Source organism: Tiliqua scincoides, chromosome 5, assembly GCF_035046505.1.
Source record: "Tiliqua scincoides isolate rTilSci1 chromosome 5, rTilSci1.hap2, whole genome shotgun sequence".
Taxonomy (NCBI): domain Eukaryota; kingdom Metazoa; phylum Chordata; class Lepidosauria; order Squamata; family Scincidae; genus Tiliqua; species Tiliqua scincoides.
The window spans coordinates 114,635,722-114,707,810 of record NC_089825.1 but is presented as its reverse complement, the minus strand read 5'-3'; the positions used below and the strand labels follow the sequence as shown (position 1 = coordinate 114,707,810).

The 72,089-nt window shown below is 43.0% G+C and overlaps 2 protein-coding genes and 1 pseudogene across 2 annotated transcripts; all 3 read right to left on the bottom strand.

Moving 5' to 3' along the window:
* Positions 1 to 12,096: 12,096 nt before the first annotated feature.
* LOC136653273 (vomeronasal type-2 receptor 26-like) lies at positions 12,097 to 22,008 on the bottom strand (annotated as a pseudogene).
* A 3,162-nt stretch (positions 22,009 to 25,170) lies between these two features.
* On the bottom strand, positions 25,171 to 37,980 carry LOC136653272 (vomeronasal type-2 receptor 26-like). Its single transcript, XM_066630182.1, has 5 exons — positions 37,757 to 37,980; positions 35,113 to 35,404; positions 31,851 to 32,513; positions 27,669 to 27,795; positions 25,171 to 26,069 (listed from the first exon to the last, which is right to left on the bottom strand). The coding sequence occupies exons 1-5, from the start codon at positions 37,978 to 37,980 to the stop codon at positions 25,171 to 25,173; spliced, it is 2,205 nt and encodes a 734-aa protein (XP_066486279.1).
* A 3,105-nt stretch (positions 37,981 to 41,085) lies between these two features.
* LOC136653271 (vomeronasal type-2 receptor 26-like) lies at positions 41,086 to 52,098 on the bottom strand. Its single transcript, XM_066630181.1, has 6 exons — positions 51,956 to 52,098; positions 49,461 to 49,752; positions 47,859 to 48,725; positions 45,574 to 45,801; positions 43,074 to 43,200; positions 41,086 to 41,984 (listed from the first exon to the last, which is right to left on the bottom strand). Exons 1-6 carry the CDS (start codon positions 52,096 to 52,098, stop codon positions 41,086 to 41,088), a joined length of 2,556 nt encoding a protein of 851 aa, XP_066486278.1.
* Between the last annotated feature and the right edge of the window lie 19,991 nt (positions 52,099 to 72,089).

Below are 72,089 nucleotides of genomic sequence, written 5' to 3'. Positions count from 1 at the left end.
AGGTTAAAACAAGTTAAAAATATAATTTAAAAGCAGATAAAAACATAACATATCATAAAAACAGTAGTCAGATAAAAAACTAATCAGGTAAGAGCATAGGGCAGCAAATTAGAAAAGGATCAGGCCTGTGAGCAGATGTTAAAAAATGTTAAGAGATGTTAAAAAGATGTTTAAAAGGCCAGGAACTCAGAAGGCTTTTCTAAACAGAAGGGTCTTCAGGCCTCGCCGGAAAGTTACAAGAGAAGGAGCTGTTCTTAAGTCAAGGGGAAGGGAGTTCCATAACGTTGGTGCCACTACTGAGAAGGCCCTATTTCTTGCAGCCGCCCCACATACCCCCCTAGGCGGCGGCACTTGTAAAAAGGCCTTCTCTGATGACCTAAGAGGACGAGCCGGATTGTATGGGTGTAGGCGGTCTCTAAGATACCCTGGCCCAGAGAAGTATAGGGCTTTAAAGGTTAAAACCAGCACCTTGAATTGAGCCTGGAAATGAATGGGCAGCCAGTACAGCCGCTGGAGAAGCAGACTGACAGAGTCAAACCGCCTACCTCCAGTAACCATGCAGGCCGCCGCATTCTGCACTAGTTGCAGTTTCCGAACCGTCTTCAAGGGCAGCCCCACATAGAGTGCGTTACAATAATCTAACCTCAATGTCACCGTGGCATGGATCACCATGGCCAGGTCTGCACGATCCAAGTACGGCTGCAGCTGGCTCACCAGCCCAAGCTGAGCAATGGCCCACCTGGCCACAGCCACCACCTGGGAATCCAGGAGCAGCTGCGAGTCCAGGTGGACCCCCAAGCTGCGGGCCTGCTCCTTCAGGGGGAGTGCAACCCCATTCAGCGTAAGCCGATACTCCAGCACATGCATTGAGGGTTCCTGAACCAGGAGAGCCTCTGTCTTATCCAGATTTAATATAAGTTTTGCATTAGAGCAAATGTATACTGCATTCTTTGGAAATATAAATATATATATACTTCCAGTGAATGCACTATACATTTGCTCAAATGCAAAAAGTTTTTGCTCTAGTTTTTTTGTTCTAATGCAAACGCTGTTCATTTAGGCTTCCCCACATTGCTGTGTACATATTGTTTTGAATGTGAAGGAGGAGAGTTCTCCTCATGGCCTGCCTGTGTCGTTCATTTTACCCACTCTCAGTAGAATAAAATATGTCTCCTACCCTTCCTGTCTGAAATCTTTCCCTCAGGACATGAAGTACAATCATAACAACAAAATGACTGTCCTTCTTTGGTTTTTCTGCTGGAACCTGGGTGGCAGTGGTCATTACACACAGCACGGGGCAATACCTGTTCATAAGAGAGGAGAAAATAGATGAATCGTATACCTTAACACAGCATATCTCAAGCTTTCTAGCTCTAATTCTGAGTCCTCAATGCTGGGTGCTCATGCCAGGCCTGTGACCCACTCCATTGGCCTCAGCAGACACCAGAATGTCTGCAAAAGCATACCAGAACTAAACAGGAGTTGCAGATACAAATTCAGGTCACATCTGGTCACTTTCTTAAGGCATTCTGAGGCCTACAGAGGTATTATGATGAGTCAGTATTGTTTGAAGTACTTATGTATTTATGCCAAGTTTAAAACCCACATTTTGTACAGAATACGTATTTGGATGTCTGCATTTGGTGCCAGTGTTGAGAGGATACATGGTTTCTATATAAAATATTTGCTGTACCACGCTGCGCTCCATGCACAGTATTATGTTTGGAAGCAGGCCAACACAAATTAGAAACCACGGCCTGGGTTAGTTTCAGCAAATTCTGGTTAAGGGTTTGCTACGCGTCTGAGCAGGACATTCTGCTCAGAGGCTTATTAACTGACCCAACATTCTCCCTGGGCCTGTCATTGTTGCTCAAAAAGGTTCAGGCCAGAGGTCTCTCAGCAGATCTGTTAGGAACCCTCTTGAAAACTCGTTTCAAGGATGTCGAGCGGCAAGAGCTGTTTGCAGCCGCATCCACCACCTGTTCACCCCTCCGGTTTTCGCTTTTTCCAATCTTGGATAAGCGGCCCGCTTACTTATACTTCCTACTTAACTCACAGGAACAGAGAGCCTTCTTCCTGATGCACTGCAATGTTATGCCATCTAAATTTACATTGGGGAGATACAATGGCCTGAGTGTGCAAGCAAGAGTGTGTAGTTGCAACTCTTTGGACATTGAATCTCTTCCACATATGATCCTAACTTTCGCAGTTGCTCAAGTCGCTTTTGTCCTCCATACATGGGTCAGAGGACCTTGTGCAACATCATTTGCTATTAGGAAAGGATGAAGAACGTACATGCCAGGTGGTGAAATCCCTTTAATTTTGAGGAGGCGCGGTATAAGTGAGTAAGGGCGATGTACTGCTTTGATTTATGGGGCTGTTTTAGGTATGGTTTAAGTGTATTGTTTTATGTTGATCTTATGCCAATACAAGGTTCCTGAATCTGAAATCTTATGCATTTAGTTTTGTCCTTCAGACTTAGCATGGAATCCTACCTGGTTAAACATTCTATGCCATGTGATGGCCTCCTCAATAATGGAAAACTCTTTGCCTGGTACAGCCTGTGGATCCATATGTCCTATTTTCACTTTTATGAAGGTTTGGTTTGGAAAAGTCACCCAGTTGATTATATCAAATCCTGTAGCCAATTCACGGTTCTCATTAAAGAAGACAGTGTCCCCAGCACCATTATTGAATGAGATGCTCCTCAGGAAAGGATGAAGCTTGAAATAAACAAATACAACATTCACAATGTGTCAAAGAGAGCCGACAGTGAGCGCCTGTTTAGCCCTTCATTCTAATATCTACTGAGATGGTTGCTTGAATTGTTTTATTTCCTTGTTGCAGAGATTAAAGGAACCTCAAACTATAAATACAGCTACCACAAAGCTCTTGCAAAGGACACATCCAAAGACTGATACGTGGAGAATGATTCATAATCTCATAAAATGGTACACATATATCAAAATGTTCATTTCTCGGCCATTTTGGTCATCTCAATGATAATCAGTATAGCTGAAATTCTATTATTTGTCTATGAACTGACAAATTTGGTATGTGAAGGAAAAAAACCCAGAAAAATTTGGAAAAAAAACACAGTTTTTTTCCCATTTTTTCCCTGGAGCATTTTTTGTTCTTTTCCAAAAAATTGGAAAAAATTGAAAAAAGGAAAAAAGGGGGGGGGGGAAATGATTCTTGAATGTTTTATTTTAACATGATGAATAAAATATTTTAAGTCAAGGTGTTCAAATATTTTCCAAATCATTTCTAAAAAATATGTATAGTATCTACCTAATTCTGTGTACTATTCTAATTTCTAATATTCTAATTTCTGTGCACTGAGGACAAGCAAGTCCTCGGTTACAAACTGAACTCTCCAATGCAAGAACAAGATGCATTTCTTCCTTTAGAAGGTGCTGCCATTGCCACAAGAAAAGAGAAAGTTGTCAGTTTGGTCTTTGCACATGGGTGGGTATGTTTGGTTCTGTTCTGTCCTCTTCACTAGGCCTCAAAGCATTGGAAGATAATACAGAGCAACAAAAAGGACCTGAAAGTATATACTTAATTTAAAAAAGAAAGTTTACATTTATCTGATTCCAGAAAACAGAATCATTTAGCTACATTAGTTTATAACCTTTGTGTAAATACTAATCTGGTTCTTTACTTCCCCACCCACAACTATAGATTAGTCTTCTTGCAAACTAGCCATTAAATTGTTTTTCTTTCCTACTCCCCTCAGGAAAAAAGGTGAGAGCAACATCTAGCATATGCTACATCTAACATTTTCACATTACAAGTTCTTCTGAGAAGAAAAATATGATTTGCAAATATTGTCAGATGAAATACACATTTCCAAATGCTACCAGGATGACAAAACACATTCCTGTATGGAACAAGTGTCCTGCAGACACTAAAAAATGCTTCATGGATCAAAGTCAGTGGTTTTCAAACTCTCATGGAGAGTTTGAGCATTGTAAGTGCTTGGAGGGGTGGGGGAGAGACAGCGGGGTTGCTGATAGAGAAGGTCAGGGCATAGTGACCTCCTGATTAGGGAATAATATGAAAAGTCCAGGACCGAGAGCCAAAAGCTGTCATAATAGGCCCAATAAGGAGGTGGAAGTGACAACTTGTTGACATGGGCCTATAAAAAGTCTTGAATTTCAGGTGTGGTTCTTTGGAGGAAAAACCTGTGTGGCAGACAGAGTGAAGTTTTGTATCCTGAGAAACTTGTAATTGACTTGAAATTAGAATTGCAGTTGCAAAGAATAGAGCTTCCTAACCTTCCTAAAGACCTGTGACTGTTTTTGCAGTGTGTCAGAAAAAGAATCCAAAAATCTTTCATGTTCTAGGACTTACTTTTGAGTAAACCTTTGCAGGATTTTGCTGAAAGAGACTGAACTGAAAACCCAGATTTTCCCCGTTCAATTTTCTGCCTCAAATTCATCCAGCTGTGTTAAACAGTACACTCCTTAACCTTAGCTCCCTAGTTGCTATACTACCACTACCACTACCACTACCACTACCACTACCACTAATAATAATAATAATAATAATAATAATAATAATAATAATAATAATAATAATAATAATAATAATAATAATAATAATAATAATAATCTTGTTGGCATCCTTCAGTCTCGGAAGACTATGGTGTCACGCTCTGAATGGTGGCTCTGGAACAGAGTATCCTTTCCAGTGCGTGAAGCCTGGGTAAAGAAGGTATGGAGGATAGGCTGTTACCCATGCAGCAAATCCCCCCTCTCCACGTCGCTGAAATGGTCCAATGGAAAGGCAGAGGCCAATACGGTTGGTTCCAGCGGCGTCGCAGGAGTTGCCAGAACGTGACTGTGTTCAGCCATGAACTGCCTCAGGGACTCCGGCTCCGGATTTTGCCTCGAGGTTGACTCCTGAAGCCTTTTCCATAACTGGATGTAGCCACAAGGCAGTGGAGGTTTGGGATCAGAGTTTTCCTTCTCTCAGATGAGCTGCCTTCCCAGGCTGACGAGTCCCATCTACCCGGTGGCTGTTTAGTCGCCTCTTACGACAAGTAAAGCCAAACTGAGGGCCTATTCTAATCCCCAACCCCCAGGGGATTAATAATAATAATAATAATAATAATAATAATAATAATAATAATAATAATAATAATAATAATAACAGGACTGTTGTTATAAGGACTATATTAAGGGAAATACATGGATTGAATTTGTCTTGTACACTCAGAAAATGCTATACAAATGTTAAATATAGTTATTGGGGAAGAGTCAATGGGCCCAATCCTATCCAATTTTCCATCACCGGTCCAGTTACAGTGCAGCCCCAAGGAACAAATGTTCCCAAATGTGACTATCGCCCCACCACAAGATGCAGTGCATGTCCCATTGGCGTAGCTGCACCAGCACTGGAAAATTGGATAGGATTGGGCCCAATATTTGTGCATGATGGATATGAAAGATTGAGAAATTCAGGGTCTCTTGGTGTACTCCTTGAATCAACTGCTAACAAACAATGTACTAGCCAGGAGAAGATAAATGTCGTTGATGCGAAATATTACCTGCCAAGATTGTATATTCAGATGATTCCAAATACCTCTGCCATTCATTCCACTACGTTTTGACTTGGATGTGAGCATCTTGAATATGTACATCTTATGTAAAGCAAATGCTATGGCATAGATTGCATTGTAGATGCTGTAGATTTGACTAACCATGCTCATTTCAAAAAGGGTTCCAGGAAGGCTCTCCAACTTCTCTTGCCCAGTGCATGAAGCAATATTTTCTTCACTTTCAGAAGAGTCAGAAAATGAGCAGTTGAATGTTTGTTCCCAGAAGACTCTGAGAAAACCATCTCCTGCTGGAGTATTAGGATCTAAGCTCTGGAGGAACGGTGCAAACCCCGGAATGTCATTGGACTGAATTGCAAAAGACAAGGCACCATCAAAGTGCTGTATATCAAAAGCCTTGTTCGTTGGCTCTTTTGTAAAAATCCACTGAGTTGTCAATATCCACACTCTACTAACAGAAAAGTGTTGCATATCTTGAAATAAGGCATACAGATATATCAACCATGTCAGCCACACTGTGGTGTTATGACTTGCATTTACAACATATACCTTGATTTCGGAGCCCATTATTGTGCTAGTCTTGTCCCGAAGGAGGTTGAACGAAGTCATTGCATCTACACCTTGAGATAAAGTTGCTATTTTCTCATTGAGGGCTGAACAGATGCCATTCTGGGACAGCATTGACATCAGGGTCTGCATAAACATTTCCCCATTCTCATCATCTGCTGTTATGAGCCCAACCCATGTCCACTGGTAAAGCAGAAGTAAGTGTACAATCCCTCTGTACTGAAGTTCTTCATTGGGAACCATTCGGTAGAAGGAAGGGAGGTGGGTTTTAACATCCTTCACTGGAGCAAATACACAATAAGCAATCTAAGCAAAATAAATTTAAAAAAAATTAAAAAAAAATGTGGCAGAATTAGTGCTAAACTATAATAGTTTCTTCCAAAATAGCTATGAAACCCCTGAGCAAATCTGCAAGTGAAGGTCCAAACTTAAAATAATGCCTTTATGATAGAGCAGGGATGATCAACCCTTCAACTATAGGGCTCCTGGGCCTTTAATAATGGTATAGAAGAGGGAGTTTCAGCAGGTGCTGCCTGACATCTCACAGATCACAAGTTGTACCTGCTGAAATTCCCTTCTGTACACAATTTTTAAAGGTTCAGGAGTCCTAAAGTTGAAAGGCTGGCCACCCTTATGTTAGAGATAGCGGCTTGTGGCACCCTCTTTATCGCCCTCCTCGCATGCAGTGGGTGGGGCAATGACCTGGGTAGTTGACATGGTGATGTACGATTGCCCTGCTCCCACTGGTTTTTGGCTGCACTGCATTCTACATGAAATTACACATCAAATTATGTATAAATGATGTATCACATGGTGGCATTATTTGAAAATACCAAGATTTAAAAATTTTGGACACTAGTGGTGACACACCCGATGCGGCCCGCACCCCCGCATACCCCTAGCGACGCAGGAGCTCACACAATGAACCACTGTCCTTTTGGTTGTTGCTGCCAAATGCACTGATGATTTTTTGGTCATGATGCTACTCCCAGAACAGTTGCTCTCTTCCAGTTCTTATTAGAGTAGGGTACCATTTCTGCCAGATTTTGGCTAGGTGGCAGATATCCATAACATTTTAATTTTCCTCCACCCTGTATTTATGTATCGATGCATAAGCTTGAATTGGTTATTACATTATATTCTAAAATGTCTAAGACTGTCTTCAACTGTGATAATTTCTTCAGAAAATTGCATCAAGAGTCACCAAAACATGCTTCCCACATTTGCCTTAATCACTATGGGAGGACATAGGAGAAACTATACAACTGAACTTTTATTCACAAAGAGAATGTAGTATCCAATACATAATTTACTTCGTATGGAAGAAACCACAATTCCCCAAACTAAACTCTCTCTCTCTCTCTCTCTCTCTCTCTCTGTGTGTGTGTGTGTGTGTGTGTCTCTGTGTGTGTGTTTCTTTTTTCTGCACCATCAGTAGACAGAATCATCTTAAATGTTATTTCCACTACCAGATATGTTATGCTATAAAATCCAAAAAAGCCCGTGTCTGTCATACAGGGAATGAAAGGAAAAACAAAAGTGTATTTGCTTGTCTAACATGTTGCCTTTTATAGGTGGAGCACCCCTTATCTGGAATTGTGAAATACAGAATATTCTGTAATATGGAACTTTTTGGAACACCAACGTGACTTTTTTTTTACTTTTTTGTCCAAAGAAACCTTCTTTCATGCACAAAATTATTAAAAAAATATTGTATAAAATTACCTTCAGGCTATGTGTAAAAGGGGTATATGAAACATAAATTAATTTTCTGTTTATCTTGGACCCCACTGTCAAGATCTCCCATTATGTATATGCAAGTATTCCAAAATACAGAAAATCCAATAGCCAAAACGCTTCTGGTCCCAAGCATTTTGGATAAGGAATGCCCAAACTGTATATTCATGTGCACATACCCCTTTCTGTCAACATGATTTTCGAGGGGGAGGGGGGGCAGTAAAAAAAAACAACATAAAGACAGGCATCAAGATAAAGTATAACATTATTTTAGATGGAAAAGCTTCATAGCCCATACAGACCTCCTACCTGTGGAATCTTGTAGATGCCCAGGACAGTAGCCATGTTATGGGAGACTTCAGAGTCCAGTCCTCCAATGACATAAATCACATTTGTTTGCTTGTCACTTTTGAAGTTAGGAACTACTCTTTTTTGATTGGAAAGAAGATTTAGGGTGCTTTGATAAGTCATCCTTTCACTTAGATAACTGTTGTAAATATGGAAACCCAGGCTGACATTAGATAAGAGCTCAGGGTTGTCAATGATCTCCTTTATAGCAAATACCAAGGACAGGACTTGCAGGTAGAGTTTTGGTTTTCTACTAAAAGAAAAAAGAATTATCTTTTTTAGTGAGATAGTGAGATAGTGAACCTATGTGGGCAGTGAATGAGATTGTGGCATTGTGCTCAGTAGACTGATGCATATATCTTTATGACAATAGAATTATTTAACATAATTCTTACGGAATTCTTTATAATTATTATTATAATTATTTACTTAGCTCAGCCTTCCAAGCTGTGGATCATGTTGGCATGCTTCACAGCTAGGCTACGCAGAGAGAGAATTTCTGGGAGTGTGTCTTTGCTCTGAGCAAAACTGATTGGTCTACTATAAAATACAATTGAAGAAAGCACAAAGGGAAGAAATTTTTGAAACTGCACATTGATCCATCTCAATAAAAAATGTTAATGTCTCTGAATAATAGAGCAACTGATGGTGGGCAAGAAGTATTTTAGGGGAAACCGTTCTTGTGCCATATAGTAGGAAATGCAGCAGGGTGAAAGTGTGTTGCCGGTTAGGGTGTGTGTAGGAGTCTCCAGCAGAGCAAAAACAAACGGCAGCACAACAGAAACTCGAGGCTGATGTCCAAGGCAATCTCTCAGAAGGCAAAGAAGCACTTGACACGAGAGTTAGGTTCCATCACCGAGATATATTATATACAAGGATATTTACAGCAACACTGGTCATACAGCAACACACATATACGGCATCCTGATTCCTATTCCCCCAGCTCACACTCACCACCCTACACACTCACCCTCACTCACTGTTGAGTGTTTGTCTGCGGCCTTGTTATATGCACAAGGCACACCCACAATCAGCTGCACAGAGTCAGCAATCAGGAACAGCTGCTCCCTGTTACTTGCAACAAACAGACTATTCACCATAGCGTTTGTTACATTTCCTCCTGTGCACAGGACCTGAGTGAATTCATGGGTTCAGACCACAGTGGAATCGGATGAAATAGGAAGAAAACGTTAGAAGGTTAGAATTATGTAAAATGACAATGGAAAGAGGATAAGATAAGAGGAAGAATGCCAAATATGTACGATGCCAAGAACATTTGCAGAGGGTAGTGTTCAGTCAACTCATAGACCTATGTATGTGCAAATGAATGGGAGTATGGTTTTTGAAGATGACCTTGCTTGTATCAGATGCCTATATTATAGTCTGTGTCCACTATACTTGCTGTTTTCTACCACTGTTTTCTACGTCTATGCACTTGGGAAGAAAAGCATTTTCATACTTCAGTTGATCTACCATCATGGTGTCTGGATTTCCAGTGAAAGATATCTCATCAACTACTAAGCCAAGCAGAGTCACAATTGCTTCAATGTTGAAGTCTCCTGCCTTGTAGTACTCATAGGGCATCTGGAAGGGCTCAATCCTGGAACATATATTAGCGTGTGGTTTGCCTTCATTTTGAGGGAGACACAGAAAGGGCAGCAGAAACAGAAGCATCCCTGACCTCTTAGAAATAATCTTGATTCAGAATTTCTTCATCTCATCCAACATCACCTGCTCCTTCAAACTCTGGATTATTTGGATGGAAATAATGGTCATAGGTCCCAACCCTTTTATTTGAGAAAAGGTACATGTTTTGATTCAGGCCGGTGCAGTTCTGCCTGTCCAGATTTTCTCACCCCCATATTTGATTGTCACAGGGGTTTTCTAAATCGGTCTGCAAGCCGCACTGTTGATTCCGTATGATCTCAGAAATCCCATGTTATATTGGCAAGGTGAAGGATGCATCCTAGCAATTGGAAGTAATGATAGGTTTCTAAGCCAGATCTCTGGAGTATAGTGCCATTCAAGTAGCACTTGAAGCAGAATGGAAATGAAAACATGTTTATCCGAACTCACTGAATCATACTGGGAACACCAATGTGACATTCATGCTCCAATGATCCAAGCTGTTGCCCTTGAACCCCCAAAGACAGAGTGAAGTTGGTTACCTGGCATGTCACGACCCTCTAATTAAACACCCGGGGGGGGGGGAAGCTTCTTTATTGCCATCAAATTGGTCACTGTTTTTTGTCAGTTACTGATTTGTCGGGTGATGCGTACTGATAGAAGATAGATAGATAGATAGATAGATAGATAGATAGATAGATAGATAGATAGATAGATAGATAGATAGATAGATAGATAGATAGATTGATTTAGCAGGGGTTACACCAACCCTAATGATGCCACTATATTTAGGCTGTGTGTATGATATTGTAATTTATTCTAAATGTTCTGGTATGGAAGGAGGTTCATCATGGAGGTGGTACAATGAGCTTTTGCACCAGGTGACACAAACCCTAGTAATACCTCAAATAAGGGAAAGAATGAACCATGAAAGAAGCAAGTGGCTAATGAATAGGATGTGAAACGTTTGTCTGCTGGTAAACATAATAATTGAGAAAGAGTAGAAAAGCCAGCATCTGAAAGGCTTAGACCCCAAGCCTTTCCCTGACCAAGGGCCTCTGAGAAGAATTTTATCTGGGGGTACAAAGTTTCTTTTGGGCCCCTTTGCAAAGGGGGAGGGGTGAAACAGAGCAGGGGAGGTGGTGACAAGCAAGCAGAATGGGGGACAGGGAGGGGCAAAACAGGGTGGATGGGAGGGTGGAGACTGCTGGAAAAGTCTTTGAAACCCAGGTGTACCTACCCGTGTGGCATCAGCAGCTAGATACAGAACACAGAAAACCAAACATACTCCTAAGTCTCTCTAAAATCTTTTAAATACAGAAAATCATGTAGAAAATTAGCATCATATTTAAGTTCACACTAGAATGGAAAGTGTCCTGTGCATACTAAAACTTGTTTCTGCAGCAACTGCAGCCCCACAGTTGTGTCCCTGAGCTCCTATAAACTCCTTTGTGGTAAGAGGATCCACAAGCCAAAGAGCTATTGTAGCGGTCCAGTTTGCTCCCAGATTTGACATTGTGTAAAGGAGTGTCATCAATGCATTCCTCAGCCCAGCATATATGGCTTGCCAGTAGCTGCAGCCGCAGACACCTGGTAGTACCACCAGCATCCCTTGCGAGCAACAGGTCTGCATAGATAGGAAAATGTCAGATCCCAGGAAATTTCTGGGCCCCCTCCTTTGGCTCCTGGGCCCCCTTTTTGACCCTGGGCCAGGGTAAAAATTACCCCCTTTACCCCCCCCTCTTCTAGGCCCTGCCCTGACCATGCTACCTGGTGCTGTGGTGCAAACAGAGCATGTGCTGCATCCAATAATGAGGTAACCTGAGAGTCATCCATACAAATCCCCCCCCTTTTCTCTTCATAGTCCTACAGAGGTCTCTGAAGGTCCTTAGGTCTTCTTGGAGTAAAAGTGACAGGGATGGGTGGACAAATTGGGGATAAGATTCTAGCACATGATGAAGCTGTTGGAATCCAGCCCTCCTTCCCCTGATATACCCCTTCCTTCCCCTCCCTGTCCAAGTCTGCATGGTTGTTCATGGATCTTCTTGGACCCATTCCAGCTATGCAGGATCTGAGGAATGTGCTTCCAGGCCTGGAAAGGGAATAGGATCCAAGGGTTCACTGCTGCCGTTGCCATAACACCTGCCACCCCAAATTACCCCCAACCCTCCCTGCATCTTGATCCTCCCTTCCACAACCCACTGCTCTAACCTGATCCACCCTTTAATAACCCAAAACCCACTCCCACTACCACACTATCTGATCTGGCTAGATAACTGGAAGTCAGTGGGATGCATTTGGGGCCCTTCATCCTTTTGTGCTGGTGGCCCCAAAGTGCATGACAGTGCTACGGCAATGGAAACTCCACAACTATTATGGCGGTGGATGAGAAGATCCACCACCATAAGTGCCCAGTCAGAGTATTGCAGCCTGAAATGCTTAAATTCTTCCTACTTTCTCCTCATTAACTGCTCCTTGCTGTTCAGTTCAGGCCTCAAGATAATGATGAAGCATTTGGGTAAAAAGATAAAAACCAGAATTCCAGCACCAGAGGCCAAGATGGAGAAGATCTCCACGGCCACAACATATTTTCCTTTGGTGCTCAAGTAAGATGGAACAAAAGACAACCAAACACTGCAAAAGACCAACATGCTGAAAGTGATGAACTTGGCTTCGTTGAAACTGTCTGGCAACTTCCTGGCTAGGAAAGCCACAGTGAAGCTGACAATGGCCAGAAATCCCAGGTAGCCCAGAACACAATAAAACATGACGACTGAGCCTTCATTGCATTCCAGTATGATTTCTTCATCCAGTGAATGCATGTCAGTATATGGGAATGGTGGAGCAGTACTGAGCCAAACTGCACAAATAATGCCTTGAATCAGGGAGCAGAAAATAACAATGGAGTTAGCCAGACTTTTCCCCATCCAGTTCCTCATCCTGGATCCTGGTTTGGTGGCCATGAAAGCCAAAACCACCATAATGGTCTTTGCCAAGACACAAGAAACAGCCACTGAGAAGACGACAGCAAAAGTCATTTGGCGTAAATAACACAGCAGTGTCTGAGGCTGGCCAATGAACAGTAAGGAGCAGAGGAAGCAAAGCAAAAGAGAGAGGAGCAGTAAGTAAGTGAGGTCCCGATTGTTTGCTTTGACAATGGGAGTATTCTGGTTCTTAATGAAAATTCCCAGCACCAAAGCAGCGAGCAGGGACAAAGAGAGAGCTAAGGAAGTCAAACTCATCCCCAACGTTTCCGATAAGGAGAGAAAATTGATTTGCTTGGGAAGGCATCGATCTTTGTTCTTGTTTGGAAATTGATCTTTTGAACATTTGACACAATCATCCATGTCTGAAAAGTAAAGCAGATGACACTTAACGATCTTGCAAATATCGCAGGATAGGGGCCGTAAGCGACTCAGCCAGAGGCAAGGGGAAACATTTCCCCTTACTTCCGGGTAAGGGCTGCTGGCCCCTATGGCTCTCCTTGGACTTGTGCCACCTCTTGAGCGAAGTGGCTTGAAGGAACTTGTGCCGGCCCAAGTCAAGGGCTGGATTGGGCCCAACCACACACACACTCTTCTTGAATAAGACTCAGAATAGACCCTGATACTAAGAATCTCCATTTATCTACCCAGTTAGATTTCCTCAGCCCATCAACATAGGACTTGGAAAAAATTAAAACACTTTCAATCCATCTTACTATTCTGCATTCTATTTAACGGCCCAGTTCTATCCTCTCCCCCCCCCCCGTCCCCTGCTAGTGCAGCCATGCCAAAAATGGGCAAGAATGCTAAATCCAGTGCGGGTGGATCGAGAAGCTTCAGAAGGGAGAGGGGATTTAAATCCCTGTCACCCTGCATAAGCCTCCTGCTCTGCAATGGGTCTTCTTGGACCTTTGCTAATGATTTCACTAGTGCAAGACCGAGGAGAAAAAGGGGGTGGGTAGGCTGCTGATGGAGGGGATAAGGTCTGGCACACGTCACCTCCTGCAGCCTCCTTGCTCCGTTCCTCCCTGCTTCCTAGCTAGTTTTGCCCCCTCCCTGCCCCTTTTCAGCCCTCCCTCCTGCCCAACCAACTTACTTTCTTCGGTGCATGTTGCAACATGCAGGTAGGTGCATGTTGCAACATGCAGAGAAAGGGTCTGGCCTTCTTACAGTCACCCCGGGAGCACACTACTCAGCACGCTGCCAGAAGGTGCTTTATGGCTGCTTTTCAGCAGCCACTACCAGCAGAACTCAGGTTCCACTGGAGGCTTCAGCCCAAAGGATTGGGCTGCAGGTCACTCACCTTTGTGCCATGAGAAATAAGATGCTGAAGACAGTGTGCATATGGCCTAATGCAGAGCATTAATGTCGGTGGGTCAAGCTCTTGCATATTGCCATAGGAACAGTGTTTTCAATTATGGCTGCGCAAATGGAGATGCCTCCTTATGGCCTACCAATATTGAGCACTTTACCCACTTTAAGTTGGAAAAAACACCTCTTTTTTTGTCTCCTACCTTTCTGTTCTGAAATCTTCCCCTCTGGACATGAAGCACAATCATAGCAACAAAACTGGTATCCTTCTTTGCTTTTTCTGCTGGAACCTGGATTGCAGTTGTCATTGCACACAGCACGGGGCAACACCTGTTCATGAGAAAGGAGAAAATCAACAACTCTCATACCTTAACAGACTAAGGGCCCAATCCTATCCAATTTTCCAGCACTGGTGGAGCTGCAATGCAGCCCCAAGAAAGAGAACAAGTGTTCCCATGCCCTAAGGAGGCCTCTGTGACTGCTGCCCCACCACAAGATGCAGTGTATGCCCCATTGGCACAGTTTCACCAGCATTGGAAAATTGGATAGAATTGAGCCCTAAGGTGCAATCCAGCCCTTGACTTGGGCCCAAGTCCCTTGCGCCAGCCTAGGAGGGTTGCAAACGTGCCATAAGGCATGTTTGTGCCTCCTCAGGAGTCAGCTGGGCTGGTGCGCAGAGGCGCGCTGGCCTGCAGAGACTGGAACAAGCCTCCACGCCAACAGAGGCATCGAGGCTTGTGTCAGCCCAGAGGCATTCCTGGGCCGGGGGAGGGCCGCCAGTGGGTGGCCCTGAGGGTGGGCAGGTGGGGAGTGGAAGGCGGGCAGGTGGGGAGTGGGAGACAACACCCCTTCCCGGGGAGATTGGAGCGGCTTGAAGCACAAGTCTGAGGAGGCCCAAAGAGGAAAGGGTGCCTTTCCCAGAGGTAAGGGGAAAGTTTCCCCTTGCCTCTGGCTGAGCCACTTTTGGCAGTTATGCCGGATCCCAACCCCCATTGCCGGGGAGATCTCAAGTAGTGGCACGAGTCTGAGGAGACCCAAAGGGGAAAAGGTGCCTTTCCCAGAGGTAAGGAGAAAAGTTTCCCCTTGCCTCTGGCTGAGCCTCCTGGCTTGCCTGTTCCAGCACAGGATAAGATTGTGCCCAAATACTGTATGGAGCAAACATCAGATTTTCTACACATGGGGAAGGTGGTACAGAGATGATAAGACCTTATTGGAAAAATCAGAAAACAATTTGGACATTCAAAAGCTGTCAGCGCAATCCTATCCTGCCCTGGAACAGGCATGATGATGCTATTAGGTTGCTATTCCAACACCTGGCTCATGGGATTTCTCATCAGAATTCAGTGCCATAGCCATGTGCCCAGAGTGTGGAGCAGAATGAAAGAAATTTCTTCATTCTCCTGCTTTCTCCACCAGAAGAATAAACAAGGTAAGAGGGTTAGAGGGAGGAAAGGATGACTTCTTCCCTGGCTCAGGTTAAAATCTGTTCTGGAGAAGAATTTTATTCACTTTGTCTTGCACCCCACTTCACATTCTGTATTTGCTCTCTTTCACCTGAAACTGGTATTTTTAACTACCAAGGTTCTTAGTACAGAGTCAGAAAATCTCAAATTTAGCAACAACCCTAAAATGAATTCTCCAAGCATGGTGGGAGGTGTTACGAAGAGTCAGTGTTCAAATGCTTACTATATCCATTTAGCTTTGGATCTCATATTCATAGCTGAATCCCACCTGGTTAAACATATAGTGCCATGTGATGGCCTCTTCATTAATGGAAAACTCTTTGCCTGGTATAGCCTGTGGATCTATCCATCCTATTTTCACTTTTAAGAAGGTTTGGTTTGGGAAAGTCACCCAGTTGATGATATCGAATCCAGCGGCTAATTCACCATTCTCATCAAAGAAGACTGCGTCCCCTGCACTGTTGTTAAACGAGATGCTCTTCAGAAACAAGTGAAGCTTGGTTGAAATAAGCAAACACAAAATTGACAAAATGTCACAGAGAATCAACAGTGGGTGTGATTCTAATACTGACAAAGAGTTGTTCCTTGAATTATTTGATTTCCTTGCTGAAGAGATAAAAGAAAATTCACACTTGGAGGGGGGGGTTCTCTTAGGTCAGGGGTGTCCAAAGTTTTTGGCAGGAGGGCCACATTGTCTCTCTGACACTGTGTTGGGGGCTGGGGGGGAAAGAATTAATTTACATTTAAAATTTCAATAAATTTACATAAGTTTACATAAATGAATATATTAAAGATGAACTTGTATGAATGAATGAGGGTTTTGCAATAGCTCAAGGCCTATAAAAGGCCTTGCACAAAGCAAGGCTGGCCTTTCCTTTGCTGCCACTACTGCATCACAGACGTGAAACAGCAAGCAGTGGAGGGAGCCCTCATCCCACAGGCTCACCGAGAGGTCAAACAAACAGTTGCCCTCACACTGAGAGCAGTTGCATCAGGCCAGTGTGGGCTCCAACAAATCAGCGGAGGGCCAGAGGCTCATTGGAGACTGGGAGCTCCCTGAGGGCCACACTGAGAGACAGCGAGGGCCGCAAGTGGCCCCAGGGCCGGGGTTTGGGCACCCTGTCTTAGGTGATAACAAAATAAAAACACATAACACCACTTTCTGCACTTCTCATTTTTGTACTTAAACAAACAAAATCCCAAATCTGTGAAATCTGCAAATCACCAAGAAGGCTGGCACTGGTGGTAGGTGAGTGGACAATGCCCCCTTTCTCCCTGGCAGCAGCACAATCCTGGGTTAGGGTTGCTGCCTTCCTCCCTTCCCCACCGGTTAAGGGGCCAGAGACAAGACTTTTGTCCAAAACCTATTTAGGACTTCTGTCTGGACCAAAGTCCAAACACCTGGTAGACAGTGACAAGATAGAATAAAAATGATAATAAACACTGACCTTAGGATGTTGTTATAAGGATTATATCAAGGTAATACATGAATTTGTTTTGCATACTCAGAAAGTGCTATACAAATGTTAAATATATTTAGTGGGAAGAGGGGTTATCTGTGCACAAGAAATATGGAAGGAGAGGAGGCAATGTTATGTGTGGTTATAGGATGGCTGGTGTAGGCCTTTCATAAAGTGCTAACCTGAAATAGAATAGTTAGGAGGAGATTATTGTTCCTGATGGTAAATATTACCTGCCAAGATTGTATGTTCAGATGTTTCCATCTACCTCTGTCAGTTGCTGCATGGAGTTTTGACTTGGATGTGTTCATCTTATGCAAAGCATGTGCTATGGCATGAACTGCATTGTAGATGCTGTAGCTTTGACCCATCATACTCATCTCAAAAAGTGTCCCAGGAAGGCTCTCCAACTTCTCTTGCCCAGTGCATGTAGCATTACTTTCTTCGCTTTCAGAAGAATCAGAAAATAAACAATGGAATGCCTGTTCCCAGAAGCCTCTGAGAAACCCATCTCCTTCCGGAGCATTGGGATCTATACTTTGGAGGAATTGTGCAAACCCCGGAACTTCATTGGAATGAATGGCAAAAGACAAGGCACCATCAAAGTGCTGTATATCAAAAGCCTTGTTCATTGGCTCTTTTGCAAAAACCCACTGAGCTGTCAATATCCACACTCTACCAAAATTCTTTCTCATATCTTCCAATAAGGAATACAGGTATATCAACCACATCAGCGATATTGTGGTGGTTTGACTTGCATTTACAACGTATACCTTGATTTCGGATCCCATTATTGAATTAGCTTTGTCCATGAGGAGATCAAATGAAGTCCATGCATCTACACCTTGAGATAAAGTCGCTATTTTCTCATTGAGGGCTAAACAGATTCCATTCTGGGACAGCATTGAGATCAGGGTCTGCACAAACGTTTCCCCGTTCTTGTCATCTTCTGTTATGAGCCCAACCCACGTCCACTGGTAATGCAGAAGTAAGTGTACAATTCCTTTGTACTGATGTTCTTCATTGGGAACAGTCCGGTAGAAGGAAGATTTAGCGCCAGCCACTGAAGCAAATACACAGTACGCAATCTAAGCAAAAAGTAAAAGAAGAAGAAAAAAACTGCAAATGGAGCAGAAATAAGGCTAAATTGTAATAATTCCTTCAAAATATATGTGAAGTCAATGAAAAAATCTTCAAGTTTAAGGAAACATTGAGAAGAGTGTCTTTATTTTACAGCATTTGCTCTCACACAAAACCACTATCCTTTTTGTTACAGCTATCAAATTGGGTTGGGTTTTGGTCACCTTCTTATTTTCAGATTATTATTATTATTAACTTTATTTTTACCCCACCTTTCTCCCCGGAGGGACTCAAGGCGGCTTACAACAAAGGTTAAAACAAATTTAAAAACATAATTTAAAAACAGATATATAAGATAAACAGATAACAGCATATTAACAACAGATAAAACAGATAAAAAACAGATAAAAGCATATTAACAGCATATCATAAAAATGGTAGTCAGATAAAAAGTAGTCAGGTAAAAGAGCATAGAGCAGCAAATCATAAAAGGATCAGGCTTGTAACCAGGTTTTAAAAATATATTAACAGATGTTTAAAAGGCCAGGAACTCAGAAGCCTTGTCTAAACAGAAAGGTCTTCAGGCCCAAGAAAAATAACTCTTTCTTATGATGATCTAGGGCAGTGGTTCTCATACTTTTTAGCCCAGGACCCACTTTTTAGAATGATAGTCTGTCAGAACCCACCGGAAGTGATGTTCTTAACCTGAAAGTTATGTCAAGGCAGGAAGTGACATCATCCAGCAGGAAAATTTTTTAGCAATCCTAGACTGCAATCTTATCTGACCCTAGACTGAATCTAGACTGCAATCTTACTGAGAAGTCAGCCCCATTAACTATCAGTGTTAAAAGCATATACAATGTAGCCTGTTAACAGTACACATCTCTACAAATGCAGACACATACTATGTTGGCATCAAGTCCAGCCATTTTCAACCAGTGTGCCATGGCACACTGGTGTGCCACAAATGGTCCCCAGGTGTGCCACGGGTGTTTGGGGGAGTGTCATTTATTAGTAGGGTCATTAGGGGATATGAGCCTCCCACAAGCAGCACGGTGTGCCTTGTCAATTGTCAAAAGACTGATGGTGTGCCTTGATAATTTTAGTACATTGTCAGTGTGCCATGAGACAAAAAAGGTTGAAAATCACTGATCAAGTCTAATATACTAGAAATAAAATATTGAAATGAATTGGGACCCACCAGAAATTGGTTCACGACCCACCTAGTGGGCCCAGACCCACAGTTTGAGAAATAGTGATCTAGGGGATCATTTCTTCTAGATTTTGGATAAATGGCAGATATACAGGACATATGAATATTCTTCCACTCTTCATATATACATGTGTAAATTGGTTATTACCTTATATTCTGAGGCTCACATTCTAATTTAGGATTCTGCCAGTGCACATCAGTGGGACCTGCATGGGCGGGTGGGTGGAGAAGGCTTCTTTTCACAGTGCCAGTATGTTGGCAGTGCAGGTAGTGGGTGGGAGGAACGGGGAAGGGAGGTTTTAGTGTCACATGCAGATACCTATTTTTGTCCACATGATTTTTTCAGGGGGAAGAAAACAATTTATAAAAAGCAAGATATGCTGAAAGGATAAGCATTCTTTCAGATGGAAACACGTCATAACCCACACTGTCATTCTACCTGTGGAATCTTGTAGATGCCTAGAACAGCAGCCATGTTACAGGAGACTTCAAAGTCCATTCCTCCAATGATGGCAATCAAAGTCTTTTGCTGGTCACATCTGAAGTTGGGAACTACTCTTTTATGAGTGGAAAGAAGATTCAAAGTGTTCTGATAAGTCATTCTTTCATTGAGATAACTATCATAAATTTGGAAACCGAGGCTGACATTCGGTAACAGCTCGGGGTTGTCATTTATCTCCTTTACAGCAAATACCAAGGACAGGAGTTGTAGGTAGATCTTTGATTTTCCACTAAAATGAAAACAAATTAAATTATATGCAAGAGAGATATATGTGAAGGCAATGAATGAGAGCAGTGCTTTGTGTTCAGTGGACTGCATACGTCTTTACACCGTTTTCTGTTTTCGCACCGACAGAAAATAGAAAAGGCAAAATAATATAATGGTGCAATCTAACTTGATGTTGGGTCAGCATGGTTGTCCCTGTGCCAACTCCAAGTGTTACAAACATGCCATAAGACATGTTTGTGGCTACTCAAGAGCTGGTTGGGTTACCGTCAAGTTCTACACCGGTCTGGCACCACCAGATTCTGATCCTGCAGTGGCCAGCATATGTATACTTGTGCTAGGCAATGCAGGGGCTGGGAGAGGGTGACAGAGGGATGGTTTGCAGGCAGAGAGGGGGTGTCTCTGGGTGGAGGGGGGAGACAGGGAAGGATCGGACCCAAGAGGGGGCAGGATCATCAACGGTCTCCTCCACCATACCCTAACTCTTGTTTCCTGACCAGGCAGCCATACATGGGTTGCCCGGATTTGCACCAGCTATATTGCTGACACAAATCCAAGAAGCACCATAGGGATGGCTGGGGGTTAACTTGGGGTAAGGAGAAAATATCTCCTTACCCTGAGGAGACCTCCAGCCAGCTCTTAAGCTGCACTTGAATGCAGTGCAGCCCATGCAGCTTGGCTGTGCCAGCACAGTTTAGGATTGGTCTGTAAATATTTACGTAGCTCAGCCTTCCAAGCTTTAGATTATGTTGGCCTGCTTTGTTTCCTCCAAGCTCTTCTTTGTAGATTAAACTACAAAGTAAGGAATGTATACTTAGGGTCTCATGACATTTTTCTAATAAAGTTCCGGAGGACAAGCTGTTTCAAACCAAGCGTAAATCACTTCAGATAATTTTAATGGGATGTGTAACAGTGAGACAACGATATTTTCTCTGATCTGAAATCAAGGATTAAAAATTTTAAAAATCTTATTTTTTTCAGAATTAAACCCTTCTTGAAATACATAGTGGGAGTCCTTTATATGTCGGTAGCAAAGTGTGTGTGTGCTGTTGTCCAAAGATATAACAGGTTTTTACCTTCTCGGCTGCTGAAAACAGCTGCAAATATATTTGTCCCAATCCTGAATTGTGCTGTAGCTGTTTGTGATATCTGCTCACCACCCTCTTTCATTTCTTAGACCTTTCCATTGGCCACCGCCCCAACCAACCTTTATCTAAAGTATAATTTCAAGTACAATATAACTAAAAGGCAGAATTTCTTACCAACTGGGACGTTCCTTTGCTTTGACCAAAAATCAATGATCTACTGTCAAAACCAATAGAAGGAAGCAAAAGTAAAGAAATTTATGATGTGACACATAGACTCATTTCATGGGAAGGTTATAAATATAGGTCTGAACAATGTCTGTGACTGATAGAGTAAATGATTGTGGGTAACAACCATTTTGGGAATAAAAGTCTCAGATCTTATGGTAGGAAACATAACAGGTGTAGAAGTGCATGGAAGGATACAAGATATATGAAATAGGAAGCACAAAAAGAAAAATGTAGAAGAGGAAAAGAGGAAAAGAAACTAGACAAGAGGAGGAAGAAAAACTGAATGTGTAAGATACCAAGAGTTATTTTTTTAGAGGGTAGTGCTCACACAACTATATTAGTCCTAAATGTGAGAAAAGACAGCTGCATTTTTTTCTTTTGTCATTGCTTGTATCAGATAGCTGAACTATAATCAGTTTTACCACTACCCTGGATGACTGCATATATTGAGGAAAGGAAAAAAAAATTCTTACTGCAGTAAATGTGCAGTCATGGTGTTTGGATTCCCAGTGAAAGATATGTCATCAAATACAAAGCCAAGCAGAGTCACAATTGCTCCAATGCTTAAGTCGCCTGCCTTGTAGTACTCATAGGGCATCTGAAAGGGATCCATTGTGTGGTTTGCCTTCGTTTTAAGGGAGACCCGGAAATGGCAACTGGAACAGAAGTATCCCTGTCATTTCAGGGATGATCTGGATTCAGAAGTTCTCCCTCTCAGCCAACACGACTTGTCCCTTCAACCTCTATGGATTCTTTGTATTGCAGTGACAACCAGAGTTTCATTCCCTTGTATCTGAAAAAAGGATTTGGTTTAGGCTGGTGCTGTTCTGCCTGCCCAGAATCTCTCACCTGACTGCCGTATCTGACTGCCATAGGGATATCTTAAATCCGCTTTCAAGCTGTGCTACTGGTTCTGTTGGTTGCCTCAAAAAATTCTATGTGGAGTTTGGCAAGAGGAAGGATGAATCCTAGCAATTGTAAATAATTGTAGGTTTCTGTCCCTGGAGTATGGTGCTGTTCAAGAAATCAGTTGACAGAGAATGGAAAGGAAAACAGACTTGTCTGATCTGACTGAAGCTAACTGCGGACACAGATGTGACAAGTATGCTCCTGAAGACCCACTGAAAGAAGTACAAGTGTAGTATGGCAATGAAATGAAGACATAAAGGAAACTCCCATATTTGGGACAAAGTCATTCTTTTATGATTCACCTCTATCTTTACCTTTCTTTAGAGAAGAACAGCTAGAGTAGTCCAGTGGGTTCCCAATGTTGCAAAACAAATGAAATTGAACTATGATACATTCATTCATTTCCATAATTTGTTTTTGAGAACTTGAGCACCCAATCCTGCACTGGGAAAGTACTAGAGTCCATGCGCTTTCCCAATGATGGCCGTCATGAGAATGTCATAAGGCACCTCACCACCACTGGAGAGCACACCACCCGGGTTGAGAGGCCGGCACCACTTGGCGCTGGGCCTCTGTGCCAGCAGGACACAGGAGAGGAGTACCCAGATGAAAGTGTTCCCGCCGGATGATACAAAGGCTTTTCGGAGTGGGGGGAAAGTGAAGAAAATTGAGGAGGCAGTGAAACTGGGCAGGAGAGGGTAGGTCGGATGGAGGGTCAGGACCAAGAGGGGGCAGGGACAGTAGCAGCCACAGAATCCTATCCCTCCTCCCGTGTCACAGAGCCCAAAACGGGCACATCCAAATAGACCCATTGGTGCTGCCAGAGTAAGGGAATTCTACACAGAATAAGGAAAGGAGTAAGTTCACTTACACTGAGGAGTCCTCCAATTGCTGCATTGGCCTGACAGGACACAGCACCTGCCATACTGGTACTGCTGTACTATGTGGTGCCAGAGCAGCATAGGAGTCGGCTGCCTGTCCACTTGATCAGATTTATAAAATGTTACAGGTCCAACCTTATCATACACAATTTTTTTTTATACACGGATTTGACTCAACAGGAATGGCCACTGCAAGTGAGAAGGAATGTGCTGATCCTTAGAGAAGGGGAAAAATGCATCCCTTTAAAATCACAGTTTAAAAAACTGCTTTTTACTGTTGTAGAGAGACAGTCATGCAAGTGACTACAGGTATAACCTAATTATCCACAGATTCTTCTATCTCAAAGTGATGAGAAGGGCCCTTTAAATTAAAGGAAAACAGTCCTTTAACAATCGCCTTATTAATTCGAGAGAGGGCAGCCAAATAACAATCCATCAATTATTCTCTCTCCAGGCACAAGGCAAACTCCTCCTTTCCCCTGAGCAAGTGAAGGCTAAATGGCAGTGATTATCACCTCCATTCTTTCCCCGTCACTGTGGCTCCTGGTGAAGGGAGGGATTGCTGCCTCCTAGAGAAGCCTAAGTGCCTGGAGAGAGACTGATTGCCTGTGTGCATTTCAAAAGGTCAAGGTGAAGTCCATCTTGGGGGCACAGTAAAGGGGTGCTGTGTCTGCTGTGCAGTCCTGGCCCACCCAGTCTCTCCCTGGCCGGCGCAAAGAATGGGGAGCCGTGAAAAGGGGTTTGTGGACCTTTTTTAATTTGGTTGTGTTTTTTACATTCATCTGAGGGGCCCTGTTTCCTCACAGGAACCCCGGGGCTTCCCCCATACAGTTTCAGTTACAGTCCATACCACTCCCCGAAAAAGGGGGGGTCAGTTATCCCACAGATCCCCTCTCCAGTAATCCTCACCAGGAATTGTGCCGGATACGTTGGACTCCCTGCGGGAAGGTTCGTGTGCCAGGGCAGTCTCCTTGGAACGAGCGGGGTTGGAATCATGTCCTCCTTTCCTTCTCGTTGAGGTGCTCCTGGGGTCCTCCGCTGTTGGGGTCCTCCCAAAGCATTAGTGCATTTTTTGCCATCCAAGTGAGTTCTGGGAATGGAACCCTTGCAAATAACGAGACTCAACCTGTATTTTATAACCTTTCCTCTGCATTTTAGACCTTCTTCCTCCACCCAGATTAGTAAGTGATATCTTCCTTCATGCATTTGTTCTTTCTGGATAAGCAGACTACTCTGAATCAGAGATGAGCAGTGAAGTAGCCGGGTTGGTCAGTACCTGAGGCAGGGTGATATGATGACACAATCATGTAACCCCCCTCTGGATTGGCCATGAATTGGAGCCAAACAAATTTCTAAAGCCACCCTATGAATTATTTACAACTGAACAATGTAGGTTCAGTTCCGCCTTCCTCCTGCCCCACTCTGTCCCCCAGCATGCCTCCTCCCTGCCCAGTCCCCACCCTACACCTGTCTCCCCCTGCACCAGAATGCCTCCTTCCCACCTTGCCCCCCCATGCACCTCTCCGCTGCCCAGTGGTCCATGTGACCGCCAAGCGGCAAAGCTCCGGTGTTTGCCTGGTGCTGGTGCAGCTTGCACTGCTGCGCCACTGGTGCTCGAGCCTGTGAACATATTTTGAGCCTTCTGCAGCCCCGAAACAGAGGCTCAGGATCTGGTGGAGCAAAGCTCCACCTGTCCCACCTCTCTCCTGCCTCACTTCCTCCCCCCTGGCATGCCTCCTCCCCGCCTCCCCCACACCCCCACCTACCTCTCCACTGCCTGGTGGTCCGTGCAACCGCCAAGCAGCAGAGCTCCGGTGCTCACCCAGTGCTAGCGCAGCACCGACCAGCACTGGGCTAACACTGGCACTCCACCAGTGCTAGGACCCACAAATGTACCTTATGGCTTGATTGCGACAGTGCGTGCTAGCGGTGAGCTGGTGCGCATTGTATAGGATTGGGCCCTTATTCCCAGGTAAGCATGTAGACTACTTTCTTCTCGTTAAGTGCTCCTTGCTGTTCAGCTCTGGCCTCAAGATAATTATGTAGCATTTAGGGAAAAAGATACAGCTAAGTAGCCCAGCACTAGAGGCCAAAATGGAGAAGATCTCCACAGCCACAACAGATTTCCCTTTTGTGCTCAGGTAAGATGGAACAAAAGACAACCAAACACTGCAAAAGACCAGCATGCTGAAAGTGATGAACTTGGCTTCATTGAAACTGTCTGGTAACTTCCTGGCTAGGAAAGCCACAGTGAAGCTGACAATAGCCAGAAATCCCAGGTAGCCCAGAACACAATAAAACATGGTCAGAGACCCTTCATTGCATTCCACTGTGATTTCTTCAACCAGAGAGTGCATGTCTAAATCTGGGAATGGGGGAGCAATACCCAACCACAGAACAGAAATAACAACTTGAATCAGAGAACAACCAAGGAGAATAGAGTTGGCCAGTCTTGTCCCCACCCATTTCCTTATCCCAGATCCTGGTTTGGTAGCCATGAAAGCCAGCACCACAGTGACGGTTTTTGCCAAGACACAAGAAACAGCCACTGAAAAGATGACACCAAAAGTAGTTTGTCGTAAATAACAGGCCACTGTTTGAGGTCGCCCAATGAACAATAAGGAGCAAAGAAAGCAGAAAAGAAGAGAAATTAGGAGAGTGTAGGTTAAGTTCCAGTTGTTGGCTTTGACAATGGGAGTATCCTTGTTCTTCATGAAAATTCCTAGTACCAAAGCTGTGAGCAGAGAAAAAGAAATAGCCAAGGAAACCAAAAAGATCCCCAAAGTTTCTGAGAAGGAGAGGAAGGTGATAAACTTGAAATTACACTGATTTCGATTCTTGCTTGGGAATTTATCTTCTGAACAAGTGAAGCAGTCGTCCATATCTGGAAAAAAAATGTGACTCACTCAGTATCATTTACATTCTTACGTATATCATACTATGTCCAGTATTTGGTGTTCTTTCCAGAAACTGCCTTTCTTAACACATGGTTTCTCTCTTAATGCACAAATCTACAACTTTAGTTAGTAATGTCTCATAAGAAATGTTTAAATAGTCTTTTGGCTCAATCCTATCTTTTATGGTCTGCCAGAGGAAGTATCAGAATCCAGGCAGAAGTTCCTGGATAACACATGCACTGATGTGTGATCAATGCATGTCATCACACATGCATTGATCACACATGCCACTGACATGTTCTATGAGACCATCAGCACAGTTGCTGGTGGCTGTGCATTTTTAGTTACAGTGAAGAAGTTGTTCATCAGTGCCCGATAAGGCAGCAGTGGGGATGAGTGGTGGGAAGATTCGGTGAGGGAATAGGAGGAATGGGGGTACTTTTGAGAAAGGAGGAGGAACTGGGACAGTGAGAAGGTGGGAGTGTGTGGATCCTGCAGCAATAGCCCATGCCAAACTTATCCCTCATTTTGCAAACCTCCCCAGCCCTTTTCCATCCTTAGGCACACACCATCAAAATAAGTAGTTTATGCCCAAGGAGACCAATGGACACCCCCAGGGCTTACACAGAGGTAAGTAAAAATTCACTTTGGGGATACCTCACATCATAGGATGCAGCATGCATCTTCTTTGGTGTGGCTATATTGGCACTGGTGGAAAGGGGATAGGATTAGATCAGTGGTTCCAAACTGTATATCCCTGGGACCCACTTTTTAAAACTACACTCTATTGGGACCCACCTACGTTTACCAGACTTTAAAAAGAGGAGATATAGAAAGAATTTTTAAAAATTTATTTTATAAGTAATAATAACCAGAAAAAAGATACTCAGGGTGCAATCCTAACCCACTTTCCAGCACCAACATAAGGGCAATGCAGTTCTAAGGTAAGAGAACAAACATTGCCTTACTTTGAGAAGGTCACCGTGAGTGCCACCCAATTGCAGAATGCAGCCTACGTCCCATTGGCACAGCTATGCCAGTGCTGGAAAGTGGGTAAGGATTTGGGCCTCCGACGTTTATCTTCCTATATTTACACATGTTTGCAAACTGCAGGAGCTGAGCTCTTTGCAGGGTAATTAGCAGCTACAGTATCCAATTTTTGAATAGCCATGGGACTATTTAGCCTTGGGGCGATTAGTTATCTGATATTTGAATCACACTTTGGCGAAACCACCAAAGATCAGGTTGCAACTCACCAGTGGATCCTGACCCACAGATTGGGAACCACTGGATTAGGCAGTTAAAGTCACTCTCCCAAGTCTACTAGTCAATAGTCTCCCAAGTCAAGACATCTTCGGTGTCTATCTATGCACTGTTAGTAATAGAACTCTAGAAGCATTTTTCATTTCTTCGAGTGTTAGGACAACATGCCTACCTGTCCCTGACCAACATGAAATGGAGAACTCTGAATACAATGGGAGAATTCAACTGAGTCATGCTGCAAGAAGTACTTTTTGTGAGGCATCATCACTGTGCATTGTTCCTGCCTTCACCATGCCCAAAGAGGGTTAATTAATGCCTCCTACCCTTCTGATCTGAAATCTTCCCATCTGCACAAGGAACACAATCATAGCAACAAAATGGCAGACCCTCTTTGGTTTTTCTGCTGTAGCCTGGATGGCAGTGGTCATTGCACACAGCAAGAGGTAAAACCTGTTCATGAGGAAGGAGAAAATGGATTAATGTTTCATAATTTCACAACAAAATACTTTTAACACCAATGTTGCTTCTTATGGAAAGATGGGAAGACTATAGCTAGAACTCAATACAAGGATTTTGTTTCAGACAGTCAACTCTGAGCAGATCAATCAAATTCCTGAAAAGGTATATAAAACTTCAGATTAAGATTCAACGAACACAAAACACTGTGTAAAATAATGTCTTCCAAAAATCTTCCGTTCATTGTCAGTGAAGCAAGTTGAGGAATTATGGGTTTATTCCGAGATCACTGTCTGGATAACTTTGTTTTCTTTTCTTCTTTCTTTAATAAAATGAAACTGAGTCCTCAGTGAAGATGTTGATTAGTAAATAAAGCTACTGTAAAATGAGGGGACTTTAAAAGTGATTAAAATGCAACTCTTCTTCCAACTTTTAGTGTGAATTTGTATGCCCATATAGAAGACATGAAACTCTGCTGGCCTCCTAGTTGTATAATCTACAATTATTAATGGTACAGTCATTGAAAAAATTTTTGTAGATACAGGCATGCCCTGTATCTGTTCGAGAACTGCCCCTAGCATTTATACAAAACCGCAGATATGGGTGAATGTCTGCCCCCTGCTCTCTGGATCTGAGGGGCACATACAGGGGTAGACCTGATACACAGAACTGCATCTATGCATACAGGAGCCCCCCTGTATTATATTTTTGAAAAGAGAACAATATGGAGGTAGAAGTTAGTGATGTTCCCTGACTCCCTACTTTTGAGGACAATATCACTTGAGCGAGTGCTATTGAGTTTCTGAAAAACCTAATCAGTTGCCAGCGTCAATGAATTTGATTTCTGGCATCCAGTTCAGAGTTATAGCAGCATTCCCCTTGACAGAGAGGAGAGCAAGATGGTAGATCGGCTTTCCTTCTGCCATCACTTCTGCCATTTAGAAAACAAAGCGTGTAAGTGAGTGGTAGGGAGGGGATGACTTTTTCCACGGCTGGGATTACAATCTCAGCTGGAAAGGAATACAAGGCTCACCTTGTATTGAGGAAGCTCAACTAGAACAAGGCTCACTCATTACAAGGCAACTTAGCTGCCAAGAGTGATATTTCAGAGTCAAGAAATGTAGCAATTAGCATTATTTAGTCTCAGTACTGAAGCAGTTTCCAATTAAGTGTTGTATCGTATACTTAGAAGTGTGATTTTTCAGTGATAAAAGAAAAACACATTACATCGCTTTCTGAACTTCCCATTTTGGGGGGGGGGGCGGAAACCAAAATCTGCAGAAAATAAAAATTTAAAAAAATGGACTTGACAGAGGAGTTGCATGGGTAAAGGTCGCATCTGCTGACATTATACCACTTATGTCACCTACCTACTTTGCTGGGTTTTTTTTTAAGTGATTATAATTTATATTAATTTATAAAAATGCACCCTTGAAATTAAAACAAAACATATAATACCACTTTCTACACACTTCCTCCTTGGGAAGAAATGAAATCTGTGAAAAATAAAAAAGGTTTAAGAACACCTCCACTTATACCTATGGTCAAATCCGACCTGGTTGAACATGGTGTGCCATGTGATAGCCTTCTCATGCATCATGAACTCTTTGCTCAGCAAAGCCTGTGGATCCATGCTTCCTACTTTCACTCGTAAGAAAGTTTGGTTTGGGAAAGTAACCCAATTTATAACATCAAATCCAGCTGTTAATTCTCCCTTTCCATTAAAGAAGATGGTATCCCCAATGCTGTTGTTAAATGAGATGCTCCTCAGGTAAGGGTGTAGTTAGAGTGAGAGAGGCAAACAGACGTTTGCAAAGAGATGAAGATAGGGGATGGTGGTACATGTTTAATGTAATACTTCACTGTAATACTTATAAATGCAAGTGTTACCACATGTGCCTTTCAGAATCAGCATAACATGCACATTGGAGAGATCTGTTCCCTGTGCAGTAAGGTAGTGGGGTGGGGTGGGGAGTACCCAGGGCTGAGTGACACAATGACGCCCCCTGCATCATTGTGTCATTCCCACACCTGCACCGTGTAATGGAAGATCAGAAGATCATCAGGTGGATGATGTGGTGTCGACAGTGATCCCATGTTTTGACAGCTGTTTGATAGCTCTGGAAAGGGCAGGGCTGGCTCCACAGCTGTAATCAATCAAGGCCAATGGAGACCTGGTTGGACACCTGAGCTTCATTTGACCTTGATGGGGCTTTGAATGAGCTAAGGAGGTAGCTCACAGCTGAGCTGCATTTGCACTTAATGGGACACAAAGGATAAAAGGCTGCTTCCGAAGGACCAAAGGGAGTGGAATGCTGACCCAGAGGGAGATGCTACCTGACCCGGAGGGAACCAAACCTACAGGAGAAGGGGACTGCCAGGACTCTGCTGGAGGACACAGAAGACTAGGAAGACTGGACTGTGCTGTGCTTAGGAGACCAGATTGAATTGGAGGCTTCAGACCTTTACCCACTGAGTTAAGTGGAGTTTTGGGAAGGGAAAGCCTCTGGGCAAGAGGACTTGCAGGGAGTGTCTGTGTTCATAGCAATAAATTTGCTATAGATAAGGAGTTCTGTGTTCATTCCTTTACACACCACAGCTGTTGTTCTAGAGATAAAGAGGGTGTTAATTAGCCAAAAAGCAGGCACTAGAAGGGAGTTGGGATATTTAGACAGGACACACTGTCACCCCATCCTCCATGCATGCACAATCCTGGCCCCAGAAACAGCTCCATTTGGAGCCGTACTGGGACGAGGGTGGGCAAGAGGGATGTGCACACCTCTGGTAAGTGCTATCACCTCTGGAAAATTGCCACTCTACCACAAGGGGCAATGTACCCCCTGACCCAGCTTAACTACACCACTGGGCCTGTGCAGGGAGAGGGGAGATGGTTGAGAGAAGAAACTAGAAGAATTCCACGTTTCAGTCTGCAATAAAACACCATGTCTGGGTGGCAGTTCTCTTTCCAAGAAGTACAGGAAAGAAAAGAGCCCCTCAGGAGCCCGTTACATCACATCACTCATTCGAAGCTGGAGGGCTAGTTTCTTCCACCAAATAATTGATGTTGAAAGCCTCTGCGTGGAGTCAACTGGCAACAGTGATTTCCCCTGTTCTCCAAGTTCTTTATGGATCGGTTGAGGGGAAGGAAGCCAGTGCACTAATGTGGGCTCTGCTTGCTTGGCCCCACCCTGCAAGGCAGGACAAACAGCACTGGATTGGTGCACTTTGTGTGGGGCTGACCATAGCAGCATTTTCGTAACTCTGGTTATCCAGCTCCCCATTGGGAGCTCAGGAAGTGCTGCATCCTGTCCCTCACACACTAGGGCAGGGAGCTTAGTTAGGCTCCTTTAGGATCCAGGTAGGAAATTTTTGCTTCTCACCTGAAGCTATAGGTGTGGGAGGATTGCTTTAATCCTGCATTCAATAATTCAGGTATGGGTGCTTGCCTACTCAATGCTTTTACTCCTGCTTTAGAGTTCTTACCCCATTTTTACAGCTTTCTGTTAAAAGGAAAGCCAAAGCATGAATGCATGGGTGCGATGCAAGTTTATAAGAGAATATTAAGTGATATTTAGAGTCTGATGATGTACTCCAGCTTGAGAAGCTCTGCTTCTGTCACCTTAAGGGGCTGAGGAAGGGAAAGGCAGTGGCACCATCCCCAGGACTGGGGCTGATTGAGGGTGTCTTTCACTTGACTGAGCACTTGACTGTCTTTCCTGTCTCTGCAGGGCTCCCCAAGCCTCTTTAAAACAGAACCAAAACAAAAAAAGTATCAGAACTGATTAGAAACAGGAAGTGGATTCTGACTTTTTTCAAAATTTTAAAAAACTCCCAGGAAGCAGGAGCTGGCACAGGTCAGTGAAAGTCACCCCCAATCAGCCCTGGCAATCAAGCTGCTGCCTTTGCCCCACCCCCATATACACTTATCTCAGTTCTCAAACCCCCAAAGAATTTGAGAACCAATGGCATACTCTTTTACAGTAATCACATTCTAACATACAAAAGGCTACCCTTTGCAAGATTGTTTTTTTCTTAATATGAAATGTTACCTGCCAAGTTTGTAAACCCAGATGATCTTGTCGATGCTGGTCAGTGATTTTGTTGAGTTTTGACCTGGAAGAGAGCATTGTATGTAAAGCATGTGCTATGGCATGCACTGCATTGTAGATGCTGTAACTTTGACTCATTATATTCATTTCAAAAAGAGTCCCAGGGAGCCTCTCCAGCTTCTCTTGATCCGTGCAAGGAACAGTATCTTCTTTGCCTTCATAAGTGTCAGAAAATGTGCAGTCAAATGCATGTTCCCAGAAGCCCTGGAGAAAAGCATCAGCTCTACGTGAGTTAGGATGTAAGCTCCAGAGGAACTGAGTAAACTCAGGAATTTCATTGGAGTGAATTGCAAAAGACAAGGCGCCATCAAAGATTTGTATATCAATCGCCTTCTGCAACGTCATTACTGAGAAATCCCACTGGGCGGTCAAAATCCACACTTTACCAACAGAAAAATTTGGTATGCCTTCAATTAAAGAATGCATATAGATCAACCATGTCAAGCATACAGTGGTCTGATGACTTGCATTTACAATAAATACTTTGACGTCGGAGTTCATTAGTGAAATGGCCTGAGCGCGGAGGGGTTCAAATGAAGTCAAAGTGTCCATAGCTCTAAATATGGCTGGTGTTTTTTCATTGAGGGCTGAGCAGATGCCATTCTGGGAAAGAAGGGACATTAATGTTTGCAAAAATTTTTCTCCATTCTCATCATCTGCTGTTATGAGCCCAACCCACGTCCACTGGAAATGCAGAAGTAAATGAACAATCCCTTTGTACTGATGCTCTTCATTGGGGACCATCTGGTAGAAAGATGGGAGTTGGGTTTTAACATCCATCACTGGTGCTTATTGCATCACTGGTGCTTATTGCACTGGTGCTTATTGCATCACAATAAGCAATCTAAGGAAAGCAACAAAATAAATTACAATTGGGAGCAAAAAATAATGCTATTATGTCATGATTTCTTCCAAATATCTGCTGCTTTGAAACCCTGGAGAAATTATTGCAGTGAAAAAGAATTTTATATGAAATGTACTCTAAATAATATACTGGCAAATGTATTTGTGGTAGAGTGTTCTCTCACATAACATGAAGCTCCATGTCCCACCTCTTTGCTTGTTGTTGGTGATGATGATCTCTTGCTGGGCCACTGAAATACAGGAATCTGGACTAGATAGGCCTTTGGTCTGATCCAGCAGGGCTCTTCTTATGTTCTTATGATGCTACTCATACTACTCATTTGTCCCCTTGCCCCAGGGTAAGCCCCAGCAGTTTCAGTGGGTCAACTCAGACCAGTGGCAGCAGTATTGCATGTGCAAGTCCATTCTGATCCATGCATACGGATCAGGCCCAGGAAATTGATCAGGATTTGGCATGTGTTGCCACATGTCCCCACCTCCTAGGCCTGATCTCCACCCAGCCCGTTGCCCCATTTCTTCCCCGTTCTGCCCTCTTCCAGCTCATTTGATCTCCTCCAACCCCCTACCCTGATCTGCCCCCTGTTCAGGGCTTACCTACTACCAGCACCTATCTCTCCACCGGCACACACAGAAGGGCTCCGGCCATGCAGCTGGCTTACTGGTTCTTTGCAATTACAGAGAGAATTACTGTTTCTCTCCATTATAGTGCTTTTGCTGCCACCTGTGCCAGCGGAACACACGTTCTGTCAGCACAGGCCTTTGTTAGGCTTGTTCACAAAACTTTGTTTACAGACACAATTATATATGTGTATAATTTAATTGAAGACATAACTATTTATTTTCATATTGGCAAAGATTTTGACAGTCCGGTGGGATTTCTTAGTAATGACACTGCAGAAGGCAATTTATATACAAAGCTTTGATGGTGCCTTATTTTGTGATTCAATCCAATGACATTGTTGGGCTTACATAATTGCTCCAGAGCTCACATCCTAACTATCTAAAATTGTCAAACTCGCAACCACTGTCCATCAAAAACCCGGTCCCTGTTCAGACCAGAGCTTACTATTCTGCCTCTGTGCCTCATGTATTCCCAGTAGATATGGGCACAGAGACACTCTGGGCAGTTGGGTCTGTTGCCCAGTGTCCCAGAAGACTGTGCAACAGGCAAACCAGGCAGATGAGACTGCCCAGAGCATCCCTGTGCCCATATTTACTGAGAATACACACAGCGCAGAAGCAGAATGGCAAGCTCAGGGCTTTCCCCAAACCCCAGATTTGGCCTGCAGGTTGGGGTTTGAAGAGCCCTTATCTAAAAGCTAATGATTTTTTCCACACTTATTTTGTCCCTTTCAGACTCTGTGAGCAAATATATGTCCACAATTCCATCATATTTCAGAAGTTTCTACACCTTACTATGGGAGCAATACTAAACAACTTTCCAGCACTGACCAAACCTCAGTGCAGCCCCAAGGTATGATAGCAAACATGCCCTTACCTTGAGGAGGTCCCCCTTGACTGCCTCCCCACTGTAGGATGTAGTGCACATCGCCTTGGCACAGCTAAGTCAGTGCTGGAAAGTTGGTTAGCATTGCACCCTATGACTCTAAATTGTTTCTCACTCAACACAGCAAGTCAACAATAAGGCCCATATGATGTTTCTACCGCGATTCCCTGAAAATAAGACATTGTCTTATATTTTTTTTTGGCTCAAAGAAACACATTAGGTCTTATTTTCAGGGTAGGTCTTATTTTTTTCAGATGTCAGTCCCTTTATAGTTAATGGGACTTACTCCCTGGAAGGTGCGGAGAGGGTGTCCCCTCAGCACCCAGGAGGATGCCTGCCTGCCTGCCTGTCTGCTCAGAAGTCAGTCCCTTTATAGTTAATGAAACTTATTCCCTGGAAAGTGTGGAGAGCCTCAGAGCCTGGTTGGCAGGGTTGCCTCGCTCGCTTCCCACCTCAGCTCCTCCTCAGCATTATCTGCCCATTGCAGTACAGCAGGCGTTTTCTAGGTGGCATGCAAGGGAGTGCAGCGTTCCCGGTCACGTTGTCCACCCGCCCCCACCTGAGGGCCCCTTCCGCTCCCCCCCGTCCCAGCCCTGATCACAACTAGGTCTTATTTTCAGGGTAGGTCTTATTTTCGGGGAAACAGAGTATTATAGATTCCATGAGGTCAATTGAAGTTTGATAACCCATACAATCTAAGGCCAAATGGGAAAGGATCACAAAAGGCTCTTGTTCACAAAAAGGATACAAAAGAAGCACAATACAGGTGACATGTGGCAAGATCAACACTGGAGCAGCTGGCAAAGCTTTCTGTCCGCACAGTTTTCGTACCTGTGGAATCTTGTAGATGTCTAATACAGTAGCCATGTACAGGGAGATCTCAGAGTCAAGTCCACCAATCACAGCTATCAAATGTTTTTGTATGTCACACTTGAAGTTGGGGATTATCCTTGCATGGGTGGAGAGAAGTTTCAAGGTGTTCTGATAAGTCATTCTTTCACTTAGGTAACTGTCATAAATATGGAAGCTCAGGCTGACATTGGGTAAGATCTCACGGTTCTCATTGATCTCCTTCACAGCAAACACCATGGACAGGTCATGCTGGTAGACCTTTGGCTTTGCACTAAAGGAAAAGTTATAATATTTGTAAGATCAATACATGAAGAAGATGCTTGAGAGCCTGATATTATGCACAATGAATTGAAATTAATATTCACACTCATCAAAGGCAAAATCACATAAGTCTTTTATGTGTACGTACCTTTATTTATCATGTTGGAATATATATCATGTTGGAATCATGTATTACCCTGCACATGCCTGATCTTGTCTGATCTTGGAAGCTAAGCAGGGTCAGGCCTGGTTAGTACTTGGATGGGAGACCACCTGGGAATACCATGTGCTGTAGGCTTATACCATAGTCTTTCGAGACTGAAGGTTGCCAACCATTTTTGGAATATATAACACCTTACCCATTTTTCTCAGCTTTAGTTTAGAAAAAAAAAAAAAAAAAAATTATAAATTAAGGCATGTATCATTATGGTCTCCTTCACAGGTTTTAAAATTTATGAGACTGTTTCAGCAGAAGCGAGATCAATATGGTCGACTTCAATGGACTCAACAGGATTTTCTCCCAACCCCAAAATCAATAAGGATTAAAAGTGTTTATTTTCTTGGCTTTAAGCTGACATTGTGATACATATACAATGTGCTCCTTAATGGTTGATGTAAAAATGTATAGAACATCCATACAGAACATCCATACAGAACAGAAAGAAAGAAAGAAAGAAAGAAAGAAAGAAAGAAAGAAAGAAAGAAAGAAAGAAAGAAAGAAAGAAAGAAAGAAAGAGACTGGGGACCTACCACTGACCCTGCCCAACCACTGCCCCTGCCCACCATGTTTCCCATACCTCTTTTGTCTTCAAATCAACCCTGTGAGTTAGCAGTCTGAGCCGGGCCAGCCTTAAGTGCTGGTAAGTTAAGTGCTTCAGAAGGTAAAATAACAAGAACCGGCTGTGCAGGATTATATCAAGATTTGATAAGGCAGTACCACTACTTGTTTGGATCAAAACCTTCTTTTGAAAACCCTCTTTTGCTTTGAAAAATTGCCAAGACCCCCCAAATGAGGCTTCATAATTCTTAACCTTAAGGGGCAGTAGGTCTGGTTCAGTTGGTAGAGCTGCCGCCTTATATACCTGAAGATCTGCCAGTTCAAAACAACCGGAAGTTTCCGAGAACTGACAACACGCTGTTACACTGATATGCTGACCCTCAGTGGCAGAGAGGAGTTGCTATCAAAGTGTCGCGTGGGAGGTGAAGCGGCCAGAGAGAGGCCAGATCGGGAAGGAATCCAGCTGGAATGAGGAGTTCTACAAAAGATTAGAGCTATTTAATTGTAAAAATCCCTACGGGGGTTTAAAATAGCCCGCCTATGTAAATCACCTTGAATTAAAGTCTGAGGAGAATTCTGATGACCAAGAAAGGCGGTATATAAATAGTTGTATTATTATTATTATTATTATTATTATTATTATTATTAGCCTGTGTCCCACAGGTTGAAAAACAATGATTTAAAGAATAAGGAAAGTGATACAATAATAATAATAATAATAATAATAATAATAATAATAATAATAATAATAATAATAATAACAACAACAGGTATTTATGTACCGCCTTTCTTGGTCTTTATTCAAGACTTTATTCAAGGCAGTTTACATAGGCAGGCTTTTATTTAAATCCCTTATTAAATAGGGATTTTTACAATTTCAAAGAAGGTTCTTTCTTTCAAGAACCACTACATTCAGGTGTTTCATTCCGATCTGGCTTCACATTCTGGCCTCCATCCTCCCACGCTCAGAGCAGATGGAATAGCTCAGCTTCAGCTTGTCAGCTGCTTCAAGGTCGCACGGTGCCGGTGGCCTCGAACTGGCGACCTTGTGGATGTTATCTTCAGGCAGACGGAGGCTCTACCCTCTAGACCAGACCTCCTGCCCAATCATGAATATTGGAATATTTTATTGGTAACAGCAAAAATCTAGGATATATTATTTGCAAATATACAAACATACAAGAAAAAGGCAAAAAAAAAAAAAATGTTGTTTGAGAATGATCTGCAAAATCAGGGGTATAATTATTGGAATGCACAACTTAGCCTGTGGCTGACTCGCTAAATGAAACTGAGGAGGAACCATAGAGAGACTCTGGTGCTGAAGAAGCAAAGAGAACAAGGGAGAAAATGGTGAAAGGAAAGAGAATAAGGATGACACAGGGAGTGATGGAATAATGTGATGTGACCAAGAAAATGAGAAGCATACACTGGACTAGGTAGAGGAGAACTTCTGGTAAAGGAAGTATCATTATTGCATTTAATATCTGCATGCTCAATGTTTTCTGAAGATTGCTTCTGTTATATGCCTGTGCCTGTATTCTAACCTAGTGCACTTTACTGGGGACAGAAAAAAAAATTCCTTACACAAGTTCAAGTACGTCCTTTCCTTTTGGATTTTCAGTGAAAGATATTCCATTCAGTATGCAGCCAAACATAGTGGTAATCCCTCCAATGATCAGGTCCCCTTTCTGATAATAGTCATATGGGAGATTGTATGGGTCAGATATGGCACACATAACATTACGAGCCTTGCCATTTGTTGGAGGCAGCCAGAGGAAGTGCAGAAGCACCAGAAGCAGTCGCGCCATCTCAGGGAAAATCTGGATTGAGAAACGCTCATCCAACATAAGACAGGTTGCAACACTGTTCTTTCCATCTCCATGCTTTATTTGGATGAAGGGAAACTGATATAGTTCCAAGTGGTGCAATCTCACCTGTCGAGAAATCCACACCCCATCTCTGAACATCACAAAGATACAGCATAAAGGCTTTCAGACTTGGTTACTGATGGTGTCATCTTCATAATGATGATGTCAGGCTCTCAGAATTGGTAAGTGATAATGGTCACGCTTTGCTAACGATGACTAGTGATTATGCCAAATATATGTGGGGTTTGGTGGGCTGAAGGAGGAAATATAGCAATTTGCGGTAATTGCATGATTCAGTTACGTCCATGGAGACTTGTGCTATTGGGGACACCATTTGAAGCAGAAAGGAAAAGAACACGTTTGCCAGATCTTAGCAAAACTTTGTGGGAACACACTTGGGACATGTAGGCTCAAGGTGGACCCAAAGATGGAAATGAGAGGCATAGAGTCAGCAGTGTGATGAAGGAAAAGGAGCTCATATATTAAGGTAGAAGTGGCATTAATATAACTACCTCTATTTTTTTTTTTTTTTTAAAGGCTAGAGTAACATATTATTTTGACAGCTATAAAATGACAGTCAAGGTTACTGCTGCAATTCAAATTGTGACAAACTTGCAGAATGAATTGTGGGCATAATCCAGAGCATGTCCTTGGCTGATGCAACTTCTTTGTGCTGGCTGATGAGTGCCATGGAAGTGCTATAAAGCACTTTCATGTCACTTTTGGAGGAGGGAAGCTGGCACATGGAAGTGCATCGGCCTCCGTATGCCAGCCCAAGCCCTGTTGGGCCTGCAGTTCAGATAAGCCTGCACCGGCCGAGTTAGGACAGCCCAAGGGTCTGGGGGAGCATGGGGAGAACAAGAAGAAGCCGTTTCAAGGCAGGGGGAGGACAGGTGGTGGGCGGGCCCATGGGCGGGGCCAGGATCCAGCACTTTTCCCAGTCCCAGGCAGCCCAGGGCAGCTCTGGGCCTCTCGAGGTGGTTCAGATCTGAGTAGCCCCATTGGGGCTGCTGTGACTTTACTTGGGGAAAGAGGAAACAATGCCCCTTGCCCCTGGCTGAGCCACTTTTGGACCTAATCCTGCTCTGGATGCTGGACAGGGCTACCAGCTCCAGGGCAGGTTACGATTGGGCTGTGTGATGGTTTTGAGGTTACTTTGTTAAGCTGAGACCATAAAATTATATCCTCAGTTGGCAAAATTCACAGACAGACACAAAAAAACACACACATACAATAGTGGAGAGTCACAGTACAACATTGTGGTACACACTTACCAAAACAAGAAATATTGCTGTCTGAAACATCTGCTGTTCTCCTCTTTCAATTAAGATTGAACTGTCCCAACTTCCTTTACATTTTTTTTTTTGAGACCTTTTGTGAGACTAAGGATTTCTTTTGGATCCGTTTTGGCAGCCCAGTCCTAAGCTCTGTCACCACCACTGTGAACTGCAGTGGCGCCAAAATGGCTGCCCTGTAACCTGTGGGGATCTACATAGATGGAACTTGCTCTTTAAAAGAAATCGATAGGCAAGACTCCCGAAGCTCATCCTAAATTCTACTCCTATCTTTTTTTTTTGTTTGTAAGAAAGAAATATAGCAATTGTGTGGTAATAATACAAAAAGGGAGCAATTCTATCCTGCACTGGAACAGGCAAGCCAAGAGGCTTGCGCTGTATCCAGCGCAGGACTGTGGTCATAAGTGGCTTAGCCAGAGGCAAGGGGAAGCTTTTCCCCTTACCCCTGGGTAAAGGCAGCTGGCCCCAATGGGTCTCCTCAGACTTGCACCACCTCTGGAGGTGGTACAAGTCCAAGGAGAGCGGAGCGGAGCGGCTTCAAGCCGCTCCATTCTCTCTGGGGATGGGGGTTGGGATCCAGCATAACTGTTGGAATCCCAGACCCACCTCTTGCTCCCTGCCCGCCCACCCCTGAGGCCGCCCATTGCCCACCCTCCCCCTGCCCAGGAATGCCTCCCTCCCTCCTCCTCCCCGCCTCCTTACCTTTTCTGCTTTCGTCAGCCCTAAGGGGCCAACGCAAGCACCTGAGGGGAAGACGGTGCGGAGGCTTATGTCAGTCTCTCCAGGCCGGCACTTCTCAAAGCGCTGGCCTGGCTTCCCCTCGAGGAAGCGCAAACGTGCTTTACAGCTAACGTCTAGTTAGGATTGCACCCTTACTTTTGCATATTTTTTTTTAAAATCTAACGCATGCATATATCATATTTTCAATTGTGCATGAAGATGATTTTTATTTTTTAAAAAGTCCACCCAATACAAATTCAACCAATAGAGTTGACATGTCTAATGTTAATGCTTCAGTCTGTTTTCTCTAGGAGTTCCTACTGTTTGGAATTTGGCAGAACTGATTAATTATAGCTGTTTAGGGAGATTGACTATTCTGGACTAAATTTTCTCTGCTGGATACCTGTCACCTTGCTAAAATTGATCCTCCTAAAAAAAAATATCTATGGCCCAATGGTACGTGAACAATTGCTCTCTACTTGACTTTTAAATAGCACATCCACAAGAGGAGTTTAGCAAAAGTCATAATATTATGAATGTATCCATCAATTAGTAAGTAGGAATTAACTGGGAAAATTGCAGTGTCTTTGAGAAAGTTCTCAGTAGTTTGCTTCCAGGCCACTGTCACAATTTAGACACAACAAAAGAAGAGACATTTGAAATATATGTACTGCTGTACAACATATGTTTCTTCAGAACAAAGTCCCAACATTTTCAATGACACTTGTGCACTTGCAGCAGTATTCTTTCTGGGCCTTGAACTGTTGGAACTCATGCAGCACCAGGCATGTGCCAATGACCTCCAGAGTCCCTGCCAGAGCAGGTAAGTCAGCAGAGGGAGCATTCTGGGATCTTTTGGTGCAAATCAGGACTGGCTGGGGGCTTGTTGAGGGGCCCATTGGGAAGAAGCACAGTAAGTGTACATTTACTTTCCTATTCATTGCTGGCCCATAGCATGCAGTGGAGGCTGTACCAGTGCCACTTTATGCTCTGGATCTGCCCAGGATAGGATTGGGCAGTTAGGTTCTTATCACTTTCTCTTAATTAGTTGGTCCTTGTTGTTCAGCTGTGGCCTCAAGATAATTATGTAGCATTTGGGGAAAAAAATAAAAACCAATAACCCAGCACTGGAGGCTAAAACGGAGAAGATCTCTACGGCCACAACATATTTGCCTTTGGCACTTAGATAAGATGGAACAAAACACAACCAAACACTGCAAAAGACCAGCATGCTGAAAGTGATGAATTTGGCTTCATTGAAACTGTCTGGCAGCTTCCTGGCTAGGAAAGCCACTGTGAAGTTGATAGTAGCCAGAAATCCCAGGTAGCCCAGAACACAATAGAACATGCTGAGTGATCCTTCATTGCACTCCAGTACTATTTCTTTAGCTACAGAACACATGTCCACATTTGGAAATGGAGGAGTAGTGGACAACCACACAGCACAAATACAGGCTTGAATCAGGGAGGAGAAAAGAACAATGGAGTTGGCCAGTTTTTTCCCCACCCATTTCCTCATCCTGGATCCTGGCTTGGTGGCCATGAAAGCCAGAACCACAGTGATGGTTTTGGCCAAGATGCAAGAAACAGCCACTGAGAAGATGACACCAAAAGTAGTTTGTCGTAAATAACATGTCAATACCTTTGGCTGGCCAATGAATAGTAAGGAGCAAAGAAAGCAGAGCAACAGTGAGATGAGCAAAGAATAGGTGAGGCTTCGATTATTGGCTTTGGCTATGGGAGTGTCCTTGTTCTTGATGAAAATTCCTAGTACCAAAGCTGTCAGCAGGGAAAAAGAAATAGCCAAGGAAACCAAAAGGATCCCCAAAGTTTCTGAGAAGGAGAGGAAATTTATCTGCTTGGGAAGACATTGATTTTGATATTTGTTTGGGAAATGATCTTCTGAGCAGTTGATGCAATCATCCATATCTGAAAAATAATTCATGATATGAACTTCCTCAGTATTTCAAACATTTATCTTTTTAACATATATTATATTGTGTCCAGTGTTCTCTCTACCTTTCTTGACCAAGATAGATAGATAGATAGATAGATAGATAGATAGATAGATAGATAGATAGATAGATAGATAGATAGATAGGGGCATGTTGAGGGCAGATGGTGGTGGCTAAGGGGCTCAATACACACACTTTGACATACTCAAAGAGCTAGTGCATATTTGAGCAGGCCCATTGGGGACAAGGAAGAAGCACAGTAAGTGTGTATTTACTTTCCTATTCATTGCTGGCCCATAGCATGCAGTGAAGGCTGTGCCAGTGCCACTTTATGCTCTGAATCTGCCCAGGATATGATTGGGCAGTTAGGTTCTTATCACTTTCTCTTAATTAGTTGGTCCTTGTTGTTCAGCTGTGGCCTCAAGATAATTATGTAGCATTTGGGGAAAAAAATAAAAACCAATAACCCAGCACTGGAGAAGATCCCTATGGCCACAACATATTTGCCTTTGGCACTTAGATAAGATGGAACACAACACAACCAAACACAACAAAACAACAGCATGGTGAAAGTGTTGAATTTGACTTCATTAAAACTGTCTGGCAACTTCCTAGCGAAGAAAGCCACAGTGAAACTGACAATAGCCAGAAATATCAGATAGATCTAGATAATCAATCTAGCTAGCTAGATAAGCAATGTGCTGATAATTTAATTGAATACAATAAGTGGGTGGGGTGGAAGAAAGAGGGGAGCAGAGGGCAAAACTGACTTGAGCAAGAAGAATGGGGAATGGATTTTGAAAAAGGAAGACACATGGACTTCTTGTAATACACAAATTGACATCCTTGGAGTGAACTCACAGGAATTTTTCAGAGGTCTTTGTTAAAACAAACAGGGTGCATTAAACAGAGTGCATGGAAGGTGAAGGGCGGCTGCAACAGATTCATGCTTCCATAGGTTCACTTTTTTTTAAAATTACGCCTGGCTAATTTTTCCTTGTCGCTTCTCTATGTCAAACATCGTATCTGAATTTTCAATGCTCAAAGAGGATAAGGCTCCTACCCTTGTGGTCTGAAATCTTCCCATCTGCACACTTAACACAATCATAGCAACAAAATGGCTGACCCTCCTTGGTTTTTCTGCTGTAGCCTGGATGGCAGTTGTCATTACACAGGGCAAGGGGTGTCACCTGTTTATGGGAGAGGTTAAAAAAAATGGCTCTTTCAAAAATTCACAACAAAGTACCTTAAGGAACAGGAAAGTCCTTCACTTGGACAGGATGGCAGAACTAGGTTAGAACATCATGCAGGGACCTTGTTTCAGACAGACACCGCTGGGAAGATCAATCAAATTTCTAAACCAAGTTGACAGAGCTTCACATTAAGTTGCAAACAGCCCAAAACAACGCGCAAAATAATGTCTCTGGAATATCTTCTGCTCAATGTTAGCCCTGTGTAGGAAACTGACAAATTATATGTCCATTTTGAGATAAGTGCCTTGATAACATTTTCTCTTTTTTTCCCCCTGAAATCAAGTTTAGAGCTCAGGGGTTGCTAAATTAGCCTGAATGGTAATTCTACTATAAAGTTAGGCAATGTGACTCTTCCCATTGCCAGTGCTTGCATCCAAGGTATGACACTCACAGCCCAATCCTCACCTGTACTGGAGCAGGCAGGCAAAGTGGCCTCCCCTCTGCTCCATACTCAGCTGGCAACTCTCCGTTGCCAGCTGTCCTGCTTCTTTCACAGGTGGGATGCTGAGCTTTTAAGAGTCCAGTCCATGCATTTCTATTCAGAAGTAAGTCCCATTGTAGTCAATGGGGCTTACTCCCAGGGAAGTGTGGAGAGGATTGTAGCCTAAATCTCATGCTTTGGCTTGCTGGGAAGACTTGCTTGCTGGGCTGTTTTGTTTCTGGAGCATGGAGAGGTTGGTGCATGCTCTAGGCTGGAGCAAGGAGAGCCTGCAGCATCTCAGTCTGAAGGGCGGGGAATTGGGAAACACTCCCTGGGTTTTTTAAAGCAATCCCCTCTGTTGCTATCACACCTGCCCCTGTGTGTGTGTGTGTGTGAGAGAGAGAGAGAGAGAGAGAGAGAGAGAGAGAGAGAGAGTGAGTGCTGCACCTTGCTGCACTGCTCTGGCTTCAGAGGTTTCCCGCCCCCCCTTCAGGCTCTCTGCTGCCTCAGGGGCTCCAGGAGTCCTACTGTTCCTTAGCAAGGGGAACCTCTTCCTTGGCTCCAGGGCTATTCCCTGCCTGGGAGAGGTGGAGCCTTTTTGCAGTGTTTTGGACTGCCTGGAAATGGAGCCAGCGCAGGGCAAAGGTGTGTGTGACATTAGAACATAAGAACAGCCCCACTGGATCAGGCCATCCGCCCATCTAGTCCAGCTTCCTGTATCTCACGGCAGCCCACCAAATGCCCCAGGGAGCACACCAGATAACAAGAGACCTCACCCTGGTGCCCTCCCTTGCATCTGGCATTCTGACATAGCCCATTTCTATAATCAGGAGGTTGTGTATACACATCATGGCTTGTACCCTGTAATGGATTTTTCCTCCAGAAACTTGTCCAATCCCCAGTGACATTCAGTTCCCCCCACCCCGTTCAAGTTGAGACAAATCTGCAGATAAAAAATCCGTGGATAAATAGGTTGCACCTGTATTATGCTGTTTATAATAGAATATCATGGTGGTGGAAGTGAATGATTTTTTCTCAGGACTACTTATGGTTAGAGGTGGGAGAAAATGGTTTTATATTTTCATAGTTGTAGGTGTTTTCCAAAAGTTAGCAGAAAGCGATGTTATGTGTTTTAATTCAAAATGTACATTGTAATTATAAATTGCCATCACTTTAAAAGTGTAAAAGGTAGGTAATATAGGTGGTACAGGAAGCTGGACTAGATGGGCCTATGGCCTGATCCAGTGGGGCTGTTCTTATGTTCTTATGGTATAGTGTCAATAGATGCAGCCAAAGTCATTACCCATGAAACCCCCCCCCCCCATAAAATAAAAAAGAGATTAAAACATTTTTATCCTGTATTTTTATTTTTTGCAGATTTTAGGTTTATGTTTTTTACAAAAATGAGAAGTGCCGGAAGTGGTGTTATGTGTTTTAATTTCTTTATTACAATTTTCTCCCATCTCTACTTAATGGGGAAACATAGTTTGCAAGAGGCCCACATGCTGCTCAATTACTGAGAAACCTAATCTACTGCCAGAATCATTGGTGTTGATTTTTGGCACCCAGTTCAGAGTTCAAACATTTATCAGTGTGCCCAGTGCCAGAGTGGAAAGTGGAAGGCAGACCTGTCTTCCAAGGCAAGGAGGTGCGAGAGATTATTTGGCTTCTTCCCTGGCTCAGTTTAAAAGTTTAACTGCAGAAAATACAAGGCTCACCTTGTATTGAAGGGGCTCACCTAGAATAAATCTTACGTATTGCAAGGCAATTTACTATTTGTTGTCAAGATTCGTATTTCAGAGTCAAGAACTCAAGCATTCAGCGTTAGGTTCAGTACTGAAGCACTTTCTGATCACACTTTATATCTTATACCGATATTCAAAGCCTACCTGGTTGAACATGCTGTGCCATGTGATCGCCTTCCCATTCATCGTGAACTCTTTGCCAGGTAAAGCCTGTGGATCCATTCTTCCTACTTTCACTCGTAAGAAAGTTTGGTTTGGGAAGGTAACCCAGTTTATAACATCAAATCCAGTTGTTAATTCCCCATTCTTATTAAAGAAGATGCTATCCCCAACACTGTTGTTGAACGAGATGCTCCTCAGGAAAGGGTGAAGCTATATTGAAAGAGGCAAACACACTTTTATAAAGTGATGAAGGAAGGAAGGTGACAGTGGGGTTTGTTTTATCCTTCACTCTCATAGTTACAAACATCTGTCCATTGAATTGTTGAACTTTTGTGACCTTGAAGAAATAGATCAACACTCTAAATGTGTCCAATGTTTATACAAGGGTGTTGATGAAGACATTACTATCCTAAGGACAGAATATGTACTGCATCATTATTTCCTGTCACTTATCGACAACCACAAACTTGCTGGGAGAATAAAGGTCCAGTTTTATTGGCAGATCATGCTGGTGGATTCCACATCCTACCAGCACATCCTGTGGACTGTTGGCACACCAGGCACTTGTCAGACACTATCAGCACAAAGGTCTGGATGTCATGCATGGGTGACAATGGACTGCAGATCCTCTACTGAGCCAGGTGGGTTGGTGGGAGAAGATGGAGGTATCCTCTAGGTCCAAGGGGTAGAAAAGTATTAGACCAGGTGGTTGGTGGGAGAAGATGGGGTATCCTCTAGGTCCAAGGAGCCAATCAGGACTAGACCAGGCACCAGCAAGATCCTATTCTCTCAGCCTCAGCCCATCATGCTCCTTACACCTTCCAAATTTGCACCAGCAAATGGTATAGATCTGATTAGGCCCTCTGTGGCCCAGAGAGCAGTGGAGTAGGTACTGTTAAGTAAAACATTTCTTTAGCTACTCTTCCACCACTGCCTGGGCCCCAGATGGCCTACAGGATGCAGTAGTGCCTGCATCCACCAGGCTGCAGCCCAAAGGCCAGCCGAGGATTGGATGAAGCCATAAATTCATTGACGACTTTCCTCCTTTCAACCTGAGTGTTGATAATTAGTAATAATATAAATTTGAGTCGGCTGATTTATTCAATTTATTTGCTTAAAACCATAGGTCGTCGCAATACATTAAAAGAAAAACAACAACAAAATATATAACAATAACCAATAAAAGCACTCCTCCTTAAATATAAATTTATAATAATATTAATATAATACTTTCACTTAATATCCTGTTCACTCCTTGCTATGTCTTTTAGCGGCTGGTTGTTATCTAGCTGGTTTCCTTTGCAGCATTTGATATGCACACTAGCAAAGGCTTATAATGGCAAACCTTTCATTTCTTCTTCTTAGGATTTTTTTTTCCATTTTCATTCATATGATAGTTGTGGAATTCATCCAATCAAACTTTTATTAATTGCCAATAATTACACATTTTCAAGTTTATCTGCAGAGCTTTGCAATGACGATTCATTACAAAGTGTTGTGGAAAGAGGCTTTTGGCACAATCCTAACAGAGATTTGCACCTGTGGAGTGAGGGCAATGCCAGCACATGCTGTCTCAAACATTCTGTAAAGTACGTTGCGATACTGCACCATGTAGGTACACCAGCAGGAAGGCCTTTCTGCTGGCGCCAATGCAAAAAGCAGCACAAAATCAATGAGGTAAGTTCCACACCAAGCAGCACACGTATGGGGGAAGAGTAGGGGAGGGCCAGGTGGGTGAGGGAGAACAGGAACTGGGCAGTGGTGTGTGAATCGGGCACAGGAGGGGCAAGATCAGTTTTCCACACTCTCCCCTCTGCCACACTTTTTTGTGGGGACCAAAAAGCACATGTTTTGTTTTGTTGTTTTTTTTTGTATGTGTGATCTGCTTTGAAGCTAAACAAATGTTTGGTTATGTTCTGTTTAGCACGTGCTCAAAAGGAGTGCTTGCTAAACCACTGATCGTTTCAGATACAGGCCTAGAGTTTGTCAGGCATTCTTGCCTAGGCTGCTCAATCAGTGCTGTTTTCATTAACTCAATAACTCAAGCAGGGGGGCTTGCATACCTAAGTGCATCTGGTCTGAATTCTTGCCTCATTTCTAAAGCATTCACTTAATCCCTAAGAAAATGCATCTATACATGGATGTAATGGAAGGAAAAGGGAATACTAAGTGCCATTTGGGGTCTGTTGGTGTACTCCTTTTCCTCAAATGCTAATACACAAAAGACCACCCAGGACAAGATAAGTCTTTTTGATATAAAGTATTACCTGCCAAGATTGCAATTTCAGTTGATAGCGTCTATGATGGTCACTGATTGCGTTGAGCTTTGACCTGAATGCGCACATCTTTTTCAAAGAGTGTGCTATGGCGTAGACTGCATTGTAGATGCTGTAGCTTTGACTCATTATACTCATTTCAAAGAGAGTCCCGGGGAGGCTCTCCAGCTTCTCTTGACCAGTGCAAAGAACAATTTCTTCCTTGCCTTCATCAGAATCAGAAAATAAGCAGTCAAATGCCTTTTCCCAGAAGGCCTGGAGAAAACCATCTCCTTTTGGTGAGTTAGGTTGTAACCTGCGGAGGGATTGGGTAAACCCCAAAACTTCACTGGAATGACTTGCAAAAGACAAGGCGCCATCAAAGGGTTGTATTTCGAGTGCCTTTTGCAACGTCATCACTGAGAAATCCCACTGGGCTGTCAAAATCCACACTTTACCAACAGTAACATTCCTGATGCCTTCAAACAAGGAAAGCACATATATCATCCATATCAAACATGTTGTAGTCTGATAACTTGCATTGACAACATACACGTTGATGTTGGAGCTCATTAGCGAAGCAGCCTGCAACTGGAGGGATTCAAATGTAGTAGTCATATCCATCACTCGAGATATGGCTTGTGTTTTTTTAGTGCGAGCTGGACAGATGCCATTCTGGGACAGTAGGGACATCAGCGTCTGCAAGAACTTTTCTCCATTCTCGTCATCTGCTGTTATGAGCCCAACCCACGTCCATTGGAAATGCAGAAGTAAATGTACAATCCCTCTGTACTGATGCTCTTCATTGGGGACCATTCGGTAGAAGGAAGGGAACTGGGTTTTAACATCTGTCGCTGGTGCTAGTACACAATAAGCAATCTAAGGAGACAAAAATACAACAGGTTGCACAATTATTGCTAATCTATCATGCTTTCTTCTAAAAATGTGCCAGAGAAATTTTAGGAGTTAAAAAAAAAAGCGTTTTCACACTAAATGCTTTGCAAGTCATGTACTGACAAATATGCTTGTGGTGGCGCATTGCCTCCTATAGCATGACATTCTCCAAATGTAACTTTTTCTGATTGCTACCTCTGTTTTATTTTAATTTTGATAATGCTGTTTTTAGAAAGCAATGTCTTCAGCTCCCTGCATGGGTGGAAGGTAATGTCTGTTGGCTTTTCCTACTAAATGCCAAACATTGTTCTTTTTTTATATCATTTGTGTGTATGTGTAATTCACTTCCTTTTATAGTTCTGGGTAGAATTCCTGTTTCAATCACATCTGTTTTCATCAGCAAGAAGCATTCTAATTCAACCCTGTTGGACTGAATCACTACAGAATGCCGGAGCAGAAAGTACCCATCTTAGGTATTGTAAAGCCCTTATGCTCAACTAGATATGTTACCATTTGTGTAAGAAGCCACCATCATCCCCATCTCCTACTGTAAAAGCATTGTGGTTGCTTTTTGAACGTTTTAGTCCTGAAACGTTGCACTCCTGCTTTGTACAGACACATTGCAGAAACCATTTGTTAATTAAAAAATAAGCATTAAACATTATGCATGAATTGCAGTGAGCTTTAAATATCCTATAGCTCATCTCTGGTATCCTTTACCTGTGGTATCTTGTAGCTGCGTAAGATAGTAGCCATGTGAAAGGAGATTTCAGAGTCAAGTCCACCAACCACAGCAATCAAATTCTTTTGCTTGTCACATTTGAAGTTAGGGATGATCCTTTCCTGGGTGGAAAGAAGCTTCAAAGTGTTCTGATAAGTCATTCTTTCACTTAGGTAACTGTCATAAATATGGAAGCCCAGGCTAACATTGGGCAAGATCTTGAGATTCTCATTGATCTCCTTCACAGCAAACACCATGGACAAAACATGCTGGTAGACCTTTGGCTTTGCACTAAAGAAAAGTTATAATATGTGTAAGGCAGACACATGAAGGAGGTGTTTGAAAGCATGGCATTCTGGGCAATGAGTTTGCATACCTAAACAGTCATAGAAAACAAGAAAAGCAAGCTCACACAAATCATTTATGCTTTCAAAGCTTTTATCAAACCTTTTCCAGCTTTATTTAGAAAAATCTATAAATTCCACCAGTTTTTGAATTATATTCAAGGAACATTTCAGTGTATGGCTGACCTATGTAGTTGACTGGGAGAAGAGATTTTCTCCCCCACTCTGCTCTTGAACTAAATTAAGCTTTTCTAGATTGTTTTTACCTTGCAATGCGCATACAGAAAGCCCCTTACTGGCTGGCATAAAAATACAATAGTACAGCTGCCACCTAAATAATCATTCCAGTCATCTTAATCCAAGGTTGCTAAAGTAGCAACAATAAGGATAAGAAAATGAATCAATGGTCTTCTCCAGTTCCAGAACTGTGGGCTGCAACTGACTACCTCTGTCTTATATTTCTTTCATCCTTGACACTGATCATCATTGGACCTTCATTTAATGCTTAATGTGAAATATGACATGAAAGAAAATCAGCTTGGAATGTACTTGGTAATAGGAACAGGAACCTTATTATCAAAGGGAAAGGAGGGACATAAATGTTTTAAAGTAAATAATTTGAAAATATAGAAACAGATGGACATTTTTTAAAAAGAAAAAAAGAAGGAAAGAACTTTTCTGTAATTTGAAACTGACTGATGGACTCCAAAAGATATAAATATCAAGCTGCCCAACACAATTGTGTCTAAGGGAGCACATCACACTGGCTAAGGCCAAAATCCTAACCCACTTTTCAGCACTAGCATAGCTGTGCCAATGGGACATGTACTGCATCCTGCAGTTGGGAGGCACTCACAGAGGCTTCCTAAAGGTAAGGAAATGTTTGTTTCCTTATGTAGGAGTTGCATTGCCCTTATGTTGGTGCTGGAAAGTGGCTTGGGATTGTCCCCTAAGACCCATAGTGGACCCAACTTCTGGTGTTATAGGGCAGGGGGGTCTCCACACTATGGCCCAAAGGCCAAATCCAGCCTGCCACAAGATATTTTTCCCCCAACAATGCAGTTGGACAGTTAAGAAATGCAGTTCTATCTGCCTCATTCCTTTCAATATGACCAGAGTGGTGTCAGCCTGGCTAACCCCCTTTTCAGTCACCTGGGCCATATGCTTTAAGACCCTCAAACCATAAATGTTCAATATTAACCTCAACCCTGCTGATAAAGCAAATTGGATTTCCATACGTTGACTTTTCAATGATGCCGTCAAATGATCACAGTGAGGAAATGGAGTCATTTTTGCACATGTGTAAACAAAACGTTACAAACCTGATGTATCTATCTTTCTATCCAATGAAGACACTCAAGGCGACTCACAATTAAAAACATATTAAAAACATAAAATATACATATATAAAGACATTTAAAACAATGGATTGTTTTTAATTTCCTGATTGTTATTAATAAATTAATAATTAATTAAATTTAACGGATTGTTTAACGGATTTCCTCAATGGATTGGGCAGAGACAGTGCACTGTGTATTACTCACCTCAGCCCTATGAAAAACTGATTTTTTTTTTCAACCCTCATTAGTTAAAAGTTTGGAGATTCCTGTTATTGGGCAGTTGCGGACCTTCCATTAGTTTTCTGGAAGCACAGTTTATAGCGTCGGGGAACCTCAGAGAGGCTTCCCTGATGCAGCCCTTGGTCACGCAAGGCTCCATGAGCCTTATGAGTGGGGGGGGCCAGATTTTTGCATGGTGGGTGGTGACAGCCTTCCAGGGGGGTGCCATCGTGGACCTTTGTCCCAGGCACAGGTCTGAGAAGGTCTGCCACTGTGTTTGGGAAACACACGCTAGGCAAAAAGGGCATGGAAGGAAGCTGAAAGAGACAGATGGAGATATAGGAAGGAAGTTCTGAGCACTTGAAATAATGACAAAAGAACATGAGAAATATAAACTGCTCTAGAAGAGGAGATAACCAAGATAGCCTTTTGTAAATGAAATAGTGTTTCTGCATTTAATACACCTAAGCACATCATGAACAGAAGACACATGCAGAAAGTTTTCTGAAGACTGCTACTACTACATCAACCGTGTGGGCCTCTATTTTGGCCTAGTGCGTTATTATGAGAACGGAAATAATATTTTCTTACAGAAGGTCAAGTACCGTCTTTCCTTTTGGGTTTGCAGTGAAAGATGTTTCCTCAAATATGCCGCCAAACATACTGGTGACTGTACCAATGATCAGGTCCCCTTTCTGATAATAGTCATGCGGGAAATTGTCTGGGTCAGCCATGGCACATGCAACATTGTGTGCCTTGCCATCAATCCAAGGCAGACCAAGGAACGGAAGAAGCACATGAAGCAACCCTGCCATCTGGAGGGAAAATCTTGAGGCAGACTCTCTCATCCAACATCAGACAGGCTCTATAGTATATCCTTGGTTGATTTGGATGAAGGCAAACAGACTGGTGCAGGCCCACCTATTCAAAATCCCTCACCCCACTTCTGAATGTCCCACAGAGAGATTATAAAGACTTTGAGCCCTTTCTCATTGGTGATGCAATCTTTTCTGACAGCACAATCCTATGCTACTCAGAAGTAAGTCCCATTGTATTCATTGGGGCTTACTCCCAGGAAAGTGTGTATAGGTAATCATTTAAAGGTTTTCAGGATGTGTGAGTAACTAGGAGTGTGATTTGTAGTTAATTATTATGCTAAATACCTGTGAGGTTTGGCAAGACCAAATAGGAATTGTAAGCAACTTGACATAATTACAGGATTCAAAATCATGTACTTTTCAAGACACCACTTGAAGCAGAAAAGAAAACATGTTTGTTAGTTCTCAGCAAAACTGAGTGGGAATATACTTGGGGCATATAGGCCCAAGAGGGACCCAGAGAGAGAAAGGAGGTGTCCAGTAAGATGATGCAATGGAGACAGAACTCACCAATTTAGGGCAGAAATAGCATTGACATTACAGACTCTTTTACGCTAAAAAGTAATAATGTGATGTGATATCAAAGGGTAAGAATTAGTAATCAAAATTATTGTTGAACCTTAATCTGCAACAAACCTGTGGAATGAACTTTGACAGAATTGGGCCTCCCATCATGAGTATGAAATATAATCTGAGGTTGAGAAAATGTACAAACATGCACAAACGTTATACAGGTGTGCCCCCTTATCCATGAGTGTTCCGTTCTGGAACCCCCCCCATGGGTACCTGAAACTGTGGATACGGGTGAATACCCAACCCTGTAGGGTCGCTCTTCCCCCCCTCCGGAAACAAGGGAAGCTGTGCTCCCCTCACCTCTGGAGGGACCTCTGAGCTCAGGAGGCAAAAAAAAAAAGCAACGTCCAATTTTACGGAGAAACAGGAAATGACATTTTTAATGCCTTATAAGACATTGGGAGACCCGGAGAAATCCTGGAGGATGTCCCCGGCCTCTGCTGAGCACAGAGATCCTCTCCAGAGGTGAGCAGAGCTTCCCTCGCCTCCAGAGGGGGTGCTTGCGGAGGTGCACAGGCTGAGCAGGGCAGATACGGGATCCGTGGATATGGGGGCTCCCCTGTACACAGATGCAAGTGGAGATCTTCAAAGAAATAGGTTGGTAAACTACTGCTTCCAGCCCAATAAATGTTATTGCCCAAAGTAAATTAAAAGTTAAAAGAAGTTAAAAGTAAGTTAAAAGAAGGTCTCCGTGGCTGACTCACAGCCTAATCCTAATTAACACCACACTTGCCAATGCAGCGGCAAAATCAGAGTTACCGCTGCACCCCAAGGGGGAGTTTTGGCCTCCAGAAGTCTCTTCAAGGTAAGGCAACATTAGTAAGGAAAGGCCCTGCTGGACTGGTACATCCAAGTGCAAGATACCGCAGATGCAAATCTTCCTGTAGTTCATGAACCCATGCAGTCAGATCAGTCCTGTGAACAGGGTTAAGATTTGGTGGGCACCACTGCTGCTGAGTTTCCCCCCTTACCTGACCTGCCCTCTCTCTCCTCCATCTCCTTCCAGAGATGTTCTTAGTCTTTGAGAATTAGTCTTAAAACTCCAATACAAATCTTATAAAGAAACCTTATTTTGGTTACCTGAGAGCATAAAGTTCATTACATTCCTGTAATAATTTGTGCCAGCATTGCCTTATGAAAGGTACCTACTGAAACATACACTGGCATGTAACTGGAGTGGCCAGTTTGAGGCCACATGTGAGCAACTGGGGGGCTGATCGGGACAGGGATTGAGCCAGGCCAGGGTGGTTCAGGGGTACAGCTTGGTGGTAGTGGCATCTGCAATGTCATACTACAAGTACCAATATTTTCAATGGGGCTTTTACTCAGTTAAACAAGCTGATTAAATTTTCACCTTTTTCTGTTAATTAGTTGATCCTTTGTGTTCAGCTCTGGTTTCGGAAGCCAGTAGCGTTTAGCAATGTAGCATATGGGGGGAAAGATCAAAATTAGTAACCTAGCAGCAGAGGACAAAATGGAGAAGATCTCTAAGTACTACACCATACGGGCTTTCGAAGGCAAAAGAATCAATTCATAAGGCAGGAAATCAGTTCAAATGTAAGGGAATTGCTTTGCTAAACAGGAAGAACAATCCATTATGTGGTTATACTGTTATGTATGCAAGTTATGCAGGATTGAAATCCTGCATGACTGATTGGCCCAGACTTATGGCTGGTCAATCAGATGATGGATCGAAATTCTTCCATTCAAGTTAGTTAATGTTTCAACTGCACCAATCATGGGGAGTCTGGGCAGAGCTAAGAAGAATAATCTTTTATTACGGTCACTGACCAGTACATAAAATATAAAACTATACACTTGAAAATATCAGTGCACAAGGAATAAAATTTAACAATTATACAATTAAAAACATTGAACTAAACAATCACTGTCTTCAAAAGACCCAAACCCGTCACCCATTCTCAATGGCAAACTTTCCAACAAAGGCGGCAACTCTACTGAATTTAGTCCACTCTCAGTATCAGTGTCCTGATGCGTATCACCGAAGTGGGCAGAGCTAAAGGGTATAAAAGCCAGGGATGTTTGCCTTGTGTTAGATTCATTCAGATTCATTGCCAGGTCCTGTTCTGAAGATGGAATAAATGTATTGAGCTGTTATCTCTATGCCTTCCTTTGTTCACATGAACCCACTATATAACAGATACCAAGCCTGTGTTTTTTTTTAAATTGTATTAATTAATTAATTGTATTAATTTCCTGCCTCTCTATGAATAGCTTCTGCTGAAATATTTGCCTTTTGTAGCAATATCCCCTCTGTCTGCTTAGGTAGACACTAGGGCTTTGTATGGCTCACATCCAGGTAGACGCATTCAGTAATGGAGGACTACTGTGAAGGCAAGGGAACAAATGTTCCCTTAGCCAGAGGGCACCTCTGGGAGCCCTCACACGATGCAGCACATGCTCCAGTGGCCCGGCTGCATTGGCAGGAGGGTTTGATAATATGGGCTGCTAGTTGCCTACCGTAGACACTCACATACAGTACATGAAATTTTTGCCAAGTCATCAAGCTCCAATTCTCACTTCGCCTGATCTCCGGCTCAATCAGAGGGCTGAGCCTTTCAACTCTGAACGGTTTGGTTTCTCTGCTAAACTCAGGCAGGCACCTCATTAGTTGATATAGTAACTTTCCTGGGAAATTCTGATAGAGAGATTTTGGGATTCTGTCTCTGAGTCAATGCTAAGCAGGCTCAAACTCCTTTAAAAGTGTATAGAATGTTTATTTACAGGCTATTGACAGATTAGGAATAGATTTGAGATTCCAGGATGGATACAGGTTCGATACAGAAATGTTACCCCATGGTGGATCCTTCGTTTCTCAGAGAACCACACCCAAACCTTCTTACTTGTACTCTGTAACAAACAACTGACCCATGCGATATTGCATGTCATTTCCCCCTCCTTATTTGGCATTCTATGACAATTTGGTACATGGTTCCAGCCCTAATTAGGAAGTCTCTTTGCTCTGCATTACAAAGACTCCCTTCCCCCAACTCTGATTATACAAGACCCTGGAATTTTCCTTTTGGGAAAGCTATGATGCACATGTTATGTGTGCAAGTCAACTTGACATAATGACCTTTTCTATCCTGTTTTTAACAGAAACACTAGTCATGTTTTTTTCCTAATGTTCCTCATATGAGAGAAGTTAGGTTAACCCTTTAAAATCTCCATCATTCCAGTCAAAGTTAATCTTTTATTCTCCTCTTTTGCAAATGCTGCTGCAACCTGGTTCCCTTTTGCAAAGACTTTGCATTTGGCAGAAGTCTTTTTTTTCAACACCAGGATGGGATCCTCCTTTCCATTTGAAGCAACGTCCCAGGCTACAATTCAGTGCGCCATTACTTGAGACTAACACAGAAGGAAAGCAGTGGGTCTACTTCTGAGTAAAAAAGGGTTGCAAATATATGCAGCAGAAACTCTCTGCTGTTAATTGAATTGCACACTCCCAGTTATGTGTTATAGGTTGTATGTTGTATATAGAGTTTCTGGCTTAACACACCAGACACCTTAAAGGTGGATTTGATTCATGGATCTCCTGCAGTGGTTCCCAACCTTTTTCACTTGCATATCCCTTGGCAGCCATTTCCATAAATTGTACCCTTCATATTAGCAAAATGTTTGTAATAATCCAAGCCCATCTCCTCTCTATGAAAGCCCACACTTCATGTATTTATCACAGTGTTTTCTCTTTTCATCTGTTTGAAGAACAGAAGACTCTGCCTTTGCACTGTTTTGCACCAGAAGTGTGCTGAGAAATTCTGGGTGATTGATCACTTTCCATATTATGTTTCAGCGTTTTTACTGTGCTGGTTTTCAATCACTGGTTCACAGATGAATTGATGACCAAAAACTAGCTATTGGTGGTGCTTTCACAGCCAACTAGCTACCTCCCTTCCTACCTTGCTGGTCCTTGCAAGGCATTCTGGAGGAGGACCTGCCTTTTTCAGCTATTATTCCATTCTTTTTCAAGTACCCCTAAAGGTCCTGTTGAGTGTCCCTGGGAGTACATGAATACCAGGTTGGGAACCACTGTTTTACTGGTATGTTGTTCACAGTGCACTTACTCTGATAGTGCTTACAAAAAGGTGATGAAGACCAGAATTTAACAAGAATAAAAATACGTATATCTTATGATCTTTTACTATGTTTTTAATAAATTAGAGACTACAGTTCTTAGGTAACAATTAGTGGTGGGTTATTTTTCAGGATCTGGCCTCGAGTAAAATGAGACAAAACTATAGTCAGACAGCCCCCTAAGTTTAAACCCCCGACTTATTTGAGGGTCGTAGAAAATTCCATGACTGTTGGCTCAAAACCTGCCCTCGACTTATCTGTGGGGTCGACTTATAGGCGAGGGTCTGCGGTGACTATGAGTCTCTTGCTTTGATTATAATTAAATTAATAATAGACTAAAATGTAATTTTCAAAGGATTTCTCTTATTTCCTATGAAACCAATGTAAATAGGGTTTGATAGGATCATCCCAGGTCACAGTACCTGGGTAGGCTGACCTTATTCTTAAAATAAATACATAGGTGAAGGCTCTCCAGACCCACCCCAAGTTGTTGTTGTTGTTGTTGTTGTTGTTGTTGTTGTTGTTGTTGTTGTTGTTGTTGTTCTTCTTCTTCTTCTTCTTCTTCTTCTTCTTCTTCTTCTTCACTCAATCAATAAAAATAGTAATCACATGGTAACAATGCATGGATTTATCTACATATGCATCACATTTGCAAAGGTTGATTTAAAAAGGCGGTGTAAGATTTTAAAGATTTTTTTTACAAAATTCACAAAGTGGATTCAGTCTACCCAACACAGACCATAACTCTCCTGTTAGCACTTCTGCCAGTTTCAAATATCCATCTTCACCTGGAGTCCTTACTGCTGGAAATTAAGCAAAAAGTCTCCCATAGCTGACACATCAGGGTTTACTCTTCTGAGTTTCACTCTTATGGACTGAACTTTCTCTGCTTGATATCTGCTACTTCAGAAAAATGCCACCCTTCTAAAGATTGTCTATCACCCAACAGTACACAAAGGGCTGCTTTCTACTTCACTTTTAACCAATATATCCATTGCAGGAATTGAAGCAAAAATAATAATATTATGGATCCATCAGATAATTAGCAAAAGGTAGAAATCAAATGAGGAAAACAGGTTATCACCACAATTAAAACTGAGTAGAAGTATTTGAAATGTATGCACCACAGTCCGATATATGTTTATTCAGAACAAAGTTCCAATGCTTTCAGTGAGACTTTTGATATATATCTTTAGGTCTGTATCACTTTCTCTTAATTAGTTGGTCCTTGCTATTCAGTTCTGGCCTCAAAATTATTATGTAACATTTGGGGAAAAAGATAAAAACCAGTAACGCAGCACTAGAGGCCAAGATGGAGAAGATCTCCACGACCACAACAGATTTGCCCTTGGTGCTTAGGTAAGAGGGGACAAAAGACAACCAAACACTGCAAAAGACCAACATGCTGAAAGTGATGAATTTGGCTTCATTGAAACTGTCTGGCAGCTTCCTGGCTAGGAAAGCCACAGTGAAGCTGACAGTAGCCAGAAATCCCAGGTAGCCCAGAACACAATAGAACATGGTCAGTGACCCTTCATTGCATTCTACTATGATTTCCTCAGTCAGAGAGTGCATGTCCAAATCTGGGAATGGGGGAGTAGTTCCTAGCCACAAGGCGCAAATGCTGACTTGGATCAGGGAGCAGGAAAGCACAATGGTGTCTGCTAGTCTCTTCCCCACCCATTTCCTCATCCTGGATCCTGGCTTAGTGGCAATGAATGCCAGAACCACAGTGACGGTTTTGGCCAAGATGCATGAAACAGCCACTGAGAAGATGACGCCAAAAGATATTTGTCTTAAATAGCATGTCACAGTCTGAGGCCGGCCAATGAATAATAAGGAACAAAGGAAGCAGAGCAATAGGGAGATGAGAAGAGAGTAGGTGAGGTTCCGATTGTTGGCTTTGATGATGGGAGTGTTCTTGTTTCTGAAAAAAATTCCTAGTACAAAAGCTGTGAGAAGAGAAAAAGAAAGAACCAAGGAAACCAAAATGATCCCCAAAATTTCTGAGAAAGAAAGGAAATTTGTGTGCTTGGGAAGGCACCGATTTCGATTTTTGTTTGGGAATTGATCTTCTGAGCATTTGAAGCAATCATCCATATCTGAAAAATAATTTATGATATGTATCTCCTTCAGTGTCTCTATCATTTACCTTCTTATATCATTGAGTGCCTGGTGTTTTCTCCAGAAACTACTTTTCTTGAAACACGCATCTGTGACCTTGAAGAGGCCTCATAAGAAATGCATTGCTTCCCAGGGGAAGACACCACTGTTAACCATTCATGTCTGTATTAGGGTTTGAACGGGGCTTTATTGAAAGGAGGCTTTAAATTTCATGTCAGTATCTTCCTAACCATAAGGTTGGCATAGCCAGGCATGGAATTATTACAGGACATCAGAATCCCTCATCATGGAACTGCTATGACATTGCCAGACAGCAGAAATACCCCAAGCATGATAAAACTTCAGATTTGTTGTTCCACAGAACTGTGTTTTTCTTTGACCATGGCATGCAATGTAAAGAGTAAAAGAAACCATGTGTTTCAGGTTCCCCTCCCTCTATTTGCAGGGAACTGGCTGAACTGTGCTGGCATGACTAGTAAGCAAGGCTCTGAATCACCCCCAATTAGTGGGAACAGGATTCCCCACTGTTTTTCCACACATACACAGCTGGCGTACTTACTCTTGCACCGGTGGAGACTGCTTTACAGCAGTCACAAAGCAGCCTTTGCTGGCACATGCTCAGTGGTGTCGCTAGGGTGGTGTGGGCCACACCGGGAGGTGCGCACAGGGGAGTGACACCACTGCTGGCCAAAAAATTTTTAAATCTTGTATTTTTACAAGATTGAATAATACCATCATGTTATAACTCAATCAATGTGTAATTTCATGCAGAATGCAATGAAAGAAACCACATTGAAATATCTCTATCCAAAGGTATAGCAAAACAACAACAACAACAATAACCATTGAGTTGGGGTGATTGTGCATCACCACACCCACTGCCCAGGGCGTTGACCCATCCACTGCATGGGAGGAGGTCCATCATGGGGGTCACGCTCTGGCCTCCCACACCGGCTGATGCAAACCCTAGTAGTGACACAATTGCATATGCTGTAGGCCAGGGGTGTCAAACTCATTTCAGACACAGGGCTGAATAGCATTCACGATGGCTGCTGAGGGCCGAAAGTGATGTCATTAGGCAGGAAGTGATGTCATTAAACAGTTCATGACCAAAAATAAGCACTTTTTCCTCACTTGGGAACTCATTAGCTGCAAATGACAGAAGAGAAAATATAAGTATCTTGAACATATTCAAGATATGGGAGAGCTCAGTTTTCAAGTGGGCTGCCCTTTCAGCAGTAACACCTCAGCAGTGCTCAGCAGATGAGAGCCTGAGGGATGGATAAAAAGCTTCCGCAGGCCGCATCTGGCCCCCGGGTCTTATTTTTGACAGCCCTGCTGTAGGCCCTCCCAATTCTACCAGTCATGTCTCTGAAGCTTATCTCTCAATGATGAAAAAAGTGTCAATTTGTTCCTGTGCAGTACATTTAATGCAGCTAGACTAGAACAACACGTCTCTTCCTTTCTGACTGGAATGAAATAAGCATTTGTAGGCATGCTGAAGGCAGGGGTCAGTTACAGCAGCCTCATCTTGTCCAAGGTCCATTGTGTTTAATAATGGCTGGCCTGGAGGAACATTTGCTTTGTGGCTTGTCTGCATTGATCACCTTTACTATGGTGGTACTATAGTACTATTCACCTACCTTTACTAAGCACAGGGTGGATTATATCTATTTCATCTCCTACCTCTCTGGTCTGAAATCTTCCCCTCTGCACACTGAACACAGTCATAGCAGCAAAATGGCTGACCCTCCTTGGTTTTTCTGCTGTAGCCTGGACGGCAGTTGTCATTACACACAGCAAGGGGCATTACCTGTTCATAAGAGAGAGAGAGAGAGAGAGAGAGAGAGAGAGAGAGAGAGAGAGAGAGAGAGACAGAGAGAGAGAGAGAGAGAGAGAGAGAGAGAGTATGATGGATCTCACATACACAAGCCGCTTTGTGAACTATTATTGTTGAAAAGAGTTATATCTATATTTTTTACAATAATAAATTCACAACAAAGTATTCTAACAGCCCAGTCCTATTGCAGATTCAGCTGCCAAGCAGAGGCATTTTTGACAGTGGAAGAGAGTTCCACTGTTATAAAATGGCCACCAACAGCACATGGAACACTCTGTGTTCATCCATTACTGGACCAGTCCAAAGCCACCAGAACAAGTAAGACAGCAGTGGGGAAAGGGAGGGGTGAAATGGGACAGGAAGGAAGTTGTGGAATGGGGTGTATCCAACAATGATGGCATGGGCCAAATCTGATCCATTGCAGACTCCCTTTTCTCTTTCTCTCCTCAGACTTGTGCCAGCTAAAGAGCTGGGACTAGGTTAGAACATAGGTTAGAACAAAACTAAAACTAGACTAGGTTAGCACAAAACTAAGGCATAGCGTCTTAGTTTAAGACAGGTGAGATAGGGACCATCAATCAAATTCCTAAACAAAGTAAAAAGAGTTTCACAGTAAGTTTCAAAGAGCAGAAAACAATGTCCAAAATAATGTCTCCATGATATCTTCTGGTCATTGTTAGCCATGGGTAGCAAAATGAGAATGGGTCCATTTGGAGATGAATGTGTTCAACATCTCTCTCTCTCTCTCTCTCTCTCTCTCTCTCTCTCTCTCTCTCTCTCTCTCTCTCTCTCCGGTACTCAAACTGAGACCTCAGGGGAAATGTTGGCTAAATATATCCATATCTTGAAGCTACCAACAATGATGAATATTATAGTCACTGCACAAACATCTTTTTTTTTTTTCTTTCTTGGATCTTGCTGCTAGTTTCCTGTTCAGAATAATATGGTAGTGGAAATTAATGACTTTACCTCCTGCCTTACTTCTCGGGATGAGTTTGCAGGAGGCCTGAATGCTACCAAATTGCTGAGAAATTGACTGACAGGGTCATTGGATTTGATTTCTGCCACCTAGCTCAAATTTCTATCCATATGCCCAGTGCCAGGATGGGGAGAGAGATAACCAAACTTCTTCTTTTTTTCTATCTTCCTACTTCTGCCAGTTAGAAAAGAAAGAGTTTAAGTGGGAAGAAGAATGACTTGACTTCTTCCATGGCCCGGATTACAATCTAAGCTGGAAAAGAATACCAGGGATCTTGTATTGAAGAGGCTCACCTAGAACAAGGCTCACTCATTGTGAGGCAACTGATTTTTAGCTATCAAGATATCAAGTCAAGAAATCCAGCATTCAGCATGATCTAGTGTCAGCACTGAAGCACTTTCTGATTTTTCTTCGTATCTTATACCCATCCCACCTGGTTAAATTTGTTGTGCCATGTGATGTCCTTCCCATTCATCATGAACTCTTTGCCAGGCAATGCTTGTGAATCCAGACTTCCTACTTTCACTCTGAAGAAAGTTTGGTTTGGAAAAGTCACCCAGTTGATGATATCAAATCCAGCTGCTAGTTCACCATTCTCATTAAAGAAGATGGTTTCCCCAGCACTGTTGTTAAATGAGATGCTCCTTAAGAAAGGGTGAAGCTACAGGAGGGTGAAATAGGAAAACAAACAGATGAAGAGAGATGATAATGACAGATCTTCTCCTCGGGAGAAGGTGATGTTCGTCCCCTTTCCCTGATTAAAGTAAGCAGCCTCACAATGGGGTGTAAATACTCACTTTAGTAAAGGCGCTCATGTAGGGTGTGCAGCCCTCCATGAGTGTCCTGGATCCTGTGAAGTGCAGCTCCACAGATCATACTCACGCCTGCCCCCAGCACGCCCCCTAGCATGCCCTCTCTCTGCCCCTGCCAGCCTCCCCCCTCCCCGGAATGCCTCTCCCATGCCCCCGTCCACACCCCTGCCTCCCGTTCTGCTGCCTGGGAGTCCGGGAGACCGCCAAGCCACAAACCTGGGCGACCGCCCGGAGCTAACCCGGCACCCGTAGCGCGGGAGGCACAGGATCTGGCAGGAGCCCTCTGTGGAGCCACTGAGCCTGGGAGCTCTGGGCAACTCAGGATTGGGCTGCCAGTAAATTAGAAGTTTACAATGAATATAAGCTTAAAATGTATTTAAAATAAAGAAAGACCCTCCAAACTCTCCCAAACAGTTGATGATCTGTTGAAAAAAATGATAAGGCATATACTTACCCCTGCTAACTGGGAAAGAGGCACTTTTTCAAGTGGGTGCTCCTCTTTTTAGCAGGGGGAGAGTAACTGGCCAGCCTCACCCCAGCAATGTTTTGCATCTTTTTAGAATGTGAGCCCTTTTGAGACAGGGAGCCATTAGTCATTTGATTTTCTCTGTAAACCGCTTTGTGAACTTTTTTGTTGAAAAGTGGTACAATAATAATAATAATAATAATAATAATAATAATAATAATAATAATAATAATAATAAATGCTTAGTAGTCTGTTAAAAGTACAGATCTGTAACATTTCCCTAAATGCAGTCACATACCATCCAGTCTAATATGTTAAATAAAAAATACACATTGAAATGAGTGGGGTCCCACCTGAATTGGTTCACGGCCCACCTAGTGGGTCACGACCGATGGTTTGAGATAAAGAAAGGCACCATTTGGAGTCGGTCAGTATACTTCTTTCATCACATGCTTAAATATAAAAGACTACTCAGGACAATACAAGTCTTCTTGATTTGAGATATTACCTGCCAAGACTGTAAATTCAGATGATCCCGTCTATGTTGATCACTAATTGTGTTGTGTTTTGAACTGGCAGTGATCGTCTTGTGTAAAGCATGTGCTATGGCATAGACTGCATTGTAGATGCTGTAGCTTTGACTCATTATACTCATTTCAAAAAGAGTCCCAGGGAGGCTCTCCAGCTTCTCTTGACCAGTGCAAGTAACAGTTTCTTCCTTGCCTTCATCAGAATCAGAAAATAAGCAGTCAAATGCCTTTTCCCAGAACACCTGGAGAAAACCATCTCCTTTTGGAGAGTTAGGATGCAGGCTTTGGAGGAATTGCATAAACCCAAGAATTTCATTGGAGTGAATTGCAAAAGACAAGGCGCCATCAAAGGGTTGTATTTCGAGTGCCCTCTGCAGTGTCATCACTGAGAAATCCCATTGGGCTGTCAAAATCCACACTTTACCAACAGCAAAATTTTTAATGCCTTCAAGTAAGGAAAGCACATATATCAGCCATATCAAACATGATGTAGTCTGATCACTTGCATTTACAACGTATACATTGATATTGCTGCTCATTAGTGAAGCGGCCTGGGACTGGATGGATTCAAATGTAGCAGTCAAGTCCATCACTCGAAATACGGCTGGTGTTTTTTCAATGCGGGCTGGACAGATGCCATTCTGGGTAAGCATGGACATCAGCGTCTGCAAGAACTTTTCGCCATTCTCGTCATCTGCTGTTACGAGTCCAACCCAAGTCCAATAGAAATGCAGAAGTAAACGTACAATCCCTCGGTACTGATGTTTTTCATTGGGGACCATCCGGTAGAAGGAAGGAAATTGGGTTTTAACATCCATCAGTGGTGCTAATATACAATACGAAATCTTAGCAAAAAGGAAAAAAAATATAAAATAAAACAGGGTGCAAAATTAGTGCTAAATTACAATCATTTATGCCCTGAACTCAAACAGGTACTGAGGTCCGACTGTACTGGATACGGAAAAGCATTTGTTGTTTTATTTTTTTAAACATGTTTATTTTTTCCCCCTGAGATTCTGTTTCCTTTTTTCTGTTCATTGCACATCCTCCCAAATTCCTTACCGTCATTCACAAAAAGGATAAAAATAAAGACTCGCCAGGATCTCTGTGAAAAGGAGCAACAATGTATTTCTTGCCAAAGCTTTTTGTCCCAAACTCACATTCTACCTGAGGAATCTTGTAGATGTCTAAGATAGTAGCCATGTGAAGGGAAATTTCAGAGTCAAGTCCTCCAATTACAGCTATCAAATTCTTTTGCTTGTCACATTTGAAGCTGGGGGTGATCCTTTCCTGGGTGGAAAGAAGCTTCAAGGTATTCTGATAAGTCATTCGTTCACTTGCATAGCTGTCATAAATATGGAAGCCCAGGCTGGCATTGGGCAAGATCTTGAGATTCTTGTTGATCTCCTTCACAGCAAATACCATGGACAGAACATGCTGGTAGACCTTTGGCTTTGCACTAAAGGAAGAGTTATAATATGTGTAAGATAGATACATGAAGGAGATGTTGGAGAGTATGACATTGTGGGCAAAGGGCTGAGGTTTATATTTAGGGTTATGAGGCACAATGGGGGACAGAGTGTCTGTATCTTTTGCCAGTGTATAGAAGAGGAAATTTGGGCAGGTGCAGCTTTATAAACACTTCCATGTTGACCTGCTCTTGCCAAAATTCCTTCTTCTATACCATGATTAATACAATGGTTGAAGGTACAGGCATTTTGTCTGCTTTTTGTATTTGGTAACCCTATTTATATACCTTCACACTTACAGAAATAAAAGAAGAAATAGAAATAAAAGAAGAGAAATTTCTCTTAGAAAAAAAATTTCTCGTAGAAATAAAGGAAGAGGAGAGCAACTCCATCCTAACTAAATTCCCAGGTGGTGATGCAACGGCACCAGGGCAAGCTACGCTGCAAAACTTATGGCAAAACGACATGTTAAGTGGTGTAACAGAAGGATCCTTGCCAAAAAACGGTGACATCTCCTTGTCCAGGGTATGCCCCAGCGGCCAGAACAGATCAACTTGGACCTGTGAGATCGCTGGTGCAGGTCTGGGTTGATCCATTTGGGAGATCAGGCCCAGGAAGGGGGTCGGATATGGTGGATTCTGGTGCTGCAGATCCTGCCCCCTTTGCCTAACCCTGCCCAATGTGCCCGCCCCTGTCACTGTTGTAGCCCTTTCCCCACTCCATTTGACCCTTCCCTGCTCCCCCCACCCTACCTGACTCTGTGCTGGGTTTACCTGCTGCAGCAGGCGTCCCTCCAGTCGTCCACATGCACAGGAAGGCTCTGGCCTTCTTGCATACCTGGAGTGAACGTTTTTGCCAAGCTCATTGCAGTACTTTTGCAATTGTGTACACAATTCCACTGGTGTACACAACAGTGGAATACACATTCTGCGGAAGCTACTAGTCAATGAGTCAACAATCACATCGGTTATTTATGCTTTCCAAGCTCTTATCACATGGGAGTGCTTTGCAACTTTTCTATTCCGCACCCACACAGCATTTTTAAAAATCTAAATATTAAAACGTGTATCATTCTGTTCTTCACCATTTTTGCAAATTCATAGGCATATTTCCATGTAAATCAGACCTATGTAATTAGCTTCAATGAGATAAGAAAGTAACTGGATTTCTCCCTCACTCCACTGCCATTGAAATCAATTACTGTTTCTGGATTGTGTCCAATACCCCCCCCCCCACACACACACACACATACATGGAGCTAAGAAACCTCTTCTTCATTGGTGTAAACATGTACATTTGCATAAAGTAATCATCCAATTACTAGGTCCAAGTTTGGAAAATGTGGCAACAGGGCGGTTAACGAAGGCAGTCAAAAGTTCCCACCCCCCACTTCCTGAGTTGTGTGTTGCAGTTGTGATGGAACAACAGCTGTTATCCACTCCTTTTATTTCCTTCATCTTGACAAGTGTAACACAAAGTGCACGATGAAAGGACACCAACTTTGAATATTTCTTTGGGAATTGCAAAAACAACTTGGAAAAGGGAAGGTGTGATGTTTCTACAGCACATTCGCTGAATCATCTTTGTGTGCTTCTATCCTAGCCCAGCGCATACTGAAAACAGGAAAAGAAAATTTCTTACAGAAGTTCAATTAATGTTTTTCCTACTGGATTTTCAGTGAAAGATATGTCATCAAATATGCAGGGAAACATATTGGTAATTGCTCCAATGATCAGGTCCCCTTCCTGATAATACTCATAAGGGATATCATACGGATCAGTCATGGAACACACAGCATTGAGGACCTTGCCCTCCATTTGAGGTGGCCTTAGGACATGAAGAAGCACCAGTAGCAACCCTGCCATCTCAGGAAAAATCTTGACACAAAATCTCTCATCCAATATCAGACAGTTTGCACCGCCATTTCTTTACCCATTGTGTAATCAGTCTGTGAAACTCCTGGTCACAGGATGTGGTGATGGCGTCTGACCGGGATGCCTTTAAAAGGGGATAGGACAAATTTCTGGAGGAAAAGTTCATCACAGGTTATAAGCCATGATGGGTATGTGCAACCTCCTGATTTTAGAAGTGGTTTACCTCAGAATTCCAGATGCAAGGTCTTCTGTTCTTGTGTGCTCCCTGAGGTATCTGGCGGGCTACTGTGAGACAAAGGAAGCTGGACTAGATGGGCCTTTGGCCTGATCCTGCAGGGCTCTTATGTTCTCATGCATCTCCATGATTTAACACCATTCCTTGCATCTCCACAGTTTATCTGGATGAAGGGAAACGGGTGGAGTTCCCAAATGATGGAGACCGATCTAGCCTCACATGCTTACAATCCCTCAGCTGATCCCTGAATGTCACTCAGGTAGGTTATAAAGACCTTGAATCTTTCTTAATGGTGATGCAATTTTTGCTATAATGACAGTCTTTAAAAGACTTTGAGAATGTGTTAGTGACTCTGAGTGTCAGTCTGGCTGGAGTAGATCCACCATGGTTTGTGGATAATGGTTGATAATTATGCAAAATACATGTGGAATCTGTCAGGGGAAAACAGGAGCTTGGGCAGCTTGCTGTAATTACAGGTTTCAAAATCATGTCATGTTCAAGACTCCACTTGAAGCAGAAAAGACAGTATATTTGTCAATCCTCTGCAAAGCTTAGTGGGAACACATTTGGAACACATTTGGGACATGTAAGCTCTAGAGGACCCAGAGAAAGAAATGAGAGGGGTCAAAAAGGGCAGTGTGATGGAGGAAGAGCGTAAACTCAAACTTTTGGATAGAAATGGCGCTGATATGGCAGTATCTCTTTAGTAGAGCAGTGGCATTGCTAGCAAGGTGCAGGGCGTGCAGGCCACACTGGGTGACACATATGGGGCGGTGTCACCACTACTGGCCAAAATTTTTGAATTTTTTGGTATTTTTGAATAATACAGTCATGTTATATATCATTCAATGTGTATTTCCATACAGAATGCAGTGGAACAAACCGTATTGAAAAAGTTCTATTCTATCAAATGTTATAGCCAAAGAGACAGCACGGGGCAGGGTGGTGGTGCGTCCCCTTGCCTACCGCCCAGAGCATTGCCCCACCCATCGCATGGGAACAAGTCCATCATGGGGGTGATATGCTGGTCTCCTGCACAGGGTGATGCAAACCCTAATGATGCCACTGCTGTAGAGTAAAAGAGTAACAGCCCAATCCTAATTAAACCCCTGCTGATACAGCTGCTTCAAAGGAGCATTTCTGTGTCTGCTAGACCTATGTCGTTGGCTTCAATGGAATAAGCTGTTTGTGACGTTGGCCAGGCCGCATGCTCTGGCACAGTCCTGTTTGTGGCAGTCATAAAACATGTTTTGCTGGTGGAATGCACATTCTGCTGGTATGTGCCCATAGGATTCTGCCAGGGTTAAAATCCTAATATTGACCCCCATAATATTTTGATTACAAGGCAGCATAGAGTTCATTGTATTCCTTTGGTAATCTGCCCCAGTGTGGGCTTCCTAAGGATCTCTTTTGAAGCATGCACCCAGGCACAGAACTTGAGTGCCCAACTCTAGTATAGCATGGACTTGGAGGGCAGACTGGCATTCTGAATGTGCACATTGCCTCTGTCTTGGGTCAGCAATCTCCACAGTGCTGCAGGGCTGCATTCCTTTTTCAGTCCTTTTTTCTGCATACTGAAGATCTATGGAATACAGCTTTGGAACACTTTATCCAGTCCATTGGCCAACATATGCCATTCACAATATCCCCTCCTTTCCTTTCTTTCAAAAGAATCCCAATTCAATCCTAGACCATGCCAGCCCATCCATGAGGCCAACTGAAGAAGATGCTTCAGGGCCCGATCCAGACCCATGCATGCCAACTGATCATCGGTATGCAGTGTCTCAAATGCTCCATAAGGCATGTTTGCGAGTCCTTGCTATGGGCCCAGTGCCAGACCACCTGATGGTGGAGAGCTGAGTGAGGGAGTGGGGGGAGGCGGGGGAACATGGACAGAGGGCGGGGAGTTGGTGTGGTGGGGGAGGGAGTGAGGTGGGACTGATGGAGCTCGACTCCACTGGATCCTGAGCCCTGTATGGAACCACACGGTCCAACATGGGACTCTCTGATTCTGTGCTGGCTCAAGAGCTGCTGCAGAATTGAGTAGCCCCATTGTGGGGCTGCTTCCCTTACTCGGGGGAAAGGGACAAAAGTCCTCTTTCCCCAAGGAGCTGCCACAGGCTTCCCTGTTGTGTGCTGGATGCCGCTGTACCCATTTTGGCGCCACAGCTGCCCCAAGCTCCGGGCAGATCAGGTTTGGGCTGTCAGGCGGCAGATAGAGGGGGTCCCAGTCTCTCTCCACCAATTCGCTCCACAAATCCTTCTTCTCTCATTACTCCCTCTATTGGAAAAGAAAGTGTGGCACAGAGAGGAGGAGAAATATGGAGGGAAGAGGTGTGCTGGGCTATAGTTTTGGGGAGTGAGCTGGCACATAATCAAGTAAGGGGATAGGTGAGCATTTGACCTGCCTTCTCAGGCATTAGGTGGTTCTGGGACAGCCCTGACCCTAGGTTTTTTTAAATGTGATTAAGGATTTCTGTAGAAAAGGATCAAATATTTAATTTTGGTTGATGGTTACTGCTGCAATTCTTCCACGAGAAGACTAATTTATATTCCTAGTTCTTGAAGTGGAGGTTCAGCCTTCAGAATAACAGCTCATATTTATGCTCATATTTATTTATTTAGCTCAATGGAGCACTTAGTATTAGCAATTGAGGTTGCAATCCTCACCACACTTTCCTGAGAGTAAGCCCCATTGAACAAAATAGGACTTACTTCTGAGTAGACCTGGTTAGGCTTGTGCCCTGACTGTAGCTATCACAGACTTATATTCATACCATTCTAGATGGGATTGCCAATGCACATGCTTGGGAATATGAAGACGAAGCATTGGGGTTTTCTCTCTACTTCTTGGGAGCAATTTGCCTGATTTGTTTCCCAAATTGAGATAAGATTTGCTTACGTTGAAAAGGGAAAACAGGCATTGAGCAAAATGTTCCTCACGCTCCATAGATATGTGGCTTTTCTAAAATACTAAATATGGTGCACAAATTTAAGATAGGAATATAACCCTGAAGAAGGCTACTAGCCTGAGAGTCCCAGGGAGGCTCTCCAGCTTCTCTTGCCCTGTGCATGTATTGGTAATCTCTCCACCTTCATCTGAAAATGAGCAGTTAAATGCCTGTTCCCAGAAGGTCCTAAGGAAGCCATATCCATTTGGAGATTTGGGATTTAAGCTCTGCAGGAATTGTGTGAAGCCCAGAACTTCACTGGAGTGAATTGCAAAAGACAAGGCACCATCAAAGGTTTGTATATCATTAGCCCTGTGCAGTGTCTCTGCAGCAAAAATCCACTGGGCAGTCATTATCCACACTTTACCAACAGACAACTTTTGGATACCTTCAAATAACAAATACAAGTAGATCATCCATGTCAACCATATTGTGGTCTAATGACTTGAATTTATAACGTACACTTTAACGTTGGAGCTCATTATTGTAATGGCCTTTGCCTGAAGGGAATCAAAGGAAGTCAGTGTGTCTATAAGTCTAGATGTAGCTGGTGTCTTTTCATTGAGGGCTACACTGATGCCATTCTGGGCAAGCAGGGACATCAGTGTTTGCACAAACTTTTCTCCATTCTCATCATCTCCAGTTATGAGCCCAACCCATGTCCATTGGAAATGGACAAGTAAATATACAATCCCTCTGTATTGATGATCTTCGTTGGGGACCATCCGGTAGAAGGAAATTGGCTTTTAACATTCATCACTGGAGCTAATACACAATAAGCAATCTAAGAAAAAAAAAGGGGGGGGGGTTGAATTTCTGCTCAACAAGACTGTTTTCTTCCAATAGCTGTGCCCTGAATTACAGGAAAAGGTTTTCAAAGTTAAAGAAATGGAAGTTGAATGTATGTGCTTGTTTTAGAGTTCTGGCTCTCAAAGCATGAAACCTCCATCCTCCTTTTCTAGGATGCCAAACTCATCATTTCATTTTGGGTTAATTTGGGTCAAAGCGCCCAATGCTATCCAACTCTCCAGTGTCAATGCTGCCAATCCAATGGTGCATGGGCTGCATCCTGCGATGAGAGGACAGTCATGGAGGCCTCCTCAAGGTAAGGGATAGTGTGAAGGGCTACCTTTCGGCTGCATCATTGCTGGAAAGTTGGATTGGATTGAATTGGGCCTTCCGAGAATGATTTCTTCCTTTCCCTGCTAGGACAGAATACCATTTCTGCTAAATGAATATTGATTTTGATAGATCGGTGAACATGGATTGATCAATGAAATATTGATTTTCCTCTGTGTGTGTGTTTGATTATCCTTTTCTACTTGTCCTTTTTTTGCTCATTTCAGAGTCCCTTTCTTCAATCTTGCCATCTTCCTCAGACAAATCTCATCAGCATAATAGAAAAATACTAATTCCATTTCTGACTTTGGCTATGGGAAGGCAGAAAGGAGAGCACACCAGTAAGGTTTTGTAAGAACAGACCTTCATCTTTTCAACACATTTCATCTTAAAAAGAAGTAATCACAACCTCACAACTTCCTACCCAAATAATCTTGTGGGTTTGGATTTAGTTTTTGGAAATGCTCTGTGTCCCGTCCCCTGTCCCCCCCCCCCCCCCAAAAAAAAAATTCCATTTGAACCAAACTGTTGATTCAGAAACCACACTGTAGGATAGATTTGCAGAAAGCCATCTGTTGTGTTGTACCATCAATGTCCAGGGACATCCTACACATTCTTTCTGAGATACATTAAAGAATGATTTCATACAGAGCCTCCTGCCTTAAACACAAGAAAGTAGATACAAGAATGTTTTCCTCTTCCAGCATTTCTTCTCTTAGTGTCAGTTAAGAAGCTCTCTTGTTGGCTTGCTTTTTTCAGAAAAAGGATACAATAAAGAGA

Coding starts and splice junctions, on each gene's coding strand:
- LOC136653272 (XM_066630182.1), bottom strand. CDS start 37,980: ATGGCGCGACTGCTTCTGGTGCTTCTGCACTTCCTCTGGCTGCCTCCA. Junction 35,405..37,756: donor AAGGACGTACTTGAACTTGT/GTAAGGAATTTT, acceptor CTTTTCCTTTAG/TGCAAAGCCAAAGGTCTACC. Junction 26,070..27,668: donor GAAGATTTCAGATCAGAAGG/GTAGGAGGCATT, acceptor TTTTTTTTCCAG/ATATGGACGACTGCTTCACT.
- LOC136653271 (XM_066630181.1), bottom strand. CDS start 52,098: ATGGCTGACCCAGACAATTTCCCGCATGACTATTATCAGAAAGGGGAC. Junction 48,726..49,460: donor GCAGCTACAAGATACCACAG/GTAAAGGATACC, acceptor TTGTCTCCTTAG/ATTGCTTATTGTGTACTAGC. Junction 41,985..43,073: donor GAAGATTTCAGACCACAAGG/GTAGGAGCCTTA, acceptor ATTATTTTTCAG/ATATGGATGATTGCATCAAC.